This window comes from Rosa chinensis, chromosome 1 (assembly GCF_002994745.2).
Source record: "Rosa chinensis cultivar Old Blush chromosome 1, RchiOBHm-V2, whole genome shotgun sequence".
NCBI classification, from domain to species: Eukaryota; Viridiplantae; Streptophyta; class Magnoliopsida; order Rosales; family Rosaceae; genus Rosa; species Rosa chinensis.
The window spans coordinates 22,104,740-22,176,828 of NC_037088.1; the positions used below are offsets into that span (position 1 = coordinate 22,104,740).

At 38.5% G+C, this 72,089-nt stretch overlaps 1 protein-coding gene across 2 annotated transcripts; it reads right to left on the bottom strand.

Moving 5' to 3' along the window:
- Window positions 1-27,968: 27,968 nt before the first annotated feature.
- LOC121051648 lies at window positions 27,969-30,754 on the bottom strand. 2 transcript variants are annotated; one of them, XM_040514448.1, is made up of 3 exons: window positions 30,691-30,754; window positions 28,558-29,519; window positions 27,969-28,112 (listed from the first exon to the last, which is right to left on the bottom strand). In XM_040514448.1, the coding sequence occupies exons 2-3, from the start codon at window positions 29,509-29,511 to the stop codon at window positions 28,065-28,067; spliced, it is 1,002 nt and encodes a 333-aa protein (XP_040370382.1). In that variant the 5' UTR covers window positions 29,512-29,519; window positions 30,691-30,754; the 3' UTR covers window positions 27,969-28,064. The 2 variants fall into 2 exon arrangements, with proteins under 2 accessions (XP_040370382.1, XP_040370384.1); XM_040514450.1 differs by lacking the exon at window positions 30,691-30,754 and adding an exon at window positions 30,407-30,451.
- Window positions 30,755-72,089: the final 41,335 nt, after the last annotated feature.

Here is a 72,089-nt window from a genome sequence, read left to right on the forward strand (position 1 = left end):
AGAAAATCAGAAAATATTCAAGGTATTTCGGCAAGAATATATTAGGGAATCTTCTTGGAGTTTTATGATTGGTTGGATGACACACTAGGGCTTACTTGGCAATTTCTCATTGGTGGAAGCTATGTGGAATTATTAATTTAATTCCTTGGAAGAAAATCAGAAATTCACGGCTTGGAGACCAAGCATAGCCGTCCCCTATATAAACTCCACAACCCTAGACGTCTAAAAAACACCACCCCATAATTCAGAAAATTCTCTCTACGCGAAAGCTCTCTCCATCCTCTAGTGCATTCAATGTTTCAAGCAAGGAAGAAGAAGAAGAAGAAGAAGGAGCCGTGAGCATCATCATCCATTCTCCACCTTGAAGCTTGCTTTCGAGATTCAAGAATCCATAACGTTCATCCTTCATCCCCATCTCCATCTCACGGTGTAATTCAACCTCTTTCTTTGTAACCTTGCTTAGTTTCGTTAGAATTGTTTCTAGTTGACATTGATGTTTGAACAAAGTTTTAATTCTGAAATTTTATGATTGATTAAGGATTTTCGATTTCTATGTTGTGATTCCAAAGTTGCTTATGTGTGATCGTTCGATTGAATTTGCTTTACAGAAAACTTTTATATGTTTATGTTCTTTGGTGGCCAACTTAGGATATATGCATGTAATTGGTGCTAGATTTAAGAACATGAATCAACTTTTTGTTTTGTGTAACTTAAATCAAAAGTAGTAAAGGTTTTGGACAAAAATCGAGTTCAATTGAAGAGGATTGCAATTAGGTGAACTTATTCATACTAAGTTGTACACTTGAGTTGATAGCCTTTCTATGTGTTTCATGCGTTAAACATGTCATGATTGACTAGCTTTCTAGGGCTTGATTACATGTTTGATAGGATTAGTCTTGGTGCTTTCACTTAGATTAATTAGCATTGAAAAGTAAAATATGGGAAATCGTTTGCTTTCGAATGTTTCACATGATCAACTCTTTTCACATGACTTGGAAGAACAATGTAGAGTTAATTCGAATTCAATTGTAAAGTTGGTTTTAATCTTTGTTTCTTACATTTCATTCTTGTATTTGTGTTTTTGTTTATACTTAGTTTTAATTCTTGTTTTTAATTTTCGAAAAACCAAAAACCTAAAACCCCCCTAAATTCGTGAATAGTGTTTATATGTGAATAGTATACTTTGTTTTTATTTTTAATTGTTTATATTGTCTTACATTGACAGGTGTACCCTCAATCCCCGGAATAGAACGATCCCTACTTGCTTATACTACTAATGATATTTCTAGGGTTAAATTATGCGCTTGCTAAAGGCGTATCAGCTGAGACTATTAGACAACTGTCTAATCCTACAGGTGGGGGTGTTGCACCCTTATGCATTGCCTATCCAGAACCAGGAGAGGGGCTTAATGATGATTTTGAGTTAAATAGTGGGTTTCTGCATCACCTAACCAAGTTTCATGGGATGAGTAGTGAAGACACCAACAAGCATCTCAAGGAGTTCGAGTTTGTCTGTGGGAGTATGTGCCCTAAAGGAGCTGATATCAATATCTTGAAGATGAAGGCATTTCCCTTTACTTTGGAGGACAAGGCCAAGACTTGGCTATTTGAGCTGCCTGCTGGGACTATCAACACTTGGGATAGGATGTGATAGGAGCATTTTAATGCGACGTTTTAACTGTTGTTTCCCTATATTTTCTGCGTTATTTCCTTAATAAAACTCTGTTTAGGAAAGTTTCCATTCTTCGAATGGGAAAGTTCCTAATTGTAGAAAGTTTCCGTTTTGTTGTTTCTATTTTCCATTTTTTAGAAAGTTTCCGTTTTAGTTTAAGAAAGTTTCCATTTCTTATTTTAGAAAGCTTCTATTTTCAGGTTTTTGGAATAAATAAGCTGAATTGAGTTCATAAATGGAACGAGAAGTTTCATGAAGATGACATGGCAAGGAGAGAATCAAGGAAGAGTTTTTTTAAAAAAAGGAAAATATATTTTCCTTGGGGATTAAATTTGCCGTGTAATACTTAGGGAAAAACAAGGTGACAACGTGGGAATTGAAGATGATTGATTGAGGATTTCAAGGAGAGATTTTCTTGGGAGACTTTTATGGAAAGAAATATTGTTGGAGGAGTAAATTGGTGTGATTGCCAACATGAAAATCAGAAATAATCAAGGAGATGACGCAAAGAGAGATTCAAGGGAGATATTTATGGAAGGAAAATATGTGTGCACCAAGGAAAAGCTCAAAAGGCGTCCAGATTCATCCCTAAATTCCCTAAAGGAATGTTGGCCGAAATTCATGAAGAAAATCAGAATAATTTCAAGGAAATTCGGCAATTAAATATTAGGGAGGTATTTTAGAGAATTATGATTGGTTGGAACACATCACAAAGCTTACTTGGCATTCTATGATTGGTTGGACCACATCACAAGCTTACTTGGCATCATACCATTGGTTGAAGTGATGTGGAAATTTCTGATTGCTTGGAGAACCCTAGCCATGCCCTTTAGTTTACACTTGGGATAGGATGAAGGGCGAGTTACTTACGAAGTACTTTCCTGCCTCAAAGGTCACTGTTTTGAGGAAGCAGATTAGTGGAATCACGCAAGGACATGAGGAGAATTTCTGCAATTATTGGGATAGATTTAAGAGCCTTGTAGCATCATGCCCTAACCATGGGATGAGTGAGGGGTCCCTCCTAACGTATTTTTATGAATGACTCACCGCTAATGAGCGTGGTCTGTTAGATGCTGCTGCTGGAGGATCTTTTAGGGATAAGACACCTGCTGATGCCAAGGTGCTACTTACTAATCGTGCACTAAACTACCAACAATATGAGGGGGTGCTTTCCTCTCAACGGAGGGTACATGAGGTGTCCACTAACTCTGCTCTTGAAGACAAGGTCAACAAGATGTCTACTCTGCTGTCTCAAGTCTTAAACGTTAATGGAGGAGGAGCAATGACTCAAGTGTGTGGGATGTGCTCGACTCAAGGGCACCCCACAGATAAATGTCCCCAGCTTGCCTCTCCAGAAGGATGGGAATCTGTTAATGCCCTAGGGTATCAAGGAGGTCAAGGAGGCCCGAGGTACAACCCTTACTCCAATACTTACAATCCTGGGCTCAGAGACCACCCCAACTTTCGTTGGGCCAACAATGATAACACCTTGAGACCACCTCAAGGCCCAGGTCAGAATTCTCAGCGCCCACCAGGTTTGTTTTTGAGGCCTCAGGTACCTTAAACTTTTGGTATTCCCAATTCTGTCCCTCCACCTCCTGTTTCTAATACTTTGAGTGCCCCTAATTATGATAAACTGTTGAAGTCCCTTGCTGCAGGGCAACAACAACTTAACACGGCTACTCAAGCTTTGGTTGTAGGACAGGCGACCCATTCAAAGGATATTGCAGAGCTCAAGAATCAAATGGGCCAAGTGGTGGATTTCATAGGCCGGATTGCTGAAACAGGGAAACTTCCAAGCAACACAGTGCCTAACCCAAGGAATGAGCACGCCCAAGCCATCATCACTAGGAGTGGGCACGTACTAGTTGACCCTCCCAGAGCCCACAAGAAGGCCCAAGCGGCCCATAATGAAGAAGAAGACGTTGTGGAGGTGTCTAAGAAGGATGTTGAGAAGGACCCAGCTACATCAAGGGTGGAAGTTGACTTGCCCCAAGTTGAGACACCCAAAGGTAAAATTCCTAACTCTACTGGTTTAGTTAAGACTAACCCAGTTGTTTCTATACCTTTCCCAAGCAGGTTTGCCAAGACGAAGAAAGATAAATCTGATCAAGAGATCTTGGAAATCTTCAAGAAGGTTCAAGTGAACATGCCCTTGATTGAGTGCATCAAACAGGTGCCTAAATACGCCAAGTTCTTGAAGGAGCTATGCACCACAAGGAGGTAGACAAGAGAGAAGGAGGTGGTGAAAATGAGCGAAACGGTATCAGTCGTTATCCAGAGGAAGCTACCCCCAAAGTTGAAGGACCCAGGGAGTTTTTCTGTTCCCTTTATCATTGGTGACACCAAGTTTGAAAATGTGATGTTAGACTTAGGGGCATCCATAAATGTTATGCCTTATAATTTGTATGTGTCCCTAGGTCTAGGCCCTCTTAAGAGGGATAATGTTGTCATTCAACTTGCCGATAGGTCTAACAAATACCCTCAAGGGTATGTTGAGGATGTTCTTGTGCAGGTAAACCATCTGATATTCCCTGCGGATTTCTACGTATTAGACATGGAGGAATCGCCCCTAAATACCACTCCATTACTTTTAGGGCGTCCCTTTATGAGGACTGCAAGAACTAAAATCGATGTGTACAAAGGGACTCTCACCATGGAGTTTGATGGTGATGTTATACGCTTCAACATTCTTGAAGCCATGAGGTACCCTATTTCTGATTTGAAACCTTGCTTTGCTATTGATGTAGTTGATTCACTCGCGCAGGTTTTCTCTGAAGCAATGGTTGAGGATGAATTGGCTCTGATCCTAGAAGAGGGGGTCGGAATGATGCAAATGGGGAACCTATTCCCAAGGTTGAGTGGGACGTTGAGGAGCCTAGAGTGATCAAGACTGTGGCCACACTGGAGGCTCAGCCTATAAAGAGGTCAATTTCCTATTTTTCAATTCCGGTTTCTACTAATAAAATGCTACCCTCTATTGTTCAGGCACCCAAGTTGGAATTGAAGGTACTCCCTGAGCATTTGAAGTACGCGTACCTAGGAGAAAAGGAGACCCTCCCAGTGATCATATCATCAACGCTGGAGGTAGAGCAAGAAACAAAGTTGGTGGACGTGTTGAAGAAGCACAAGACTGCCATTGGTTGGACTCTGGCAGATATCAAGGGGATCAGCCCAACCACGTGTGTCCACCGGATCCTGTTAGAAGATGGCGCCAAGCCCACAAGAGAAGCCCAAAGACGTCTACATCCGCCCATGATGAAGGTGGTCCAAGACGAGGTGATCAAGTTGCTAGATTGTGGGGTGATCTACCCCATTTCTGATAGTAAGTGGGTCTCTCCAGTGCAACTGGTGCCCAAGAAGTCTGGGGTGACAGTGGTAAAGAACGAGGATAATGAGCTAGTGCCCTAGAGATTAGTCACTGGTCATAGGGTATGTATCGACTATCGGAAGCTGAATGCCACAACGAGGAAGGATCATATGCCCTTGCCTTTTATTGACCAGATGTTGGAGCGCTTAGCGAGCCATTCCTACTATTGCTTCTTGGACGGATACAGTGGGTACAACCAGATCTGCATAGCCCACGAGGATCAGGAGAAGACGACCTTCACATGCCCCTTTGGGACCTTTGCTTATAGGCGCATGCCCTTTGGCTTATGCAACGCACCAGGTACTTTCCAAAGATGTATGCTTTCCATTTTCTCAGAATACATTGAAAATATTATTGAAGTCTTTATGGACGACTTTAGTGTCTTTGGTAAAGATTTTGATACTTGTGTAGAGAATCTAGGATTGATACTTGAGAGGTGTGTAGAAACTAACCTTGTGCTGAATTGGGAGAAGTGTCACTTCATGGTGACACAAGGAATAGTGTTAGGACACATAATATCTGATAGAGGCATTGAGGTAGATAAGGCTAAGGTTGATCTTGTACGTCACTTACCCTCCCCCACAACTATGAGGGAGGTACGCTCTTTTCTTGGCCATGCAGGATTTTACAGGCGGTTCATCAAAGACTTCTCCAAGGTGGCGAGACCTATGTGTGCCCTATTGCAAAAGGACGTGCCCTTTGTGTTCAATGAGGATTGCAAGAAGGCGTTTGAAAAGCTCAAGGAGTTGTTGACCACGGCCCCCATCATATGCCCTCCGGATTGGAGTCTACCCTTCGAGCTTATGTGTGATGCATCGGACTATGCTGTTGGAGCTGTGTTGGGCCAGAGGAAGGATAAGAAGCCCTATGCTATTTACTATGCTTCTCGAACCCTCAACGACGCCCAGCTCAACTACTCCACCACTGAAAAAGAACTCTTGGTCGTAGTCTTTGCTTTAGATAAGTTTCGTTCTTATGTATTGCATTCTAAAGTAATTGTTTACTCTGACCATGCAGCCTTGAGATATCTGATGATCAAGAAAGAGGCCAAGCCAAGATTGATTCGATGGATCCTGTTGCTTCAGGAATTTGACCTAGAGATCAAGGACAAGAAGGGCAGCGAGAATGTGGTGGCGGACCATTTGAGCAGGATAATACATGAGGAGGTGATAGGAGCATTTTAATGCGACGTTTTAACTGCATTTCCCTGTACTTTCTGCGTTATTTCCTTAATAAAACTCTGTTTAGGAAAGTTTCCATTCTTTGATTGGGAAAGTTCCTATTTGTAGAAAGTTTCTATTTTTGTAGTTTCTATTTATCATTTTTAGTAAGTTTCCATTTTCGGTAGTTTCTATTTTTCATTTTTTAGAAAGTTTCCCATTTTCAGTTTAGGAAAGTTGCCATTTTTCATTTTAGGAAAGTTTCTATTTTTCTTATTAGTTTCTATTTTCAGGACCTCCGAGCTAAAAAGTGGAAATGAACTCACAAATGGAAAGAGGAGCTTGCGAAAGTCAAGGGGAGTAAAAATGAAGAACAATGGGCCACAGAAATGAGCAGAAATGAAGAAAAGAAGTTTTCCTGGTCCAACCAGGAAACCCTGCGAAAAGGAGGAAAGCTTACCTATGAGGTTTCCAACGTTATCATGAAAAAGAAATGGAAAAATGAAGTGTTATGACGTTGGAAGGTGACAAGGCTTGAAGTTGAAGCAACAAGGCCCAAGAACTCTCAAGAATGAAGTGGATTTTCGGCAAATGGATCAAAGGCCCATTAAGCCCACACAAGTAGGGTTTATGACGCATGAATAAACCCTAGGGGAGAATTTGCAATCCAAAGCAAGAGAGAAACAAGGAAGTTGGCGTTAAAAATCAGAAAATAAGAAGAGATTTTCTAGGGAGATTTTCTAGGGCTATTTTTATGGAAAGAAAATACTTGGAGATAAACCCTAGAGATATTATTGCCGTGGAATTCCAAGAGGAAAAGAAGGAATTGCCGTGAATTAAAGAAGAAACCCTAGAGAATTCGGCAAGGAGATATTCAAGGGAGAAATAAAAGGAAAGAGAAAAAGGTGGAGACCAAGAAAAGCTCAAAAGAAGTCTAGATTCATCCCTAGAATTCCTAAAGGAAGTTTGGCCGAAATTAAACAAGAAAAATCAGAAATAATCTCAAGGAATTTCGGCAATATTTCTAGGGAATTAAATGGAATTTTGTGATTGGTTGAACCACCTCATAGGGCTTATGTGGCAAGAATTCATTGGAGGAAATTATGTGGAGGAAGCAAGCACATGCCGTGAACTTCTCTAGGGTTTTGGACGGCTTGGACACCTAGGGGCCGTCCCCTATATATACTCACACATTCTCAACGTCAAGGAGTTCCCACTTTTACGTTTACACTTTGAAAAAAATCAGAAAAACTCTCTCTAGCTAGCCGTGCTCTTCTCCATCCTCTAGGGCAACCACGAAGTTCAAGCAAGGCCAAGGAAGAAGAAGACAAGCCGTGCACATCATCCATCACCATCCTTGAAGATTGCTTTCGAAATTCAAGAGACCATTCATCACTTCATTCATCTCATCTTCATCACGGTGTAATCCGATTCTCCTTGTACCTTTGCTTTGTATTTTCGTTGGTTTTGCCTTAGTTGACACATATGTATGAACAAGTGTTGTTTTCTGAAATTTTATGATTAATTGTTAATTTTCAGATTCATATATTGTGATTTATGGTTGCTTTTGTGTGAGTGTTTGATTAAATTTGCATGATAGAAATCTTTTGTATGATAATCTTGAATGGTTCGAAACATTTAGGGTTTTTATGTGAATGTTGCTACGAATTTGAGAACATGGATCAACTTTTTGGTTTTGTGTTCTTGAATCGATAAGTAGTAAAGGTTTTGTACAAAAACCGAATTTAATCAAAGAAGATTGCAATTAGGTGGACTTTTTCATACTAAGTTGCACATTTGAGTTGATAGCCTTTCTAGGTGCTTAATGCGTTAAACATGACTTGATTGACTAGCTTTCTAGGGTTTGATTGCATGTTTGATAGGAGTAATCTAGGTGCTTTCACTTAGGTTAATTAGCATTGAAAGTAAAATATGGGAAATTGTTTGCTTATGAACGTTTCACATGATCAACTCCTCTTGCATGACTATGATGAACAATGATGAACTTGAATTGATTTTAATTATATATTTCGGTTTGATCTTTGTTCTTGCATTTCATTTGTATTTTTATGTTTTTGCATTTTAATTATTTTGTTAGCTTAGCTTTTATTTTCGAAAAAGAAAACCAAAAACAACAAAATCCCCCCTATTTTCGTAAATAATGTTTATAATTGTAAATACCTTTGTGAATATTATACTTTGTTTTAATTTTAATTGTTTGTTTGTCCTACATTGATAGGTGTACCCTCAATCCTCGGAATAGAACGATCCCTATTTACTTTATACTACTAATGACATTTCAGGGTTAAATTGGTCGCTCAACAAAAGCGACATCAATTTTTGGCGCCGTTACTTTATACTTTGCTAACTTCTTTGAATTCTGATGTTGTTCAGGAATCCTATGAATGACCGAGCCTTTTAGACCATCTACAATAAAGGAGATTGAAGCAAGGCTCGCTCGTTTGAAGGGTCCTTCACTCCTCGAGTTCACAAGCCCTTCTCCTTCAACATACAAAGATTACACATTTAACGAGCAAGGGAAGCGGACTTACTTTTCTGAGGAGTCTACATCACCTACACCGAGTCCATCTCCTCCTTCACGTTCACCTTCACCTGTGGTTTCGTCCAACTCTACACCACCTTCACCACCACCTGAAGAAGTCGAAGAAGAGAGAATGGCATCTATTAGGGAACTCTCCACCGCAACTGTTGAAGGAGGACCCCCTACAGGCATAGTATACCCTGCCCCTGCAGCTGGAAGACAGGCAGAATTCGAGCTTAAAAGTGGATTGTTGCACAAGCTCCCTATCTTCCATGGACTTAATATGGAGGATGCTAACAAGCACGTACGAGAATTCCAATCTGTTTGTGCAAACATGCAACCACAAGGGGCGGATGAAAACCTTCTTAAGATGAGAGCATTTCCATTCTCTCTAGCTGATAGAGCCAAGGATTGGCTATATGAACTTCCTGCAGGACGTATCACATCATGGGAAACAATGAGAAAGGCCTTCTTGGAGAAATACTTCCCAGCTTCAAAGGTCATCACACTTAGGAAGAAGCTTAGTGGAATAGAGCAAGCCCATGATGAGTCATATGCTGCGTACTATGAGAGGTTCAACTCCCTACTTGCACAGTGTCCTCAACATCAGATGAAGGATGAGACCCTACTTACATGTTTCTATGAAGGACTCTTACCCTTGGAAAGGCAAATGCTTGATGCTGCAGCTGGAGGAGCTTTTGTGGATAAGTCACCTGCGGTTGGGAAGGAGCTTATAGCTAATCGTGCCCTAAACTCCCAACAATATGAGGGGGTAGGACACTCTACTCGTAGGGTGCATGAGATGAGCAAGAACACTGCCATTGAAGACCAACTGAATAAGCTTACCCTCCTCATGAACCAAGTGGTAAGTTTCAAGGGACCAAGTGCAACAATAGCTTGTGGGGTATGCTCTATGCAAGGGCATGTTACAGATCAGTGCCCCCAACTTAATGAAAATGGAGGATGGGAATCTGCTAATGCTATTGGAGGATACCAAGGAGGATATCAAGGAGGACCTCAACGTCCTAGGCATGACCCTTATTCAAATACTTACAACCCAGGATGGAGGGACCATCCCAACTTCAAGTGGACCAACAATGATAACGTTCAGAATCCTCTTGGAGGGAATTTCCAACGTCCACAAGGGCCTTCATTCCAAGGGTCATCTTTTCAAAGGCCTTACATGCCTCCTCCTCAACAGAATTCAGGATCTTCCATGTCTCACTATGACAAAACGTTGGAGGCCTTGACTAGTTCTACCCAAGCCTTGACAAACTCTACACAGGCTTTGATTCAAGGACAACAGACCCACACCAAGGACATTGCAGAGCTCAAGAAGCAAATGGGTCAAGTTGTGGATTTCATGAGCAAGATCCACGAAACTGGCAAGCTCCCTAGTAATACAATACCTAACCCTAATGTGGAGAATGCATCAGTTGTGACTACAAGGAGTGGAAGACCATTTGTGGATCAACCGAAGAAGGCTCAAGTGAGTATAGAGATTGAGGAAGACCAAGAACCCACCAAGTTGGGTTTCGAGAAGGACCCTGCAACGTCCAAGGAAGAGACCAAGGCGTCCTCACCATTAAAGGCAAAACCGGAAATTCAAGGTAGTAATTCTAACTTATCAAATTCGGTTATTGCTAACCCTTCTTCTTCTTGCATGCCCTTCCCACGCAGGTTCGCCCAATCTAAGAAGGATGAAAGTGACCAAGCTATCTTGGAAACTTTCAAGAAGGTGCAAGTAAACTTACCCTCCTAGAGGCCATCAAGCAAGTCCCTAAGTATGCTGATACGCTCAAAGCAAGCATATAATTTAACCCTAGAAATATCATTAGTAGTATAAGCAAGTAGGGATCGTTCTATTCCGGGGATTGAGGGTACACCTGTCAATGTAAGACAATATAAACAATTAAAATAAAAACAAAGTATAATATTTACATATATAAACACTATTCACGAATTTAGGGGGTTTTTAGGATTTTGGTTTTTCGAAAATTAAAAGAATTAAAACTAAGTATAAACAAAAACACAAATACAAGAATGAAATGTAAGAAACAAAGATTAAAACCAACTTTACAATTGAATTCGAATTAACTCTACATTGTTCTTCCAAGTCATGTGAAAGGAGTTGATCATGTGAAACATTCGAAAGCAAACGATTTCCCATATTTTACTTTTCAATGCTAATTAATCTAAGTGAAAGCACCAAGACTAATCCTATCAAACATGTAATCAAGCCCTAGAAAGCTAGTCAATCATGACATGTTTAACGCATGAAACACATAGAAAGGCTATCAACTCAAGTGTACAACTTAGTATGAATAAGTTCACCTAATTGCAATCCTCTTCAATGGAACTCGATTTTTGTCCAAAACCTTTACTACTTTTGATTTAAGTTACACAAAACAAAAAGTTGATTTCATGTTCTTAAATCTAGCACCAATTACATGCATATATCCTAAGTTGGCCACCAAAGAACATAAACATATAAAAGTTTTCTGTAAAACAAATTCAATCGAACGATCACACATAAGCAACTTTGGAATCACAACATAGAAATCGAAAATCCTTAATCAATCATAAAATTTCAGAATTAAAACTTTGTTCAAACATCAATGTCAACTAGAACAATTCCAACGAAATCAAACAAGATTACAAAGAAAGAGGTTGAATTACACCGTGAGATGGAGATGGGGATGAAAGGTCAAACGTATGGAGTCTTGAATCTCGAAAGCAAGCTTCAAGGTGGAGAATGGATGATGATGCTCACGGCTCCTTCTTCTTCTTCTTCTTCCTTGCTTGAAACGTTGAATGCACTAGAGGATGGAGAGAGCTTTCGCGTGGAGAGAATTTCTGAATTATGGGACGTTCTAGACGTCTAGGGTTGTGGAGTTTATATAGGGGACGGCTATGCTTGGTCTCCAAGCCGTGAATTTCTGATTTTCTTCCAAGGAATTAAATTAATAATTCCACATAGCTTCCACCAATGAGAAATTGCCAAGTAAGCCCTAGTGTGTCATCCAACCAATCATAAAACTCCAAGAAGATTCCCTAATATATTCTTGCCGAAATACCTTGAATATTTTCTGATTTTCTTCTTGTATTTTCGTCCAAAATATACTTAGGGTTTCTAGGAATGAATCTAGACGCCATTTGGTGCTTTTCTTGATTTCTTTCCTTAAACTTCACCCTAGAAAATCTCTTGGCGTAATCTTTTATTTTCTTCTTTATTTTCACGCCACTTTTCTCTCCTCCCTTTGGTTTTCACGGCAACACATCCCTAGGGTTTACTTCTTGCGTCACAAACCCTAATTTCATGGGCTTTGATGGGCCTTGATCCATTTTGCCAAAATCCAAAGAGTTCTTGGGCCTCGTTGCTTCTTCTTTAAGCCTTCTCATCTTCCAACGCAAAACACATTATTTTTCCATTTCTTTTTCATGGTTGCGTTGGAAACTTGCTAGGGAAGCCTTCCTCCATTTCGCAGGGTTTCCTGGTTGGACTAGGAAAGCTTATTTCTTCATTTCTGCTCAATTGTGTGGCCCTTTTTCTCTCATATTTGTTCGTCTTGATGTTCGCAAGCTCCTCTTTCCATTCGTGAGTTCATTTCCACTTTTTAGCTCGGAGGTCCTGAAAATAGAAACTAGTATGAAAAATAGAAACTTTCCAGAAATGAGAAATGAAAACTACAAAAATGGAAACTTTCTACAATAAGGAACTTTCCCAATCAAAGAATGGAAACTTTCCCAAACAGGGATTTTTCAAGGAAATGGCGCAGAAAATGTAGGGAAAAACAGTTAAAACGCCGCATTAAAATGCTCCTATCAAATTCCCCCACACTTAGCTTTTGCTAGTCCTTTAGCAAAATCACAACACAGACACGACTACGACTCAACAAAAATTAAAGACTTGACACATAACAGACTCTATTGCCCTTTAACTTTTTGTCTCAACAATCTCTTACTTTCACAACACCAAGATTAGCACTTCACCAAGAATCAATGTTTAGGCATTCGAGAGTTAATTAAAACACATAATTTACATATACACAAGTAGGACTTGGTTGGAACAATGGTGATGGTTTCTGTTAAGCATGTTTCAAACAAGTTCGATTCAATTCCTCACAAGGTATATCCACTCTTTCTTCTCTCAGATCATGGCAATGCTTAAAAGATTATACACTCAAGTATATGTGAAAGATAGCAAGTATATCACATACTATAAGAAAAGAAAGTACAAGTATATTTTCTTTTAAAGATCTCATGAAGGATACCAACTACTTGCACAGATGGACCCAAGCCATAAGTTCAACTCTTGTAACTCATCTCCACATCAAGGGCTGTCCCATCTTAAGGATCAAGAAGGTCTTATCAAGGGTTGTAATGGGGCCATGGCTCAAGGTTTTAAAGAAACGAAGGGTAAGGAATTTAACAAAGTGTCCTAAAAACCTAGCGGAGCTCATGTTGATGTAGAGAGACTTCTAGAAATCCACCAAGTATGCAAAAACGTCACTATCCCATGGGGGCATTATAAAGGGGCCTAATGTCTTCATGTTGGGCCCAAACTTCACTCTAAACTTCCTTTGGTTACTAATGAGTTGGACAAAGGCCAAATTTTTCTGTAACGGGCCTTCAAATCAAAGTAAACTCCAAACTCACCAAGTATGGGGGACTAAAATCCATAGATATTTCATCTTTTTCTTTCTTTTTGTTTTCTAGCCGTACACTTTTTCTTTTTCACTTTCTTTTTCTCGGCTTTTTCATACATTTTTCTCTTATGGACAAGTCTACCCCCACACTTGAGCTTTCACCTCTTCTTATTCTTCATTATGGACGCCAAAAATCTTCAAGTAAAGTTTCAGTTTAGCTCCACTAAGTTCTTAGAACAAAGGGTAGGGTTATAGCTATACTAAGGTTTAGGTTAAAGATTTTTAAGGGTGATGAAAGAAAAGGCTTAACGTAGGCTCAAAGGGGTTTATCTAGGGGAGTCCCACGACGGGCACAAATAGGGACACAGGTTTATATGGCAATGGTGGTAGTTCCTAGGTTGCTTCTATCCTTTCCAGAATCAAGGCCATGTATTGATATAACGTCTCAACAAGCACAAGAGTGAATTCTAGCATTCTCTAGTCCATCAAACTTAATCTATGGCAAGTAGTCAATCAAATGAAAGAATAATGAGATCATCAAAACATCGCCAAGAAAATAAGAATATATTTTCAATTATCACTCCAAGAAAAAGGGACATGGGCTCAATTATCTCACATGAGTTTTTATGAATCAAAACTCATCTTAACATGCTCATATTTCTGTACCAAAGTCACGAAATCCATATCCACTACAAGGCACATATTTTTCATATATCTTAATTAACCAAAGAATACCATTTTAAAGTCATCTCAATTTTGTGATCCTCTTTTAGTCATGATTTCAGAGATATAGAATCATCCTAGACAATTGAAAGGACATCCTAAGACTCAAAACAAAAACAAAAGCAACGAAAATTTTTAAATTTTTGACATTTTTCAATTTTTTTGTATTTTTCAATATATATGACTCAAAACAAAAGTATAAATCCCTTCCCCCACACTTAAATATTGCATTGTCCTCAATGTAATCAATCATAAGCATGCAATGAAACACTTAAGCATATAGGGTAGAGATTTACGAAAATAGAGACTAAATTCAAAAAGAAAACGTGAAAAGAAAGAGAAATAGGGAAAGAGAAATCAAATCTGCGTCCGTAGACTCCTTCACAGCTACTTCTGAATTGGGTTGCCTCCCAAGCAGCGCTTGAATTTAACGTCTTTCAGCCAGACGGACCTCCACTAAATAAAGTTAGTGACTATACAATAAAAGAAATACAAATTAATGATTTATACAAAAAACGTCACTATTCACTATTCACTTTTTTTTTTTTTTTTTTTTAGACAAGTATAATGTACATAATTTTACACAGAGACACAAGTACAAAATGTCACTATTCACGATTACGATTCACGAATTGTACAAGTATAAAGAGAAGTATAATATACAAAATTTCCAAAAAATAAAAAAGAAAAACGTCACATATATGTCCAAATTTTTAGTTAGGGTGTGACATAGTTAATAAAAGCTTGAATTCCATTATAAGCCCTTAACCAAAGTTTAGACGTGCGGCCTAAGGGCTCGATCCTTAAAACTAGTCGCCCTCCTCAATCTTTTGGTAACTCTTTTCACACAGAGCCAGGTAGTAGAGGAACGATTTTGGCGGAGCTCAGCTCACTTGTTTAGCAGGGGACGAGACCCTTTGCTAGCACTTCTCGTATCCAATCAACCCAGACACCCTATGCTACTAAGGTGCGCCACATGAAAGAGAAGGGTGCAAGACTAATGTTAAAGACAAAGTCCTTCACCTATTCCATTATGGTCAAAAACTTATAATAAAATTCATACTCTCAAAAACCTGATTTTTACTATTCACGAAAATTTATACAATTATTTCTTATTCTTTTCTTTTCTTTTATTTACAATTATTTCAACACTTAGGTACGGGAACAGGGAGTCTCGATGTGCAATGGGACTGAAACAGCTACCCTTTTCAAGACTATGTTTAATCCAATATACCTTAGTGTATCACAACATTTTCTTTTGTTATACATATCATTGATTTCGAATTAAATTCCAAGTGGTAAATCAAGTGGACGTGCGGCCCAAGTATAGTTGTCTCGACACAAAGTCCCTCCTACATCCTTTGGGCAACCTTACTGAAATGGCCAGGTAGGGGAGGGCGAACACAAGAGGCAGAATCCATTTTGGCATGAGCTACTCCGACAATGTGGTTTAGGCCCATTTGTAAGCACTTCTGGATCCAAAACCCGTTATGAACGTTGTCCCCTTCCTAGACACCATCCCACATAGGCTATACTTACTTAGATGAAAAAGGTCCTAGGTGTGAAGACAGTTCAATGAATATTAATAAAAACCGCCCTCAACCTTAAGGGACCTGAACTAGGTACCAATAAGGGGTTTAGGTCAATATTAATAAACACGACTTCACCTATTCCTCTTTAATTTACAACTCACAATAAAACTCGTATTCAATAATATAAATAACAACCTAAGTATTTACTTTACTAAATTTCGATCACAATATGAACATATATATAATATTTACGAAAACAGCAATATTCACAATGCAACAAGTGATTTTTCAATCCCCGGCAACGGCACCAAAAATTTGATACGCTCAAAGCAAGCATATAATTTAACCCTAGAAATATCATTAGTAGTATAAGCAAGTAGGGATCGTTCTATTCCGGGGATTGAGGGTACACCTGTCAATGTAAGACAATATAAACAATTAAAATAAAACAAAGTATAATATTTACATATATAAACACTATTCACGAATTTAGGGGGTTTTTAGGATTTTGGTTTTTCGAAAATTAAAAGAATTAAAACTAAGTATAAACAAAAACACAAATACAAGAATGAAATGTAAGAAACAAAGATTAAAACCAACTTTACAATTGAATTCGAATTAACTCTACATTGTTCTTCCAAGTCATGTGAAAGGAGTTGATCATGTGAAACATTCGAAAGCAAACGATTTCCCATATTTTACTTTTCAATGCTAATTAATCTAAGTGAAAGCACCAAGACTAATCCTATCAAACATGTAATCAAGCCCTAGAAAGCTAGTCAATGATACGTGCAAAAGCATTCGCCAATTTAAACCCTGAAAATGTCGAGCGTTAGTATAGGATAAGCAGGGATCGTTCAAGCCGGGGATTGAGGGTGCTAACATGTGAGAAACAAATCAAAGAAACATAGAATATACATTACACAAAAATTAGAATTTTTTTACAAGTACAAGCATGCATAAATTTCGAACAACAAAAGAAACAACAAAGAATTAGAGAGCATACATACATTCACACGAATTTAGAGAGCAAGGAATGAGAGAATAACAAAAATATACAAGTATATATATAGGCATGGACGAAAATAAGAGAGAAAACAAGTTAGAAAAGGTTTAGAAATCCTACTCCTATTTATACACAATTTACAAGTCCAAATCATATTGGGAATCCATATACAACAAGGATTACTAGTTATATACTAATTAGGATTACTTAATTACTAAGAAAACAAATTATTGACCAAGTCAAACATTAAATCCTAAGTCAAAACTAACTCTAACTACTTTCCCTAAAATTTAGGAACCTATCCGTTAAATTAAGGAGACCTAACAAACTCATAACAAACTCCTAAAAAAACACTAAAACTAAAACAAACACATATTTACTATTCACGGAGACACTATTCACGAATTAAAAACATTTATTATTTTTTTTTATTTAACTAGGTTAACATGCTACCTAAAAATCTAAGTTAATTTTATTTATTTACACAAACAAGAAAACATAAAGATGGGGGTTTTTGAAGATTGAAAACATAAATTTTCAGAAAATAAACAAAGATTGAAAACGTTTTTATTTACATAGGTGGGAAAGAAGAATTTTTGAAGAACAATTTTTCAAGAACTAATCAAGAACAATCCATTCATGCAATCTTTAATCTTTTAGTTACCATGAAACGATATCAACCAAGAAACAAAGTTACAAGCGCCCAATGTCCCTTATATGACTTCCCTTTACACAATTGAGTAGAACAAGCGCCTAAACAATATACTTCAAATGCAGGTATCACACAATCAAAGCAACTCATGATCTCATGCATTCGAATCATTAAGCACAAGTGAAAGTTTAGTCAATAAACATGCAAATTCAAGTACTCAAAGCAAGTCTTTTCATTACATGCATAATCTGATCTCGACCTTTGTACAAAGCCTTTACTACTTTAACAAACTAGGATCAACAAGCGTTCACCTAATTACTAGCTCCAATTACATGCAATCATCCTAAGTTGCGCACCCAAAGAACAAGAACACATAAAAGTTTTCCATAAAACAAAACCAGATTATCATTCCATATTTCGGCAACAAATAAAGATCAAACACGCATAAACCAATCAATCATTGAAAAGAACATCAAAATCGCATTCAAAAATCAGAAAGTTATCTCATGGTTTCGGTTTTACACATAAGGAAAACAAAACAGAAAATACAACTACAAAAACACTAAACCGTAAAGAAAACATAGGGAAGATGGTATGAACAACCCTTGACTACGTCCCAAGGTCCAAAGCAGATCCAAGGCAGCAACACAAGGTAGAATTCACGGCTAGGATGGAGGATGGCACGGCTAGGAACTTGTAGATGCAAAAACCTGAAACTCAAGAGCAAACCGGTGAGAAACGAAATTGTGGAGAATAATGTGTCAACCCTGAACGTCTAATACACAAGGTATATATAGTAGAACGTCTCAAGGCACTCCCAATTCGTTTCTACTTGGTTTCTCTTAGTTCGTGTTGATTTAGGACTTCTTTCTCTCAAAACAGATTTCCGGCAGGATTGACCTCAGTCCACTAAAACGGCCATAACTTTCTCTAGAAAATAGCTATTGATGAGCTGTAAAAAGCTCTGGAAACTAGACATCTGTAGCTTTCCAACCATATAAAGATCATAATTTTCTGAGCTCTGAGCGATTTTTGACACTCCGTTGAAGTTGACTGATCTGCACAGGCAGATTTCCGAATCTGTAATGGATTTGACTTTTAATGCACAAGTTGAGTCCAATTCGATTTCCCTTTGCATCACATGCCTCTCACATGTCTTCCACGCCTATTCTGAAGTAGAAACGTCAAGAACTTGATAGAACCTTCAAGAACCCTCAAGAAATTCCAATCCTTACTCAACAAGAAGTCCAAATTCCACATTGCTTTGAAATCCGAATTCCTTGTTGCTTTCTCTTCCATGTGCACGGCATATGATCTTCTTGAGACTTCTAGATGCTTCTTGTACATTCCATAGCTCTCCTAGTATGAGTAGAACTCCATATGCAAGTAGGTTTCCTAGTTGAATACAAACTTCTTTTCTGCGATTCTTCTACACTCTTCCGGAACCTTCTTGAGTAATCCTTATCCAACAGGGACTCCTTGTCACACTAGGATTCCTTATCTGAGTAGAATTGGGTCTCCCTATTCAAGTAGAACTTCTAATTTCCGCGACTTAAGAGTTTGAATCCAAGTCAGCTTCTGATTCCTACTCCAACTAGGATTCCTTTTCCTAGTCAAACTGGGAAAACTTCCATTTCTTCATTTCTTTCCATTTCTGCGCCACTTGTGCCTTCCTTAGCCATTTTTGGACTTTGAGACTCCATTTTCACCTGTAAAACACTAACTAAGTTAAATTGATCAAGATAAAGGAAATAACTTAGCAAAATATAGGGTTTAAACATTATAAACGTCGCATTTTATGCTCCTATCAAATTCCCCCACACTTAGCTTTTGCTAGTCCCTTAGCAAAATCAACATAACAAACCAAAAAGACTACAAAACAAAACAAAGAAACTAACGAAAATTCAAACTAAGTATAGAAAACGAAAACACAAAGACACAAAGACTCAAAAACGTAAAACACTTAGAAGACTCAAAACGAAAATCAAAACCAGAAACAAAGACCAAGACGTTAACAACACAAATGACTTCTACGCCCTTTAACATATTGTCTCAGAAATCTCATACTTTCAAGTCACCAAGATTAGCACTTAACCAAGCATCACATCATCAAGATATTCAAGAGTTAATTACAAGATATAATTCACATATAAGCATGTAAGACTTGGGGGTAAACAATGGTGGTGGTTTCTTTAACATATTTCAAACAAGTCATGATTCAAACCTCACATGGATATATCACTCTTTCTTCTCTCAGATTCAAGGCTCATGCTTAAAAGCTTATCACTCAAGTATATGTGAAAATAAACAAGTGTATCACATATGTATAAGAAACGAAAGCACATTATATATTTTTTCTTTTAAAGATCTCATGAAAGATATCAACTACTTGCACAGATGAACCCAAGCCATAAGTTCAACAGTTATAACTCATCTCCACAGATCAAAGGCTGTCCCATCTTAAGGATCAAAGAGGTCTTACAATTCAAGGTTGTTATGGGGCCAAGGCTTAAGGTTAAAAGAAACGAAGGGATAGGGAAATCACAAAGTATCCTAAAAACCTAGTAGAGCACTTGTAGATGTAGAGAGACCATATTTCGAATCCACCAAGCATAGCAAACGCTAAGTATCCTTCAAAGGCTTATAAAAGGGCCAAGTACCATTATGTTGGGCCCAAACTTCATTCTAACCTTCTTCCGAACAAGTGAATTGGACAAAGACCAAAATTTTCAACAATGGGCCTTCAATTTAAAACAAACTCCAAATTCACCAAGTATAGGGGACTAAAATCCATAAACACTTAAACAATATCACACATTTTCTCTTAATTGCCGAAATATTCTTTTCTTGATAATTTTTTACGATTTCATTCTTTTTTTTTTTCTTTTTCGGCAATAACATACAAAGATTACATATGGACAAGTCTACCCCCACACTTGAACTTCTTCATGTCTTCAAAATTCTTCCTTGACGCCAAAACTCCAAGCAAAGTCTCAAAAATATGCTCCACTAAGTCTTTAGAACAAAGGGTAAAGATATAACTATACTAGGGTTAAGGTTAAGGAATTTTGAGGGTGATGAAAGAAAAGGCTTAATGTAGGCTCAAAATGGTTAAACTAGGGGAGTCCCACGACGGGCACAATTAGGGACACAGGCTATATTTGGCTATGGTGGTAAAATCCTAAGTAAGTACCTTTATCCTCTCCAGAATCAGGGCCATATATTGATCATAAACGTCTCAACAAGCATAACAGTGAATTCTAGCATTCTCTAGTCCATCAAACTTAATCTATGGCAAGTAGTCAATCAAGATGAAAGAATAATGAGATCAACAAAATCATCGCCAAGAAAATAAGAGTATAATCATTTTTCATTTAATCACTCAACAAAGAAAGGGCACATGGCTCAAATTCTCACAAGGGTTATTATGAATCACAACTTATCTTCCACATGTTCATATTCTGTACCAAAGTTACGCATGCACCATATCTACTACACATTCATATGCTTTTCATACATCATAATTAACCAAAGAATATCATCAAACATTATCTCAATCTTGTGATCCTCTTTTAGCCTTAATTTCAGAGATATAAGCTCATCCTAGACAGTTAAAAAGGGCATCCTAAGACTCGATCACAAAACAAAACAAAAACAACATATAAATGACGCAACAAACATGACAAAAACGTTTGGAACTTAGGGATATTTCCCTTCTCCTTTCGGTAACTCCTTTGAAACATGACCAGGTGAATAGAGGAACGATTTTGGCGGAGCTCAGCTCACTTGTTTAGCAGGGGACGAGACCCTTTGCTAGCACTTCTCATATCCAAACTAGACCTTAGACAACACATCCCATTGGATGCGCCTACGATGAAGAAGATATTTACCCAAAAATCATTTTGACTCTAACAATAAACAAACAAGCAAAACACATAAGTATAAAACCGAAATAGTAAACACAAAACTTAAAACAAAAGTTAACGAAAATTTTTTATTTTTCTGATTTTTCCGTTTTTTTATTTTGTTTTCTTTTTATAACCACAAAACTAGCTCCTAAAACAAAGTGAAACGTTAAACCCTTCCCCCACACTTAAATCATGCATTGTCCTCAATGTATAAACAAGTATAAAGCATACAAAGCATCAATCAAGCATGGCATAAGAGTTAACGCAAGAAATCTAAAAATAAAGACAAAGTTTTCGAAATAAAAAGAGAAGGGAAGAGTGCAAGAAAGCAAATCTGCGTTGATGACTCCTCCACAGCTACGGATGAAATAGGTTGCCTCCCATGCAGCGCTTAATGTTTAAAGTCTTTCAGCCTAGACTTGCACCTTCATTTACTCTTCTGGTTGTGGCGCCTCTTGGAGGGGTACATCCTCCACATTATGCTCCACAAACGCCTCATAGTAAGGCTTAAGACGATGTCCATTCACTTTGAATTCCGCTCCAGTTATATGACTCTTTATCTGTATAGCACCATGAGGAAAGACATTAGTAACTATAAAAGGACCAACCCATCTAGAACGTAACTTACCAGGAAAAAGTCTCAATCTAGAATGAAATAAAAGAACTTTTTGACCAATTACAAAGGTCTTTCCACGAATCATCTTATCATGAAAAGCCTTTGTCTTTTCCTTGTAAATCCGTGCACTATCATAGGCATCATTCCGAATTTCCTCAAGCTCATTGAGTTGCAATTTCCTATGAAGTCCAGCTTCATCCAATTCCATGTTGAATGTCTTGATTGCCCACCAAGCTCGATGCTCCAACTCCACAGGTAAGTGACACGGTTTCCCATACACCAAACGAAATGGTGACATCCCAATTGGTGTCTTGAAAGCCGTCCTATATGCCCAAAGAGCATCCTCCAAACGTTGGCTCCAATCCTTCCTTGAAGGACCCACGGTTTTCTCAAGTATCCTCTTGATCTCCCTATTTGAAACTTCTGCTTGTCCACTTGTTTGAGGATGATAAGGCGTTGAAACCTTATGGGTCACATGATACTTCCTAAGCAACGCTTCAATGGTCTTGTTGCAAAAGTGAGAACCTCCATCACTAATGAGTGCTCTAGGCATGCCAAACCTACTAAAAATATTAGACTTTATAAACTCTGCAACAACCTTAGAATCATTAGTCCTGGTGGCTTTCGCTTCCACCCACTTAGAAACATAATCAACAGCCAAGAGAATATAAAGGAACCCATTAGATGAAGGAAAAGGACCCATGAAATCTATACCCCAAACATCAAAGATTTCGACTATTATAACAGGAGTTAAAGGCATTTGATCTCTAGGTCCTAAATTACCAGTTCTTTGGCACCTATCACATGTCATACAAAAATTATATGCATCTTTAAATATAGTAGGCCAATAAAAACCACATTCCAACACCTTCCTAGCAGTTCTATCCGAGCCAAAGTGACCACCACATTGTTTAGAATGACAAAACTCAAGAATAGCTTTTTGTTCATTATTAGGCACACATCTCCTTATCAATTTATCAGAACAATATTTCCACAAGTAAGGATCATCCCAAACATATTGTCTAGCTAAAAACTTAAGTCTATCACGTTGAACACTTAGCATATTTGATGCGCTCGAAAGCAAGCGCATAATTTAACCCTGAAATGTCATTAGTAGTATAAAGTAAGTAGGGATCGTTCTATTCCGGGGATTGAGGGTACACCTGTCATTGTCAAACAATTAAACAGTTAAAATTAAAACAAAGTATAATATTTACAAAAATATAACAAAATATATACATATTTACGAAAAGGGGGGATTTTTGTTTTTGGTTTTCTATTTTCGAAAATAAAAGCTAAGCTAACAAAATAATTAAAAAGCAAAAACATAAAAATACAAATGGAATGCAAGAACAAAGATCAAACCGAAATATATAATTAAAATCAATTCAAGTTCATCATTGTTCATCATAGTCATGCGAGAGGAGTTGATCATGTGAAACATTCGAAAGCAAATGAATTCCCATTTTTTACTTTTCAATGCTAATTAACCTAAGCGAAAGCACCTAGATTAATCCTATCAAACATGCAATCAAGCCCTAGAAAGCTAGTCAATCATGTCATGTTTAACGCATTAAGCACCTAGAAAGGCTATCAACTCAAATGTGCAACTTAGTATGAAAAAGTCCACCTAATTGCAATCTTCTTTGATTAAATTCGGTTTTTGTACAAAACCTTTACTACTTTGATTTAAGTTTACACAAAACGAAAAGTCGATTTCATGTTCTTAAACCTAGCACCAATTATATCAAAACCCTAAGTGTTTGCAACCACATAAGATTAAAATATAAAAGTTATCTATAGAGCAAATTTAATCAAACACTCACACAAAAGCAACCATAAATCACAATATATGAATCTGAAAATTAACAATTAATCATAAAATTTCAGAAATCAACAATTGTTCAAACATACGTGTCAACTAGGGCATAACCAACGAAAATTACAAAGCAAAGGTTACAAGGAGAATCGGATTACACCGTTATGAAGATGAGATGAATGAAGTGATGAATGGTCTCTTGAATTTCGAAAGCAATCTTCAAGAATGGTGATGGATGATGTGCACGGCATCTCTTCTTCCACCTTGGCCTTGCTTGAACTTCGTGGTTTGCCCTAGAGGATGGAGAAACTCACGGCTATCTAAGGAACTTTTCTGATTTTTCTAAGTTGTAAACGTAAAAAGAGAGGAGAGCCTGACGTTGAGAAAAGAGGAGAATATATAGGGGATGGCCTCTTGGTCTCCAAGCCGTGTAAACCTCATGGAATTAATCTGAAAATTCCACATAATTTCCTCCAATAATATCTTGCCAAATAAGCCCTATGAGGTGGTTCAACCAATCACAAAATTCCATTTAATTCCCTAATAATCTTGGCCGAAATTCCCTTAATAATATTCTGATTTTATACTTTAAATTCAGCCAAAATTCCTTTAGGGAATATAGGAATGTATCTAGACTTCTTTTGAGCTTTTCTTGGTCTCCACCTTTTTCTCTTTCCTTTTATTTCTCCCTTGAATCTCTCTTTGCCGAATTCTCTTTTTGATTCCCTTGTTTTTCTCTTGGCATTGGACGGCAAACTCTCTAGGGTAAGTCTCTAAGTATATTTTCTTTCCATAAAAATTACCCTAGAAAATCTCAACCGAAATTCTCTTTGATAATTCTGATTTTCCACGTCATTTTCCTTGTTTCTCTCCTTTGCTTTGGACGGCAAACTCTCCCTAGGGTTTAATCATGCGTTAAAAACCCTAATTCCATGGGCTTTGTGGGCTTTTAATCCAATTGCCGAAAATCCACTTCATTCTTGAGAGTTCTTAGGCTTCCATGTGCCACATTTATGCCATGTCATCATCTAGAGTCTTCAAGAAGCTTCTCTCACGCCATGTCACTTCATTAATTCGATCTCCATTCATGGTTGGCTCAAGAGTCTTGTTTTGGCAAGCTTTCCTTTTCTGGACAGGGTTTCCTGGTTGGACCAGGAAAGCTTCATTTCTTCATTTCTGTTCATTTGTGCTTCCCTTTGTACTTCATCTTGTCTCCCTCCAACGTTGGCTAGCTTCTCTCTCCATTTGTGAGCTCATTTCAGCTTATTTATGACAAGGACCTGAAAATAGAAACTAGTAAGAAAAATAGAAACTTTCCTAAACTGAAAATGAGAAACTTTCTAAAAATGAAAAATAGAAACTACAAAAATGGAAACTTCTATAAATAGGAACTTTCCCATTCAAAGAATGGAAACTTTCCTAAACAGGGTTTTATTAAGGAAATAACGCAGAAAATGTAGGGAAATGCAGTTAAAATGTCGCATTAAAATGCTCCTATCAATATTACTAGGGAACGTTTTGGACACCAAATAATTAACAATATCTGCATACCAAGGCTCACTTACCTGGATTCCGAAGAGTTGTTCATCCGGAAACATCTCCACTAAGGGTATGGCGTCCTCTTCACTCACTAGCCTACTCAAGTGATCTGCCACAACGTTGTCAGAGCCCTTTTTATCCTTGATCTCAACATCAAACTCTTGAAGCAAGAGTATCCAACGAATTAGCCTAGGTTTTGCCTCCTTCTTTGACATCAGGTACCTCAGAGCTGCATGATCAGAATAAATAATAACTTTAGTACCCAACAAATAAGATCGAAATTTTTCTAAGGCAAAAACAACAGCTAGAAGTTCTTTTTCAGTTGTAGAGTAATTGAGTTGAGCATCATTAAGGGTCCTAGAAGCATAGTAGATGGCGTGGGGCTTCTTGTCCCTTCTTTGTCCTAGCACGGCCCCAATGGCATAATCTGAGGCGTCACACATGATGTCAAAGGGTAGAGACCAATCTGGTGGAAGCATAATTGGTGCAGACGTTAGAAGCTCCTTCAAAGTGTTGAATGCCTTCTTGCAATCCTCATCAAACTCAAACGCCACTTCCTTTTGAAGTAGACGACATAGGGGCCTAGAAATCTTGGAAAAATCCTTGATAAAGCGCCTGTAGAAACCTGCATGTCCAAGAAAAGAACGGACCTCCCTCACACTTGTGGGGTATGGTAAGTATCTAACAAGATCTACTTTAGCTTTATCTACTTCAATTCCACGTTTAGAGATAATATGCCCTAAAACTATTCCTTGTTTAACCATAAAGTGACATTTTTCCCAATTTAAAACAAGGTTAGTTTCTTCACAACGTACAAGTATCAATTCTAAGTTACTTAAGCAATTTTCGAAATCTTTACCAAAGACAGAAAAGTCATCCATAAAAACTTCAATAATTTTCTCAATAAAATCAGAAAAGATACTTACCATGCACCTTTGAAACGTACCTGGGGCGTTGCATAGTCCGAATGGCATTCTTCTGTAGGCAAACGTTCCAAAAGGACAAGTGAAGGTCGTTTTCTCTTGATCCTCATGAGCAATGGCGATTTGATTGTAACCAGAATATCCATCCAAGAAGCAATAAAACTCATGGCCAGCTAACCTCTCAAGCATCTGATCAATGAATGGCAAAGGGAAGTGATCCTTCCTAGTAGTGGCGTTGAGCTTCCTATAGTCAATACAAACTCGATGTCCAGTCACAGTTCTCTGAGGCACTAACTCATTCTCTGCATTCTTCACAACAGTTATTCCAGACTTCTTTGGCACAACTTGAACTGGTGAAACCCACTTAGAATCTGAAATAGGGTATATGACGCCACAATCAAGAAGCTTGATGACTTCTTTCTTCACAACTTCCATCATGGGTGGATTCAATCGTCTTTGAGCCTCCCTAGTTGGCTTAGCTCCCTCCTCAAGCAAAATCCTATGGACACAGGTGGTAGGGCTAATTCCCTTGATATCTGCCAAGGTCCAACCAATTGCAGTTTTGTGTCTCTTAAGCATCTCCACAAGTTTGTCCTCTTGAGTTGGCGTCAAGGATGATGAAATGATTACAGGCAATGTCTCTTTATCTCCCAAATAAACATACTTCAAATGATCTGGCAATGGCTTTAGTTCTAGGGTAGGTGCCTGGATCACTGAAGGTAAAGGTTTGTTAGTAGAGATGGAAAGTGAAAAAGAAGGACTTGACCTACCTACATAGGACGTTGCCTCAAGAGAAGCAACGTTTTCTAGGTGGATAGATTCATAAGAATCCGTGAGCTCTTCCTTAGGTATGGTGACGCCATTTTCAAGAATGCCAACGCCACTTGCAATGGTTGAAGCCATGGCATCATCCTCCATAATCTCCATGAATTTCTGCGCAAGTTCATCAAGTATATCAATAGAAAAACATGATTGAAAATCACTTAGGGGATACCTCATAGCTTCAAAAATGTTGAAGCCAACAACTTCTCCATCGAATTCCATTGACAAGGTGCCAGAATACACATCAATTTTAGTCCTAGCCGTCCTCATGAAGGGACGACCTAGCAAAAGTGGCGTTGACTTGGGAGAAGGCTCCTCCATCTCTAGGACGTAAAAATCAGCTGGGAAGATTAACTCACCCACCTGCACAAGTACATCCTCAACTAACCCCTTAGGGTATGCATTAGATCGATCTGCCAAATGAATAATAACATTATCATGTTTAAGTTCACCTAGACCTAGAGATGCATAAACAGAATATGGCATAACATTTATAGACGCACCTAAGTCTAGCATGGCATTTTCAAATCTAGTGGTTCCAATAACACAAGGGATAGAAAAACTCCCTGGATCCTTACACTTGTCAGGCATTTTGCGTTGAAGCACAGCTGAGACGTTCTCACTTACCTTCACCACTTCTCTCTCACGGTTTTGTCTCCTTGTGGTGCAAAGTTCCTTCAAAAATTTTGCATACTTAGGAATTTGCTTTATGGCCTCAAGGAGAGGTATGTTGATTTGCACTTTCTTGAAGGTTTCCAAGATGGCCTTTTCGGCCTCATCCTTCTTGGATCTAGCATATCTGCTTGGGAAAGGCAATGGAGAGGAAGATGGATTAGCAATAACCGAATTGAAAGAGTTAGAAACATTACCTTGAAAAGTTCGGTTGTGCATTTGAAGGTTGAGACGTCACATGAGCCTTGGACGTTGCAGGGTCCTCCTCCTCCTCTAAAGTTGACGTTGAGTTCTTTTTGGGAGGCTTAGGAAGGTCTACAAGGGTCTTACCACTCCTTGTAGTCACGACTTTGGCTTGCTCAAAGTGAGGATTTGGGATGGTGCCACTTGGTAACTTACCTTGCTCATGAAACTTACCCATGAACTCCACCACTTGACTCATTTGCTTCTTCATCTCAGCTACATCTGTGGATATGGCGTTGATTTGGTTCCCATGATTAGTTTGACCTGCAATTAAAGCTTGAGTAGACTTGGTTAGTGCCTTGATCAACTCATCATTAGAAGAAGAAGAAGCATTTGAATTAAAATTCGAATTGAAAGGAGTAGGGTTAGGAGGTTGAGGCTTTTGATAAAAGCCTTGAGGACGTTGTTGGAAGCCTTGAGGTGCATTTTGAACGTTCTCATTGTCCTTCCAACGAAAATTTGGGTGATCCCTCCATCCAGGATTGTAAGTATTCGAATATGGATCATTCCTAGGACGTTGGTACCCTTGTTGGAAACCTATGGCGTTGACACCTTCTTGTCCTCCACTTTCCATGAGTTGAGGGCATTGGTCAGACACATGCCCTTGCATAGAACAAACTCCACACACCATGACTTGTCCATGTGATCCCTGAGACACTATGCAAGTAAGTTTGTTAATTTTATCTTCCAATTGAGCTAAAGTACTTACCTCATGGACCCTTTCACGTGTGGTGGTGGATTTGGGCCTAGAGCTTCCAAATTGTTGTTGATTCAAGGCCCTATTCTCAATAAGGATCATTCCAGCCGCAGGCTCCTTGTCAACAAAAGATCCACCAGAAGCTGCATCTAGCATATCTCTTTCCAATGGTGTGAGACCATCATAAAAGCAAGTGAGCAAGGTCTCCTCCTTCATGCCATGTTGAGGGCATTGAGTGATGAGAGACTTGAACCTTTCATAGTATTCTGCGTAGGACTCATCCTGCCCTTGTTGGATGCCACTTATCTTTTTCCTTAACATGATGATGCGAGATGTAGGAAAATACTTCTCAAGAAACGCCTTCATCATGTCTCCCCAAGAAGTAATTCGTCCACTAGGCAACTCATAAAGCCACTGCTTTGCCTTGTCAGCCAACGAAAATGGGAAGGCCTTCAACTTCAAAATATGCTCATCAGCTCCTTGAGGCTTCATGCTAGTGCAGATGAACTGAAATTCCATCAAGTGGTTGTTGGGATCTTCCATAGGGAGTCCATGGAATGTAGGAAGACGATGAAGCAACCCAGACTTCAACTCAAAATCAGCTGTTAATCCCTCAGCTGCAGCAGGGTAGGTTATGCAGGTTGGCACTCCCCCAGGTGGGATGACGGATGTAGAGAGTTGCCTTATGGTGAGAGCCATTGGTGGTGGTGGTGGTGGAACGACTAAAAGTGCACGAGGTGATGGAGGTGGCGTTTGGTGTGGTGATGGAACAACTGAAGTGTCAGAAGCTTCTGATCCTCCCTCTACTCTATTCCCTTCACTATCTAATTGAAGCTCACGAAATTGAAGTGGAGTGGTAACTTGGATGTCAAAGAGATCCGAGTTTTTCTTAAGCTTTTCAATTCGTGCTTGAATGACGTGGAGGGGCGTTTTGGTGTACTTGGGTGGTTCAGACGATCCAGACATTCATTGATCTGTAGTAGAACAAAAGAATAATGTTAGTAAGGTATAAACATGACGTGGACCAAGGTACACACACCAAAACGTCACATATATACAAGTATACACATGGTCAACGAAAATTTATAGTGGTTAGTTACAATCTTCTACAACTTTCAAAGTAATCAACTTAAATAAGTAGTCGTTAAGTCAAGGTTTAGACGTGCGGCCCAAAGATTCTAATGTTAATGCAAGTCTCCCCCTATCTATCTTTTGGTAACTCTTTTCACACAGAGCCAGGTAGTAGAGGAACAATTTTGGCGGAGCTCAGCTCACTTGTTTAGCAGGGGACGAGACCCTTTGCTAGCACTTCTTGTATCCAATCAACCTAGACACTCTGCATTACTAAGGTGCGCCTACTTGATAAAAAGAGTTGCTTGACAAGCATTAATAAAAGAACTTTCACCTATTCCGTTATGACCTACAACATTCGTACCCAAGCCAATTATTTTCGAAAATTGTCTAAGTATATTGACTCAATGAGACGTCATGAACTTTGTTTTGGACGTGCGGCCCAAGTCCTTGGCTATACACATAGTCTTTTTCAAATCCTTTGGGCAACCTTACTGAAATGGCCAGTTGGGGGAGGACGAGCACGAGAGGTAGAACCCATTTTGGCAATTGCCGTTCTGGATTCAAAACCCGTCATGAACGTTGTCCCCTTTCTAGACACCATTCCACATAGGCTATACTTACTTAGATAAGAAAAAATACTAAGTGCAAGACATTGTTCGATTGTTAATAAAAGCCGCCCTCAACCTTAATAGACCTGATTCAGGTTCTAGAAAGGGGTTTAGGCTAATATTAACAAAGGGACTTCACCTATTCCATTAAAATTCACGGCCCCTTACCAAATCAATACCTTAGTGGCGTTTTCATCACATGAAGACTTTTCAATCCCCGGCAACGGCGCCAAAAATTGATACGTGCAAAAGCATTCGCCAATTTAAACCCTGAAAATGTCGAGCGTTAGTATAGGATAAGCAGGGATCGTTCAAGCCGGGGATTGAGGGTGCTAACATGTGAGAAACAAATCAAAGAAACATAGAATATACATTACACAAAAATTAGAATTTTTTACAAGTACAAGCATGCAAAAATTTCGAACAACAAAAGAAACAACAAAGAATTAGAGAGCATACATACATTCACACGAATTTAGAGAGCAAGGAATGAGAGAATAACAAAAATATACAAGTATATATATAGGCATGGACGAAAATAAGAGAGAAAACAAGTTAGAAAAGGTTTAGAAATCCTACTCCTATTTATACACAATTTACAAGTCCAAATCATATTGGGAATCCATATACAACAAGGATTACTAGTTATATACTAATTAGGATTACTTAATTACTAAGAAAACAAATTATTGACCAAGTCAAACATTAAATCCTAAGTCAAAACTAACTCTAACTACTTTCCCTAAAATTTAGGAACCTATCCGTTAAATTAAGGAGACCTAACAAACTCATAACAAACTCCTAAAAAAACACTAAAACTAAAACAAACACATATTTACTATTCACGGAGACACTATTCACGAATTAAAAACATTTATTATTTTTTTTTATTTAACTAGGTTAACATGCTACCTAAAAATCTAAGTTAATTTTATTTATTTACACAAACAAGAAAACATAAAGATGGGGGGTTTTTGAAGATTGAAAACATAAATTTTCAGAAAATAAACAAAGATTGAAAACGTTTTTATTTACATAGGTGGGAAAAGAAGAATTTTTGAAGAACAATTTTTCAAGAACTAATCAAGAACAATCCATTCATGCAATCTTTAATCTTTTAGTTACCATGAAACGATATCAACCAAGAAACAAAGTTACAAGCGCCCAATGTCCCTTATATGACTTCCCTTTACACAATTGAGTAGAACAAGCGCCTAAACAATATACTTCAAATGCAGGTATCACACAATCAAAGCAACTCATGATCTCATGCATTCGAATCATTAAGCACAAGTGAAAGTTTAGTCAATAAACATGCAAATTCAAGTACTCAAAGCAAGTCTTTTCATTACATGCATAATCTGATCTCGACCTTTGTACAAAGCCTTTACTACTTTAACGAACTAGGATCAACAAGCGTTCACCTAATTACTAGCTCCAATTACATGCAATCATCCTAAGTTGCGCACCCAAAGAACAAGAACACATAAAAGTTTTCCATAAAACAAAACCAGATTATCATTCCATATTTCGGCAACAAATAAAGATCAAACACGCATAAACCAATCAATCATTGAAAAGAACATCAAAATCGCATTCAAAAATCAGAAAGTTATCTCATGGTTTCGGTTTTACACATAAGGAAAACAAAACAGAAAATACAACTACAAAAACACTAAACCGTAAAGAAAACATAGGGAAGATGGTATGAACAACCCTTGACTACGTCCCAAGGTCCAAAGCAGATCCAAGGCAGCAACACAAGGTAGAATTCACGGCTAGGATGGAGGATGGCACGGCTAGGAACTTGTAGATGCAAAAACCTGAAACTCAAGAGCAAACCGGTGAGAAACGAAATTGTGGAGAATAATGTGTCAACCCTGAACGTCTAATACACAAGGTATATATAGTAGAACGTCTCAAGGCACTCCCAATTCGTTTCTACTTGGTTTCTCTTAGTTCGTGTTGATTTAGGACTTCTTTCTCTCAAAACAGATTTCCGGCAGGATTGACCTCAGTCCACTAAAACGGCCATAACTTTCTCTAGAAAATAGCTATTGATGAGCTGTAAAAAGCTCTGGAAACTAGACATCCGTAGCTTTCCAACCATATAAAGATCATAATTTTCTGAGCTCTGAGCGATTTTTGACACTCCGTTGAAGTTGACTGATCTGCACAGGCAGATTTCCGAATCTGTAATGGATTTGACTTTTAATGCACAAGTTGAGTCCAATTCGATTTCCCTTTGCATCACATGCCTCTCACATGTCTTCCACGCCTATTCTGAAGTAGAAACGTCAAGAACTTGATAGAACCTTCAAGAACCCTCAAGAAATTCCAATCCTTACTCAACAAGAAGTCCAAATTCCACATTGCTTTGAAATCCGAATTCCTTGTTGCTTTCTCTTCCATGTGCACGGCATATGATCTTCTTGAGACTTCTAGATGCTTCTTGTACATTCCATAGCTCTCCTAGTATGAGTAGAACTCCATATGCAAGTAGGTTTCCTAGTTGAATACAAACTTCTTTTCTGCGATTCTTCTACACTCTTCCGGAACCTTCTTGAGTAATCCTTATCCAACAGGGACTCCTTGTCACACTAGGATTCCTTATCTGAGTAGAATTGGGTCTCCCTATTCAAGTAGAACTTCTAATTTCCGCGACTTAAGAGTTTGAATCCAAGTCAGCTTCTGATTCCTACTCCAACTAGGATTCCTTTTCCTAGTCAAACTGGGAAAACTTCCATTTCTTCATTTCTTTCCATTTCTGCGCCACTTGTGCCTTCCTTAGCCATTTTTGGACTTTGAGACTCCATTTTCACCTGTAAAACACTGACTAAGTTAAATTGATCAAGATAAAGGAAATAACTTAGCAAAATATAGGGTTTAAACATTATAAACGTCGCATTTTATGCTCCTATCAGTCAATCATGACATGTTTAACGCATGAAACACATAGAAAGGCTATCAACTCAAGTGTACAACTTAGTATGAATAAGTTCACCTAATTGCAATCCTCTTCAATGGAACTCGATTTTTGTCCAAAACCTTTACTACTTTTGATTTAAGTTACACAAAACAAAAAGTTGATTTCATGTTCTTAAATCTAGCACCAATTACATGCATATATCCTAAGTTGGCCACCAAAGAACATAAACATATAAAAGTTTTCTGTAAAACAAATTCAATCGAACGATCACACATAAGCAACTTTGGAATCACAACATAGAAATCGAAAATCCTTAATCAATCATAAAATTTCAGAATTAAAACTTTGTTCAAACATCAATGTCAACTAGAACAATTCCAACGAAATCAAACAAGATTACAAAGAAAGAGGTTGAATTACACCGTGAGATGGAGATGGGGATGAAAGGTCAAACGTATGGAGTCTTGAATCTCGAAAGCAAGCTTCAAGGTGGAGAATGGATGATGATGCTCACGGCTCCTTCTTCTTCTTCTTCTTCCTTGCTTGAAACGTTGAATGCACTAGAGGATGGAGAGAGCTTTCGCGTGGAGAGAATTTCTGAATTATGGGACGTTCTAGACGTCTAGGGTTGTGGAGTTTATATAGGGGACGGCTATGCTTGGTCTCCAAGCCGTGAATTTCTGATTTTCTTCCAAGGAATTAAATTAATAATTCCACATAGCTTCCACCAATGAGAAATTGCCAAGTAAGCCCTAGTGTGTCATCCAACCAATCATAAAACTCCAAGAAGATTCCCTAATATATTCTTGCCGAAATACCTTGAATATTTTCTGATTTTCTTCTTGTATTTTCGTCCAAAATATACTTAGGGTTTCTAGGAATGAATCTAGACGCCATTTGGTGCTTTTCTTGATTTCTTTCCTTAAACTTCACCCTAGAAAATCTCTTGGCGTAATCTTTTATTTTCTTCTTTATTTTCACGCCACTTTTCTCTCCTCCCTTTGGTTTTCACGGCAACACATCCCTAGGGTTTACTTCTTGCGTCACAAACCCTAATTTCATGGGCTTTGATGGGTCTTGATCCATTTTGCCGAAAATCCAAAGAGTTCTTGGGCCTCGTTGCTTCTTCTTTAAGCCTTCTCATCTTCCAACGCAAAACACATTATTTTTCCATTTCTTTTTCATGGTTGCGTTGGAAACTTGCTAGGGAAGCCTTCCTCCATTTCGCAGGGTTTCCTGGTTGGACTAGGAAAGCTTATTTCTTCATTTCTGCTCAATTGTGTGGCCCTTTTTCTCTCATATTTGTTCGTCTTGATGTTCGCAAGCTCCTCTTTCCATTCGTGAGTTCATTTCCACTTTTTAGCTCGGAGGTCCTGAAAATAGAAACTAGTATGAAAAATAGAAACTTTCCAGAAATGAGAAATGAAAACTACAAAAATGGAAACTTTCTACAATAAGGAACTTTCCCAATCAAAGAATGGAAACTTTCCCAAACAGGGATTTTTCAAGGAAATGGCGCAGAAAATGTAGGGAAAAACAGTTAAAACGTCGCATTAAAATGCTCCTATCATATGCCAAGTTCCTCAACGAGCTTTGCACTACTAGGAGGGTAAACCGTGAAAAGGAGGTGGTAAAGGTAAGTGAGAACGTCTCTGCCTTGATTCAGAGGAAGATTCCTCCAAAGTGTAAGGATCCTGGAAGCTTTACTATTCCTTGTACTATTGGTAACTCTAGATTTAAGAATGCCATGCTAGACCTAGGTGCATCTGTTAATGTTATGCCCTACTCTGTTTATGAAACCCTAGGTCTAGGGGAACTTAAATCTGACAATGTTATCATTCAATTAGCTGACAGATCCAATGCATACCCTAGAGGTTTGTTGGAGGATGTGCTTGTACAGGTTAACCATCTTATCTTCCCAGCTGATTTCTATGTGTTGGAAATGGAGGACTCCCCTGTAAGTTCAACTCCATTGCTTTTGGGACGTCCTTTCTTAAGGACAGCTAGGACAAAGATTGATGTGTATGAAGGTTCTCTTACAATGGAGTTCGATGGTGACATTATTGGCTTTAACATTTTTGAAGCCATGAGGTATCCCCTAGAGATTCATGACTGTTTTTCTACTGATATTTTGGATGAACTTGCGCAGAAAATGTTTGACATTATGCATGAGGATACCTTAGTCACTACCCTTGAGAGTGGGGTAGGCTATACAAAGGAAGGAATCACCATTCCAGAGGACAAGTTGAAAGACACTTGTGAGGAGAAAATCATTGAAAACGTCTCCTTCCTTGAGGCATCTCCCTATCTAGGTAAGTCTATTTCTCCCTTGTCCATTCAGTTATCCACTAACAAGACTTTACCTTCAGTGGTCCAGGCCCCAGAACTTGAGCTAAAAACTCTTCCACACCATTTGAAGTATGTCTACTTAGGGGACAAGGAGACCTTACCAGTGATTGTGTCCTCTGCACTGACGACTCCACAAGAAGAGAAGTTGGTGGAAATGTTGAAGCAACACAAGACCGCCATAGGATGGACATTGGCGGGCATCAAGGGAATCAGCCCTACAACTTGCGTTCATAGGATACTTCTGGAGGAGGGGTCTAAACCCACTAGAGAGGCTCAACGTCGTCTCAACCCTCCAATGATGGAAGTTGTGAAGAAGGAGGTTATCAAACTCCTTGATTGTGGGGTAATCTACCCTATTTCTGACTCCAAGTGGGTCTCCCCAGTTCAGGTCGTGCCCAAGAAATCTGGGATCACTGTGGTGAAGAATGCTGATAACGAACTGGTGCCTCAAAGGACAGTCACAGGCCACAGAGTTTGCATTGACTATAGGAGGCTCAACGCAACTACAAGGAAAGACCACTTTCCTCTGCCATTCATTGATCAGATGCTTGAGCGCCTAGCTGGACATGACTACTACTGCTTCTTGGATGGATACTCTGGTTACAACCAGATTGCAATTGCAAATGAAGATCAAGAGAAGACAACCTTCACTTGCCCCTTTGGAACGTTTGCTTATAGACGTATGCCCTTCGGACTTTGCAACGCTCCAGGTACTTTTCAGAGATGTATGGTAAGTATCTTTTCAGATTATATTGAGAAAATCATAGAGGTATTCATGGATGACTTTTCAGTTTTTGGAAAGAATTTTGATGATTGTCTAAATAATCTGGAGATAATTTTGAAACGTTGCATGGAAACTAACCTTGTACTTAATTGGGAAAAATGCCATTTTATGGTTCAACAAGGGATAGTCCTAGGACATATTGTCTCTGCTAGGGGCATAGAGGTTGATAAGGCCAAGGTGGATATTGTGCGTCACTTACCCTCTCCCACTTCTGTGAGAGAGATTCGTTCTTTCCTTGGCCATGCAGGTTTTTACAGGAGGTTCATCAAGGACTTCTCCAAAATTTCGAGACCCTTATGTCAACTACTCCAGAAGGATGTGCCATTTCACTTTGACAAGGAGTGTCAAGAAGCTTTTGACAAGCTTAAGGATTTGTTGACATCTGCCCCCATCATGTTACCTCCAAACTGGTCCTTACCCTTTGAGTTGATGTGTGATGCCTCTGACTATGCAGTTGGAGCTGTTTTGGGGCAAAGGAAGGACAAGCTACCCTATGCCATCTACTACGCCTCAAGGACTCTCAATGATGCACAGATGAACTATTCAACCACAGAGAAAGAGCTCCTTGCAGTTGTCTTTGCCCTTGAGAAGTTTCGCTCTTACTTACTTGGTACCAAAGTTACTATCTTTACTGACCATGCAGCCTTGAAATACTTGATGACCAAGAAGGAGGCGAAACCAAGGCTCATCAGATGGATCCTACTCTTGCAAGAATTTGACGTGGAAATCAAGGACAAGAAGGGTAGTGAAAACGTGGTAGCTGACCATTTGAGTCGCTTGGTGCATGCAGAAGATCATCTCCCTCTGGTGGAGACATTTCTAGATGAGCAACTCTTTGGACTTCAGGTAAGTGAACCATGGTATGCAGATATTGTGAACTATATTGTGTCTAGGAAGATTCCTGATACCATGTCACGTGCTCATAGAGATAGGCTTAAGAAAACTGTTAAGCAATATGTTTGGGATGAACCTTATCTATGGAAATATTGTTCTGATCAATTGATTAGAAGATGTGTGCCTGAACATGAACATAATGCTATACTTTCGTTTTGCCACTCTAAAGCATGTGGGGGTCACTTTGGGTCAAAGAAAACAGCATTAAAAGTGTTAGAATCTGGGTTCTATTGGCCAACTTTGTTTAGGGATGCACATGCCTATTGTTTAACTTGTGATAAGTGCCAAAGAACAGGAAACCTAGGTCCTAGAGATCAAATGCCCTTGACTAATATCATAACTGTTGAAATCTTTGATGTCTGGGGTATAGATTTCATGGGACCTTTCCCATCATCTTTTGGGTTTATATATATCTTACTTGCAGTGGACTATGTTTCCAAATGGGTGGAAGCAAAGGCCACTAGAACTAATGACTCTAAGGTTGTTGCAGATTTTATCAAGTCTAACATCTTTAGCAGGTTTGGAATGCCTAGAGTTCTCATTAGTGATGGTGGATCCCATTTTTGCAATAGGACGATTGAGGCTCTCTTGAAGAGATATGATGTGACACATAAGGTTTCTACACCTTATCACCCCCAAACTAGTGGGCAGGCGGAGGTCTCTAATCGTCAGATCAAGGGGATATTGGAGAAGACTGTGAACCCTAACAGGAAAGATTGGTCCTTGCGTCTAGAGGATGCTTTGTGGGCCTACAGAACTGCATACAAAACTCCCATAGGTATGTCCCCATATCGAATAGTCTATGGCAAACCTTGCCATTTACCTGTGGAGTTAGAGCATAGAGCTTGGTGGGCTGTGAAGCAGTTCAACATGGATATTGACGCAGCTGGGCTTCATAGAAAGTTGCAATTGCAAGAGTTAGAGGAGATTAGGAATGATGCCTTCGAGAGTGCTAAGATTTACAAGGACAAGACTAAGGCATTCCATGATAAAATGATTCGAAGGAAGACTTTTGTTGTGGGACAAAAAGTTCTTCTCTTCCATTCTCGTCTCAAACTCTTCCCAGGTAAACTTCGTTCTCGTTGGATTGGGCCTTTTGTTATCACTCATGTGTTTCCTCATGGAGCTGTGCAGATAAAGAGTGAACAAACAGGTAATGAGTTCAAGGTGAATGGGCATCGCTTGAAGCCTTACTATGAGGCATTTGTGGAACATGAAGTGGAGGATGTACCCCTCCAAAACGTTCCAAACCCTGAGGATTAAATGGAGGTACAAGTCTAGGCTGAAAGACTATAAACATTAAGCGCTGCTTGGGAGGCAACCCAATTCAGAAGTAGCTGTGGAGGAGTCATCAACGCAGATTTGTTTTATCTCTCCCTTTTACTTCTCCAATTTTTCTTTATTTTAGTAGTCATTTTCGTAAATTTCCACCCTACATGCTTATTTGTTTCATTGCATGCTTATTCTTGATTACATTGAGGACAATGCAATATTTAAGTGTGGGGGAAGGGATTTATATTTTTAGTTTTTTATTTTGAGTCATATATTGAAAAAAATACAAAAAAAAAAAATTGAAAAATGTCAAAAATTCAAAAAATTTTCGTTGCTTTTGTTTTTGTTTTTGAGTCTTAGGATGCCCTTTCAACTGTCTAGGATGATTCTATATCTCTGAAATCATGACTAAAAGAGGATCACAAAAATTGAGATGATTTAAACATGGTATTCTTTGGTTAATTGAGATATATGAAAAATATGTGCCTTGTAGTGGATATGGATTTCGAAACTTTGGTACAGAATATGAGCATGTTAAGATGAGTTTTGATTCATATAAACCCATGTGAGATAATTGAGCCATGTCCCTTTTTCTTGGAGTGATAAATGAAAAATACATTCTTAATTTCTTGGCGATATTTTGATGATCTCATTATTCTTTCATTTGATTGACTGCTTGCCATAGATTAAGTTTGATGGACTAGAGAATGCTAGAATTCGCTCTTGTGCTTGTTGAGACGTTTGTCAATACATGGCCCTGATTCTGGAAGGGCTATAGGCATCCTAGGAATTACCACCATTGCCATATAAACTTGTGTCCCTATTTGTGCCCGTCGTGGGACTCCCCTAGATAAGCCTCTTTGAGCCTACATTAAGCCTTTTCGTTCATCACCCTAAAATCCTTAACCATGAAGCTTAGTATAGTTACAACCCTACCCTTTGTTCTAAGAACTTAGTGGAGCTATCTTTTGAGACATACTACATGGGTTTGGTGCTAAGGATGAAAATTGAGAAGAGGTGAAAGTTCAAGTGTGGGGGTAGACTTGTCCATAAAAAAAAAAAAAAAAAAAAAAATAGGTGAAAGCCGTGAAAAATGAAAAGAAAAGAAAAAAATGTACGGCTAGAAAAGAAAAGAAAGAAATATTTATGGATTTTAGTCCCCCATACTTAGTGATTTTGGAGTTTACTTTGAAATGAAGGCCTATTAAAGAAAAATTTGGCCTTTGTCCATTCACTATAGTTCAGGGGAAGTTTACAATGAAGATTGGGCCCAACATGAAGACATTAGGCCCCTTTTATGTTACCTCTAGGGGAAGTAACGTTTTTGCAATGCATTGGTGGATTTCTTGTGGTCTCTACATTTACATGTGCTCTGCTAGGTTTTTAGGACACTTTGATAAATCCTTACCCTTCATTTCTTAAAACCTTGAGCCTTGGCCCCATTACAACCTTTAAGAAGACCTTCTTGATCCTTAAGATGGGACAGCCCTTGATGTGGAGATGAGTTACAAGAGTTGAACCTATGGCTTGGGTCCATCTGTGCAAGTAGTTGGTATCCTTCATGAGATCTTTAAAGAAAATTATACATGTGCTTTCGTTTCTTGAATTATGTGATATACTTGCTATCTTTCACATATACTTGAGTGTATAAGCTTTTAAGCATTGCCATGATCTGAGAGAAGAAAGAGTGGATATAACTTGTGAGGATTTGAATCATACTTGTTTGAAGCATGCTTAACAGAAACCATCACCATTGTTCCAACCAAGTCCTACTTGTGTATATGTAACTTATGTGTTTTAATTAACTCTCGAATGCCTAAACATTTATTCTTGGTGAAGTGCTAATCTTGGTGTTGTGAAAGTAAGAGATTGCTGAGACAAATAGTTGAAGGGCAATAGAGTCATTGTTTTTGTAGAGTCTTTAAATTTTCGTTAAGTCTTAGTGTGATTTTGCTAAGGGACTAGCAAAAGCTAAGTGTGGGGGAATTTGATAGGAGCATTTTAATGCGACGTTTTAACTGCATTTCCCTGTACTTTCTGCGTTATTTCCTTAATAAAACTCTGTTTAGGAAAGTTTCCATTCTTTGATTGGGAAAGTTCCTATTTGTAGAAAGTTTCTATTTTTGTAGTTTCTATTTATCATTTTTAGTAAGTTTCCATTTTCGGTAGTTTCTATTTTTCATTTTTTAGAAAGTTTCCCATTTTCAGTTTAGGAAAGTTGCCATTTTTCATTTTAGGAAAGTTTCTATTTTTCTTATTAGTTTCTATTTTCAGGACCTCCGAGCTAAAAAGTGGAAATGAACTCACAAATGGAAAGAGGAGCTTGCGAAAGTCAAGGGGAGTAAAAATGAAGAACAATGGGCCACAGAAATGAGCAGAAATGAAGAAAAGAAGTTTTCCTGGTCCAACCAGGAAACCCTGCGAAAAGGAGGAAAGCTTACCTATGAGGTTTCCAACGTTATCATGAAAAAGAAATGGAAAAATGAAGTGTTATGATGTTGGAAGGTGACAAGGCTTGAAGTTGAAGCAACAAGGCCCAAGAACTCTCAAGAATGAAGTGGATTTTCGGCAAATGGATCAAAGGCCCATTAAGCCCACGCAAGTAGGGTTTATGACGCATGAATAAACCCTAGGGGAGAATTTGCAATCCAAAGCAAGAGAGAAACAAGGAAGTTGGCGTTAAAAATCAGAAAATAAGAAGAGATTTTCTAGGGAGATTTTCTAGGGCTATTTTTATGGAAAGAAAATACTTGGAGATAAACCCTAGAGATATTATTGCCGTGGAATTCCAAGAGGAAAAGAAGGAATTGCCGTGAATTAAAGAAGAAACCCTAGAGAATTCGGCAAGGAGATATTCAAGGGAGAAATAAAAGGAAAGAGAAAAAGGTGGAGACCAAGAAAAGCTCAAAAGAAGTCTAGATTCATCCCTAGAATTCCTAAAGGAAGTTTGGCCGAAATTAAACAAGAAAAATCAGAAATAATCTCAAGGAATTTCGGCAATATTTCTAGGGAATTAAATGGAATTTTGTGATTGGTTGAACCACCTCATAGGGCTTATGTGGCAAGAATTCATTGGAGGAAATTATGTGGAGGAAGCAAGCACATGCCGTGAACTTCTCTAGGGTTTTGGACGGCTTGGACACCTAGGGGCCGTCCCCTATATATACTCACACATTCTCAACGTCAAGGAGTTCCCACTTTTACGTTTACACTTTGAAAAAAATCAGAAAAACTCTCTCTAGCTAGCCGTGCTCTTCTCCATCCTCTAGGGCAACCACGAAGTTCAAGCAAGGCCAAGGAAGAAGAAGACAAGCCGTGCACATCATCCATCACCATCCTTGAAGATTGCTTTCGAAATTCAAGAGACCATTCATCACTTCATTCATCTCATCTTCATCACGGTGTAATCCGATTCTCCTTGTACCTTTGCTTTGTATTTTCGTTGGTTTTGCCTTAGTTGACACATATGTATGAACAAGTGTTGTTTTCTGAAATTTTATGATTAATTGTTAATTTTCAGATTCATATATTGTGATTTATGGTTGCTTTTGTGTGAGTGTTTGATTAAATTTGCATGATAGAAATCTTTTGTATGATAATCTTGAATGGTTCGAAACATTTAGGGTTTTTATGTGAATGTTGCTACGAATTTGAGAACATGGATCAACTTTTTGGTTTTGTGTTCTTGAATCGATAAGTAGTAAAGGTTTTGTACAAAAACCGAATTTAATCAAAGAAGATTGCAATTAGGTGGACTTTTTCATACTAAGTTGCACATTTGAGTTGATAGCCTTTCTAGGTGCTTAATGCGTTAAACATGACTTGATTGACTAGCTTTCTAGGGTTTGATTGCATGTTTAATAGGAGTAATCTAGGTGCTTTCACTTAGGTTAATTAGCATTGAAAGTAAAATATGGGAAATTGTTTGCTTATGAACGTTTCACATGATCAACTCCTCTTGCATGACTATGATGAACAATGATGAACTTGAATTGATTTTAATTATATATTTCGGTTTGATCTTTGTTCTTGCATTTCATTTGTATTTTTATGTTTTTGCATTTTAATTATTTTGTTAGCTTAGCTTTTATTTTCGAAAAAGAAAACCAAAAACAACAAAATCCCCCCTATTTTCGTAAATAATGTTTATAATTGTAAATACCTTTGTGAATATTATACTTTGTTTTAATTTTAATTGTTTGTTTGTGATACGTGCAAAAGCAATCGCCAATTTAAACCCTGAAAAATGTAGTTGTTAGTATAGAATAAGCAGGGATCGTTCAAGCCGGGGATTGAGGGTGCTAACATGTGAGAAATAAATCTAAGGGAAGAATATACATTCCATACGAAAATTACAAGAACATTTACAAAATTACGAAAATTAGAAGTTTACATGCATAAAATTAGAAACAACAAGAGTTAGAGAGCATACATACATTTATCACGAATTAGAAGACAAAGGAATGAGAAAACAACAAAATATACAAGTATATATAGACATCAAATTCGAAACAAACAAAGAAAACCAAGTTAGAATGGGTTTAGAAATCCTACTCCTACTTAAATACATTTTACAAATCCATATCACATTAGAAAACCATATACAACAAGGATTACTAGTTAGATACTAATTAGGATTACTTAATTATTAAGAAAACAAATTATTGACTAAGTCAAACACAAAATACTAAGTCAAAACTAACTCTAACTACTTTTCCTATAAAACACCAAAGAATCCCTAAAATTTAGGAACTCCTAAAAAACACAAAACAAATCCCTAAAAACCACCAAATTAATTCCTAGAAAACACTAACACATATTTACTATTCACGGAGACACTATTCACGAAATTAAAAACATTTATTTATTTATTTTTTTTTTTATTTAACTAGGTTAACATGCTACCTAAAAATCTAAGTTAATTTTATTTATTTACACAAACAAGAAAACATAAAGATGGGGGCGTTTTTTTTTGAAGATTGAAAACATAAATTTTCAGAAAATAATAAAGAACAAAAACGTTTATTTGCATAGGTGGGAAAAGAAGAATTTTCGAAGAACAATTTTTCAAGAAATAATCAAGAACAATCCATTCATGCAATCTTTAATCTTTTAGTTACCAGGGAACGATATCAACCAAGAAACAAAGTTACAAGCGCCCAATGTCCCTTATATGACTTCCCTTTACACAATTGAATAGAACAAGCGCCTAAACAATATATTTCAAATACAAGTATCACACAATCAAAGCAACTCATGATCTCATGCATTCAAATCATTAAGAGCAAGTGAAAGTTTCGTCAATAAACATGCAAATTCAAGTACTCAAAGCAAGTCTTTTCATTACATGCATAATCTGATCTCGACCTTTGTACAAAGCCTTTACTACCATATTGAACTAGGATCAACAAGCGTTCACCTAATTACTAGCTCCAAATACATGCAATCATTCTATGTTGCGCACCAAAGAACAAGAACACATAAAAGTTCTCCATAAAACAAAACCAGATTATCATTCCATATTTCGGCAACTAATAAAGATCAAACACACATAAACCAATCAATCATTGAAAAGAACATCCAAATTGCATTCAAAAATCAGATTGTTAACTCATAGTTTCGGTTTCACTCTTAAAAGAATCAAAACAGAAAATTACAACTACAAGCATACTAAACCGTGAAGAAAACATAGGGAAGATGGTAGAACAACCCTTGATCACGTCCCAAAGACCCAAAGCAGCTCCAAGGTGGTGGCACAAGGTGAAGATCACGGCAAAGATGGAGGATGGCACGGCTAGAACTTGCAAGATGCGAAAACCTGAAACTTGAGAGCAAACCGGTGAGAAACGAAATTGTGGAGAATAATGTGCGACCCCTGAACGTCTAATACACAAGATATATATAGTAGAACATCTCAAGGCACTCCCAATTCGTTTCTACTTGGTTTCTCTTAGTTCGTGTTGATTTAGGACTTCTTTCTCACAAAACAGATTTCCGGCAGGATTGACCTCAGTCCACTAAAACAGCCATAACTTGCTCTAGAAAATAGCTATTGACGAACCGTAAAACTCTCTGGAAACTAGACATCCGTAGCTTTCCAACCATATAAAGATCATAATTTTCTGAGCTCTGAGCGATTTATGACACTCCGTTGAAGTTGACTGATCTGCACAGGCAGATTTCCGAATCTGTATTGAATTCGACTTTTAATGCACAAGTTGAGTCCAATTCGGTTTCCCTTTGCATCACATGCCTCTCACATGCCTTCCATGCCTATTCTGAAGTAGAAACGTCAAGAACCTTCAAGAACCCTCAAGAATCTCACGAAATTCCAATCCTTACTCAACAAGAAGTCCAAATTCCATATTGCTTTGTAATTCGAATCTCTTGTTGCTTCCTTTTCCATGTGCACGGCATATGATCTTCTTGAGACTTCTAGATACTTCATGAACGTTCCCAAGCTCTCCTAGTATGAGTAGAACTCCATATGCAAGTAAGTTTCCTAGTTGAACACAAACTTCTTTTCTGCGATTCTTCTACACTCTTCCGGAACCTTCTTGAGTAATCCTTATCCAACAGGGACTCCTTATCACACTAGGATTCCTTATCTGAGTCGAATTGGGTCTCCTTGTCCAAGTAGAACTTCTAATTTCCGCGACTTAAGAGTTTGAATCCAAGTCAGCTTCTGATTCCTACTCCAACTAGGATTCCTTTTCCTAGTCAAACTGGGAGAACTTCCATTTCTTCATTTCTTTCCATTTCTGCGCCACTTGTGCCTTCCTTAGCCACTTTTGGACTTTGAGACTCCATTTACAGCTGAAAAACACTAACTAAGTTAAATTGATCAGGATAAAGGAAATAACTTAGCAAAATATAGGGTTTAAACATTATAAACGTCGCATTTTATGCTCCTATCAGTTTGTCCTACATTGACAGGTGTACCCTCAATCCCCGGAATAGAACGATCCCTATTTACTTTATACTACTAATGACATTTCAGGGTTAAATTGGTCGCTCAACAAAAGCGACATCAGGAGGACGTCCAGCCCCTACAGGAAACTTTCCCAGATGAGCAGCTCTTTGGGATAGAGGTTAGTGTGCCCTGGTATGCGGATATAGTTAACTATTTAGTCACCAGGACATTTCCTGACACACTTTCCAAAGCTAGTAAGGATAAATTGAAGAAAATGGCTAGGCACTTTATTTGGGATGAGCCCTATTTATGGAAACATTGTAGTGACCAAGTCATTAGGAGATGTGTCCCAGAGTCTGAGCATAGGTCAATTATGTCATTTTGCCATAGTGAGGCTTGTGGAGGCCACTTTGGGCCTCGTAAAACAGCCTTGAAGGTCTTAGATTGTGGATTTTATTGGCCCACTATCTTCAAGGATGCAAACTTGTTTTGTATTTCTTGTGATAGGTGCCAACGGACTGGTAATCTTGGCCCAAAAGATCAAATGCCCATGAGCCCAATAATAAATGTAGAAATTTTTGATGTTTGGGGCATTGACTTTATGGGCCCATTTCCCTCATCTAATGGTTGTTTATATATACTATTGGCTGTGGACTATGTATCAAAGTGGGTGGAAGCAAAAGCCACCCGGACTAACGATTCAAAAGTGGTTGCAGGTTTCTTGAAAACTCACATATTTTCCAGGTTTGGAGTGCCACGTGTGCTAATCAGTGATGGAGGTTCTCACTTTTGCAACCGTACAATCGAGGCTTTGCTGAAGAAGTATGGGGTAACCCATAAGGTGTCCACGCCCTACCACCCTCAGACCAGTGGCCAAGCAGAGGTATCCAACAGGGAGATCAAGAGGATACTCGAGAAGACAGTGGGCCCGACAAGGAAGGATTGGAGCCAGAGATTGGATGATGCGTTGTGGGCCTACAGAACGGCCTACAAGACGCCTATTGGGATGTCTCCCTTTAGGTTGGCCTACGGAAAGGCATGCCACCTTCCAGTGGAGCTAGAGCACAAGGCTTGGTGGGCTGTCCAGAAGTTCAACATGGATTATGATGAAGCGGGCCTACATAGGAAGCTACAGCTAAATGAGCTTGAGGAGATAAGGAATGAAGCCTACGATGCTTCATGGATCTACAAGGAGAAGACAAAGGCCTACCATGACAAAATGATTCGCGGAAAAAGCTTTCAAGTGGGCCAGAAAGTTCTATTATTCCATTCCAGACTTAAGCTATTCCCGGGTAAACTACGTTCTCGTTGGGTTGGCCCATTTATAGTTTCAAATGTGTTTGCTCACGGTGCTGTAGAGATCAAGAGTGAGAAGACGGGGAAGGAGTTCAAGGTAAATGGGCATCGTCTCAAGCCCTACTATGAGTCCTTGGTGGGGCACACATTGGAAGAGATACCCCTCCAGGAGGCACCCCATGACGTGTGAACAAGGAGAAGAGTCCAGGCTGAAGGACTATAAATATTAAGCGCTGCATGGGAGGCAACCCATTTCAACCGAAGCTGTGAAGGAGCCATCAACGAGGGTTTGACATTTCTATCCCTTCACTTGCTTAGGTTGAATTGTACTTGTGTCTTTGTTTGTTTGTTTGTTTGTTTTACCCTTCTCTTATTTTCGTAGCCCCCCCCATATTTAGGGTCTATATACCATATTTTTTTGCCTACATTGAGGACAATGTAGATTCTAAGTGTGGGGTGGGTTTACACCTTTATTTTCAGAATTTTTTCAGTTTAAAAAAAAAAACATTTAAAAAAAAATGTTGGTTTTAGAGTCTTTTTGTTTGTTTGAGTCTTAGGATGCCCCTAATGTCTAGGATGAACATGTCTTTGAATTCATGGCTGAAGGTTTTCACAATCGAAATAGGACTTAATTGAATTCTGTGGTTAATTGACGTTGTGATACTTGTATGAAGATTTGAGATAGGATTGTAACTTGGTTCATTAAGCATGCTAGGATTAAGTCTAATTAATTTGACCCTAAGTGAGCTATTGAGCTAAAATACTTTCTTTTTGAGTGCTTAATTGATAATTCTAGAATTTCATGGCTGTATTTGCAAAACCTCATCATTCTTTGAAATCCAATGATCATGTGCCATAGATTTTAATGGACTAGAGAGTACTAGAACTCGGCTGTTGTGACTGTCAAAACTTGTATGCCATAATATGCACTGATCCTGGATAGGATAGAAGGCATTAGGGTAACCACCATAGCCAAACAAGCATGTGTCCCCAACTGTGCCCGTCGTGGGACTCCTTAGAATGAACCCCTTTGAGCCTACGTTGAAAACCTTTGTTTCATCACCCTCACTACCCTACCATGAGCTTAGTACAGGATATCTCTACCCTTGTCTTAGGGACTTAGTAGAGCATAACATAGTATGTAGGGGTGACGATGAAAGACAAGTGTGGGGTGGGGAAAATCCAAGAAAAAAAAAAAAAAGAAAGAAAAAAAAATTTTGCCGTAAAAATAAAAATGAAAAAGAAAGAAAGAAAAGCGGCAAAAGAGGAGGCAAATTGAAAAGAAAACTCTTGGGAAATTGTTGAACTGTGGTTTTGGACTTTCAAATTTGTAGAAGGCTCAAAGTTGAAAATTATGCCTTTGTCCATTCCCATGTTGGTTAGAGTGAAGGTTTGGCCCAAAACAATGATATTTGGCCTACAAAAATGATGACATAACGTGGTCCTTATATGCTCTGCTAGGTCCTTAGGATTTTTGTATCCTTAATCTTCATTTCGAAAACCCTAGCTTAGCCCCATTACAACCTGTTTTAAGTGCTTACTGGATCCTTGAGATGGGCAATCTTTGGTTAGTGGAGTCAGGTACGCAGTCGAGCTTATGGTTTAGGTCCATTTGTGCATTTAGTCATTTCATGAGGTCTTTAAAATTCTACACAAAATGCGTTTCTTGATGAAATATGCAAGCTGTTTGTTGCCTTATAATTTGTTCTCTTGCATATACTTGAGAGTAAAGCTTAAAGCATAGCCATTTCTGAGAGAAAAATCGAGAGTATGCCCTGTGAGTTTGGATTGGACTTGTTCGAAATATGCTATCATTCACTGTATAACTTAAGTTCTCCATATCTTGCTTAGTCATATGAATGTCACATGTTTATTAACCATGGAATTATCTATGCGATTTTGATTAAATGTTTAACGTGAAAGCCATGAGTTTGGAGTCTCTGAGACAACAGTTAGGAGCAATAGTCATTTACTTGCTTTTCGTTGAGTCTTTGTTTTGTTTTGTATTTTTGTTTTGCTAAGGGACTAGCAAAAGCTAAGTGTGGGGTAGTTGATAGGAGCACAATGTGCGACGATATTAATGAGTATGTGCTCCATTTTAGCCTTGTTTCTCCCTTAAGTTTCGTGTTTTGAGTCATCGAGTCATTTTAAGAGTCTTGTGGAGTGTTTGGCGTGAAATAGGCAGAAAACGCAAAATTCATGAAGAATCCTAGCGGGATCAGGATTCCTCACCGTCATGCTAATCTGTGGGCCTTAAGAGAGAATTTATGGGTGTATTTTTCTGAAATTAAATTGTTTTAGTTTCTTTTATTTTCTCTAAAAGAATTTAATTTTGTGCCCTTTATTAAATCAGGTTGACCAAGCAATGAAGAAGGGAAATAAAGGAGAAAGGCGTTTTCAGTTGGGGAAAAAAGGAGAAAGACGTTTTCAGTTGAGGAATAAAAGAAAATGATGTTTCAACTGAAAAATAAATAAAGGAGAAAAGACGTTTCAGCTGGAAGATAAATAAGAGAAAGACGTTTTCAGTTGAGGAATAAAAGAGAAAGATGTTTCAGCTAGAAAATAAAAGAGAAAGACGTTTCAGCTTGGAAATTAAAGAATTGCCCCATTATGAGAGGAGTTAAGGCCATAAAGGAGACGTTTCAGTTGGGAAAGCCAACCAATGCTCCCCTATAAATAGACAACGTCCAGAACATAATTGGCATCACTTCCCAGCCAAGATCACTTCCCAGCCAAGATAATTCATTGCCTATCACTTCCTGGCCAAAAACCATTCCAAGACTGCCCAATTCACTCCTTAAACTTCCATCACCTACAAGACCGTGACACCATCCATCCATCAATCTACAAAGCTCTAAGACGCTGAGTCAAGGACGCTCCACCACCATCGCAGAGACGAGTTCATCACCGTGTTGCTAAGCCGCTGAAGAAAGCTTCAAAGTGTAACTATGACTCTACTTATAATTTTTGTTTCGGTTTTGTGTGTTTCAATTTGTGAGTTGTGTAATTGGAGACATGAAATTTTCAGAATATTTTTATTAATATTTTTGAGATTTTCAGTTTATTATTGAGTTAATTTTGAGAATTCTTTTATGATGCATGTTACAATCTTGTGCCCTTTTATGTGTTTTGGTAATTTTCAGAGTTAGGTTCATAAGTTTGCATGCTAGAATAACGGTGAGAGTTTTTGTGTGTTTGCTTAATTTGCCAAGAGTAATTGTTATTTGTTAAGACGCTGAGTTAAACAAGTAGCAATTAGTTCTAAAAATTGGTAAAAATCATGCTTTAATGATTAAATGATTCTGGAAATTACGTGTTAAATTCTATGTGTAATGGTTAATTTGCACGTGTGAGTTGATTCGAGGGTTAGATAATACTACTAGTTAAGAGAATTACGCCGAGTGTTTTCGAAATTTAGTAGTATTAGGCTTGGTAAGGACTTTTCCGATCCAAACCTACATTAGAACGAATCAGATAAATGGATTGATCCGCTGAGGCTTTTCATTTTGGCTCTTATCTAGGCATTTAAGGTGGGCACATTTTTGTAGCATGTTGAAATGAATTTTCTGTTTTTACACTTAGTAATTTCCGAGTGGTATTGGTCTAGGTTAGGGAAGTCGATCATTGTATATAGTTTTATTTGTTTTGTTTTTATTTTAAGTAGATTAGGAACCAAATTTCAAAACCCCCCATTTTATTCTTTTATTTGTTAATTGACCTTTTTGTGTAGGTGTACCCTACAATCCCCGGACTGAACGATCCCTGCTTATCCTATACTAACAACTACATTTTGCAGGGTTAAATTGTGAGGCTATTTCAGCCGCATCAATGTATCGACTATCGGAAGCTGAATGCCACAACGAGGAAGGATCATATGCCCTTGCCTTTTATTGACCAGATGTTGGAGCGCTTAGCGGGCCATTCCTACTATTGCTTCTTGGACGGATATAGTGGGTACAACCAGATCTGCATAGCCCACGAGGATCAGGAGAAGACGACCTTCACATGCCCCTTTGGGACCTTTGCTTATAGGTGCATGCCCTTCGGCTTATGCAATGCACCAGGTACTTTCCAAAGATGTATGCTTTCCATTTTCTCAGAATACATTGAAAATATTATTGAAGTCTTTATGGAAAACTTTAGTGTCTTTGGTAAAGATTTTGATACTTGTTTAGAGAATCTAGGATTGATACTTGAGAGGTGTGTAGAAATTAACCTTGTGCTGAATTGGGAGAAGTGTCACTTCATGGTGACACAAGGAATAGTGTTAGGACACATAATATCTGATAGGGGCATTGAGGTAGATAAGGCTAAGGTTGATCTTGTATGTCACTTACCCTCCCCCACAACTGTGAGGGAGGTACGCTCTTTTCTTGGCCATGCAGGATTTTACAGGCGGTTCATCAAAGACTTCTCCAAGGTGGCGAGACCTATGTGTGCCCTATTGCAAAAGGATGTGCCCTTTGTGTTCAATGAGGATTGCAAGAAGGCGTTTGAAAAGCTCAAGGAGTTGTTGACCACGGCCCCCATCATATGCCCTCCGGATTGGAGTCTACCCTTCGAGCTTATGTGTGATGCATCGGACTATGCTGTTGGAGCTGTGTTGGGCCAGAGGAAGGATAAAAAGCCCTATGCTATTTACTATGCTTCTCGGACCCTCAACGACGCCCAGCTCAATTACTCCACCACTGAAAAAGAACTCTTGGCTGTAGTCTTTGCTTTAGAAAAGTTTCGTTCTTATTTATTGCACTCTAAAGTAATTGTTTACTCTGACCATGCAGCCTTGAGATATCTGATGATGAAGAAGGAGGCCAAGCCCAGATTAATTCGATGGATCCTGTAGCTTCAGGAATTTGACTTAGAGATCAAGGACAAGAATGGCAGTGAGAATGTGGTGGCGGACCATTTGAGCAGGATAGTACACGAGGAGGACGTCCAGCCCCTACAGGAAACTTTCCCAGATGAGCAGCACTTTGGGATAGAGGTTAGTGTGCCCTAGTATGCGGATATAGTTAACTATTTAGTCACTAGGACATTTCCTGACACACTTTCCAAAGCTAGTAAGGATAAATTGAAGAAAATGGCTAGGCACTTTATTTGGGATGAGCCCTATTTATGGAAACATTGTAGTGACCAAGTCATTAGGAGATGTGTCCCAGAGTCTGAGCATAGGTCAATTCTATCATTTTGCCATAGTGAGGCTTGTGGAGGCCACTTTGGGCCTCGTAGAACAGCCTTCAAGGTCTTAGATTGTGGATTTTATTGGCCCACTATCTTCAAGGATGCAAACTTTTTTTTGTATTTCTTGTGATAGGTGCCAACGGACTGGTAATCTTGGCCCAAAAGATCAAATGCCCATGAGCCCAATAATAAATGTAGAAATTTTTGATGTTTGGGGCATTGACTTTATGGGCCCATTTCCCTCGTCTAATGGTTGTTTATATATACTATTGGCTGTGGACTATGTATCAAAGTGGATGGAAGCAAAAGCCACCAGGACTAACGATTCAAAAGTGGTTGCAGGTTTCTTGAAAACTAACATATTTTCCAGGTTTGGAGTGCCACGTGTGCTAATCAGTGATGGAGGTTCTCACTTTTGCAACCGTACAATCGAGGCTTTGCTGAAGAAGTATGGGGTAACCCATAAGGTGTCCACGCCCTACCACCCTCAGACCAGTGGCCAAGCAGAGGTATCCAACAGGGAGATCAAGAGGATACTTGAGAAGACAGTGGGCCTAACAAGGAAGGATTGGAGCCAGAGATTGGATGATGCGTTGTGGGCCTACAGAACGGCCTACAAGACGCCTATTGGGATGTCTCCCTTTAGGTTGGCCTACGGAAAGGCATGCCACCTTCCAGTGGAGCTAGAGCACAAGGCTTGGTGGGCTGTCCAGAAGTTCAACATGGATTATTGATAGGAGCATTTTAATGCGACGTTTTACTTGCTTTTCCCTGCATTTTCTGCGTTATTTCCTTAATAAAACCCTGTTTAGGAAAGTTTCCATTCTTTGATTGGGAAAGTTCCTATTTGTAGAAAGTTTCTATTTTTGTAGTTTTTATTTATCATTTTTAGTAAGTTTCCACTTTTAGTAGTTTCTATTTTTCATTTTTAGAAAGTTTCCCATTTTCATTTTAGGAAAGTTTCTATTTTTCTTACTAGTTTCTATTTTCAGGTCCTTGTCACAAATGAGCAGAAATGAAGAAAAGAAGTTTTCCTAGTCCAACCAGGAAACCCGGTCCAGAAAAGGAAAGCTTGCCAAAACAAGACTCTTGAGCCAACCATGAATGGAGATCGAATTAATAAAGTGACATGGCATGAGAGAAGCTTCTTGAAGACTCTAGATGATGACATGGCATAAAGGTGACGCATGGAGGCCCAAAGACTCTCAAGACTTGTTGGATTTTCGGCTACTTGGATAAAAGCCCACAAAGGCCCATGGAACTAGGGTTTGTGACGCAAACCCTAGCCCTAAAGATGTTTTGCCGTGAAATCCTAGAGAGAAACAAGGAAGATGACGTGGAAAATCAGGAAATAATAAGAAGATTTTGGTGGAGATTTTCTAGGGAGATTTTCTTGGAATGAGATATTCTTGGAAGAGTTATCTTGAGCCTTTGCCGTTTAAAGAGAGAGAGAAGCTAGGGATTGCCGTGAGAAATACAAGGAAGGAGAGAGAATTGCCGTGTGAATCAAGAAGTAAACAAAGAGATTTCGGCAAAAAGATTTCCTAGAGAGTTTTAAGGAAAGAGAAAAAGGTGGAGACCAAGAAAAGCTTAAATGGAGTCTAGATTCATTCCTAGAATTCCTAAAGGAAGTTGGCCGAAATTAAACAAGAAAAATCAGAAATTATCTCAAGGAATTTCGGCAAGATTATTTAGGGAATTAATTCTGGAATTTTGTGATTGGTTGCACCACCTCATAGGGCTTATGTGGCACGAAATCATTGGAGGAAATTATGTGGAGGAAGCAAGCTATTGCCGTGAGTTTCTCTAGGGTTTTACACGGCTTGAAGACCTAGAAGCCGTCCCCTATATATTCCTCTCTTCTCTCAACGTCAAGGAGTTCCTAGTTCCATTTTTTACGTTCTACACTTGAGAAATAATTCAGAAAACTCTCTAGCTTAGCCGTGCTCCTCTCCATCCTCTAGGGCAACCACGAAGTGCAAGCAAGGCCAAGGAAGAAGAAGACAAGCCGTGCATACCATCCACCCTCCACCTTGAAGATTGCTTTCGAAATTCAAGAGACCACATCATCACTTCATCCATCTCATCTTCATCACGGTGTAATCCGATTCTCCTTGTACCTTTGCTTTGTAATTTTCGTTGGTTTGCCTTAGTTGACACTTATGTATGAACAAGTATTGATTTCTGAAATTTTATGATTAATTGTTAATTTTCAGATTCATATATTGTGATTTATGGTTGCTTTTATGTAAGTGTTTGATTGAATTTGCATGATAGAAATCGTTTGTATGATAATCTTGAATGGTTCGAAACATTTAGGGTTTTTATGTGAATGTTGCTACGAATTTGAGAACATGAATCAACTTTTTGGTTTTGTGTTCTTGAATCAACAAGTAGTAAAGGTTTTGTACAAAAACCGAAATTTAATCAAAGGAGATTGCAATTAGGTGAACTTTTTCATACTAAGTTGCACATTTGAATTGATAGCCTTTCTAGATGCTTAATGCGTTGAACATGACATGATTGACTAGCTTTCTAGGGTTTGATTGCATGTTTGATAGAATTAATCTAGGTGCTTTCACTTAGGTTAATTAGCATTGAAAGTAAAATATGGGAAATTGTTTGCTTAGAACGTTTCACATGATCAATTCCTCTTGCATGACTATGATGAACAATGATGAACTTGAATTAACTTTGATTATAAATTCCGATTTAATCTTTGTTCGTGCATTTCATTTGCATTTTTATGTTTTTGCATTTTAATTGTTTTCTTTACTTAGTCTAATTTCCGAAAATCAAAACCAAAAATCCCCCTAATTTCGTAAATATGTATATATTTTGTTATTTTTGTAAATATTACACTTTGTTTTAATTTTAATTGTTTAATTGTTTGATAATGACAGGTGTACCCTCAATCCCCGGAATAGAACGATCCCTATTTACTTTATACTACTAATGACATTTCAGGGTTAAATTGGTCGCTCAACAAAAGCGACATCAATTTTTGGCGCCGTTGCCGGGGATTGAAAAATCATTTGCCATATTGTGAATATGTGTTTTGTTTATATTGTGACCGAAAAAAAAAAAAAAAAAAAAAAAAAAATTTACTTGTTAATTATTTGTAATTGTCGAAAATTAGTTAATTAATTACTTAGGTTGTTATTTATATTGTTGAATAACAAATTTTTATTGTAAGTTGTAAATTAAAGAAGGAATAGGTGAAGTCGTGTTTATTAATATTGGCCTAAACCCCTTATTGGTACCTAGTTCAGGTCCCTTAAGGTTGAGGGCGGCCTTTATTAACATTCATTGAACTGTCTTCACACTTAGGACCTTTTTCATCCAAGTAAGTATAGCCTATGTGGGATGGTGTCTAGGAAAGGGGACAACGTTCATAACGGGTTCTTGGATTCAGAAGTGCATGCAAATGGGCCTAAACCACAATGTGGGAGTAGCTCATGCCAAAATGGATCCTACCTCTTGTGTTCGTCCTCCCCTACCTGGCCATTTCAGTAAGGTTGCCCAAAGGATGTAGGAGGGACTTAGTGTCTTGACAAATATACTTGGGCCGCAAGTCCTCTTGATTTACCGCTTGGAATTGAATTTGAAATCAATGATATATATAACAAATGAGAATATTGTGATTCACTAAGGTATATTGGATTAAACATAGTCTTGAAAAGGGTAGCTGTTTCAGTCCCATTGCACATCGAGACTCCCTGTTCCCGTACCTAAGTGTTGAAAATAATTGTAAAAAAAAAAGAAAGATTTGTAAGTATTTTCGTACAAAGAAAAAAAAAAAAAAAAAAAAAAAAAAAAAAGAGAAAAAAAGAAAAGGAAAAAAAATTGTGTGACGTTTGTTGTTGTCTTGTTTGAAAGTTTTGTGTAAAATGTGTCTAATCTTGTTAAACAAAAGAAATGTAAAGAATTAATTGTAAATATTGTTAACGTCTTGATTGTTATAAGTGTGTAAAATCGTATGAGTAGATAAGGGCCCTTTTGTTAATATTGGCCTTAACCCTTCATTAGTGCCTTTCTAAGGTCTTATGAGGTTGAGGGCGGCTTTTATTAGCATTTGGAGAACTGTCTAACACATGAGTTCTTTTCAAGCTGAGTAAGGGGCATATAGGTGGTGTCTAGGTTGAGACCCTGGGTGATGGGTTCAAATTGGATCTCAGAGATACTATAGACTGTGCGTAAACCACAATGTGGGAGTAGCCGATAGGGGCCTAAACCTCAATGAGGGAGTAGCCTCCGTAGTGTCACCAAAATGAGTCCTCCCTCTCACTTATCTCTTAATCTGGCCATCTAGCCTTCTGAAACAAAGGAAAGCGACTTATGTCTAGACGACTATCCCTAGATCGTATCTCACCAATAGTAGTGGTTTCTATTGGGCTCGACTTACAACTTGTAATCAATTGAGATATTAACTTTATTTTGTAAAGATAATAAGATACTTGAACATAACCTCCACTTGTAAATTGTGTTGTTTTGTACATTTTATACTTGTATAAACTTCTTACGTGGTTTATTTGTGAAAAGATTGTGGATAGTTTGTAATTTATACTCTATTTATACTTGTATAAAACGTCAATAGTAAAGTCGTGAATAGTAACTTGTGAATAGTGACTCGTGAATAGTAATGTTGATGTATAAATCACTAATTTGTAATTAACTCACTTTATACTTTGCTAACTTCTTTGAATTTTGATGACGTTCAGGATTCCTATGAATGACCGAGCCTTTTAGATCCTCTACACTAAAGGAAATCGAAGCAAGGCTCGCTCGCTTGAAGGGTCCTTCACTTCTTGAGCACACAAGCCCTTCCCCTTCAACATACAGAGAGTACACATTTAACGAGCAAGGGAAGCGGACTTACTTTTCTGAGGAGTCTACATCACCTACACCAAGTCCATCTCCTCCTTCACGGTCACCTTCACCTGTGATTTCGTCCAACTCTACACCACCACCTTCACCACCACCTGAAGAAGTCGAAGAAGAGAGAATGGCATCTATTAGGGAACTCTCCACCGCAACTGTTGAAGGAGGACCTCCTACAGGCATAGTATACCCTGCCCCTGGAGCTGGAAGACAAGCAGAGTTTGAGCTTAAGAGTGGACTGTTGCACAAGCTCCCTATCTTCCATGGCCTTAATATGGAGGATGCTAACAAGCATGTCAGAGAATTTCAATCTGTTTGTGCAAACATGCAACCACAAGGGGCAGATGAGAATCTTCTGAAGATGAGAGCATTTCCATTCTCTCTAGCTGATAGAGCCAAGGATTGGCTATATGAACTTCCTGCAGGACGTATCACATCATGGGAAACAATGAGAAAGGCCTTCTTGGAGAAATACTTCCCAGCTTCTAAGGTCATCACACTTAGAAAGAAGCTCAGTGGAATAGAGCAAGCCCATGATGAGTCCTATGCTGCTTACTATGAGAGGTTCAATTCCTTACTTGCACAATGTCCTCAACATCAGATGAAGGATGAGACCCTACTCACATGTTTCTATGAAGGACTCTTACCCTTGGAAAGACAAATGTTGGATGCTGCAGCTGGAGGAGCTTTCGTGGATAAGTCACCTGCAGTTGGGAAGGAGCTTATAGCTAATCGTGCCTTCAACTCCCAACAATATGAGGGGGTAGGACACTCTATTCGTAGGGTGCATGAGATGAGCAAGAATACTGCCATTGAAGACCAACTGAGTAAGCTTACTCTACTCATGAATCAAGTGGTAAGTTCCAAGGGACCAAGTGCAACAATAGCTTGTGGAGTATGCTCTATGCAAGGGCATGTTACAGATCAGTGCCCTCAACTCAATGAGAATGGAGGATGGGAATCTGCAAATGCTATTGGAGGGTATCAAGGAGGATATCAAGGAGGACCTCAACGTCCTAGACATGACCCTTACTCCAATACTTATAACCCAGGATGGAGGGACCATCCCAACTTCAAGTGGACCAACAATGATAATGTTCAGAATCCTCTTGGTGGGAACTTCCAACGTCCTCAAGGGCCTTCATTCCAAGGATCATCTTTTCAAAGGCCCTACATGCCTCCTCCTCAACAGAACTCAGGACCTTCAATGTCTCACTATGACAAAACGTTGGAAGCCTTGACAAGTTCCACCCAAGCCTTGACAAACTCTACTCAAGCTTTGATTCAAGGACAACAGACCCACACTAAGGATATTGCAGATCTTAAGAAGCAGATGGGCCAAGTTGTGGACTTCATGAGCAAGATTCATGAGACTGGGAAGCTTCCTAGTGGCACAATACCTAACCCTAAGGGTAATGTGGAGAATGCATCAGTTGTGACTACGAGGAGTGGAAGACCATTGGTGGATCCACCCAAGCAACCCAAGAAGGTCCAAATGAGCATAGAGATTGAGGAAGACCAAGAGCCCACCAAGTTGGGTGTTGAGAAGGACCCTGCAACGTCAAAGGAAGAGACCAAGGCATCCTCATCTTTAAAGGCCAAACCGGAAATCAAAGGTAATAATTCTAACCTATCGAATTCGGTTATTGCTAACCCTTCTTCTTCTTGCATGCCCTTCCCACGCAGGTTTGCCCAATCTAAGAAGGATGAAAGTGACCAAGCCATCTTGGAAACTTTCAAGAAGGTGCAAGTAAACCTACCCCTCCTAGAGGCCATCAAGCAAGTCCCTAAGTATGCCAAGTTCCTCAAAGAGCTTTGCACTACTAGGAGAGTAAACCGTGAAAAGGAGGTGGTAAAGGTAAGTGAGAATGTCTCTGCCCTGATTCAGAGAAAGATTCCTCCAAAGTGTAAGGATCCTGGAAGCTTTACTATTCCGTGTACTATTGGTAACTCTAGATTTAAGAATGCTATGCTAGACCTAGGTGCATCTGTTAATGTTATGCCCTATTCAGTTTATGAAACCCTAGGTCTAGGGGAACTTAAATCTGACAATGTTATCATTCAGTTAGCTGACAGATCCAATGCATACCCTAGAGGTTTGTTGGAGGATGTACTTGTACAGGTTAACCATCTTATCTTCCCAGCTGATTTTTATGTATTGGAAATGGAGGACTCCCCTGTAAGTTCCACTCCATTGCTTTTGGGACGTCCTTTCTTAAGGACAGCTAGGACGAAGATTGATGTGTATGAAGGCTCTCTTACAATGGAGTTCGATGGTGACATTATTGGCTTTAACATCTTTGAAGCCATGAGGTATCCCCTAGAGGTTAATGATTGTTTTTCTGCTGACATTTTGGATGAACTTGCGCAGAAAATGTTTGATGTTATGCATGAGGATACCCTAGTCACTACCCTTGAGAGTGGGGTAGGCTATACAAAGGAAGGCGTCACCATCCCAGAGGACAAGTTGAAAGACACTTGTGAGGAGAAAATCATTGAAAACGTCTCCTTCCTTGAGGCATCACCCTTCATAGGTAAGTCTGTTTCTCCCTTGTCCATTCAGTTATCCACTAACAAGACTTTACCTTCAGTGGTCCAGGCCCCAGAACTTGAGCTAAAACCTCTTCCAGACCATTTGAAGTATGCCTACTTACGGGACAAGGAGACCTTACCAGTGATTGTGTCCTCTGCACTAACGACTCCACAAGAAGAGAAGTTGGTGGACATGTTGAAGCAACACAAGACCGCCATAGGATGGACATTGGCGGACATCAAGGGAATCAGCCCTACAACTTGCGGCCATAGGATACTTCTGGAGGGAGGGTCTAAACCTACTAGAGAGGCTCAACGTCGTCTCAACCCTCCAATGATGGAAGTAGTGAAGAAGGAGGTTATCAAACTCCTTGATTGTGGGGTGATCTACCCTATTTCAGACTCCAAGTGGGTCTCCCCAGTTCAGGTCGTGCCCAAGAAGTCTGGGATCACTGTGGTAAAGAATGCTGATAACGAACTGGTGCCCCAAAGGACAGTCACAGGCCACAGAGTGTGCATTGACTATAGGAGGCTCAACGCAACTACAAGGAAAGACCACTTTCCTCTGCCATTCATTGATCAGATGCTTGAGCGCCTAGCTGGACATGACTACTATTGTTTTCTGGATGGATATTCTGGTTACAACCAGATTGCAATTGCAAATGAAGATCAAGAGAAGACAACCTTCACTTGCCCCTTTGGAACATTTGCCTATAGACGTATGCCCTTCGGACTTTGCAACGCTCCAGGTTTTTATAGGAGGTTCATCAAGGACTTCTCTCAGATTTCGAGACCCTTATGTCAACTACTCCAGAAGGATGTGCCCTTCCACTTTGACAAGGAGTGTCAAGAAGCTTTTGACAAGCTTAAGGAGTTGTTGACATCTGCCCCCATCATGTTACCTCCAGACTGGTCCTTGCCCTTTGAGTTAATGTGTGATGCCTCTGACTACGCAGTTGGAGCCGTTTTGGGACAAAGGAAGGAAAAGCTGCCCTATGCCATCTACTACGCCTCAAGGACTCTCAATGATGCACAAATGAATTACTCCACCACAGAGAAAGAGCTCCTTGCAGTTGTCTTTGCCCTTGAGAAGTTTCGCTCTTACTTACTTGGTACCAAAGTTACTATCTTTACTGACCATGCAGCTTTGAAATACTTGATGACCAAGAAGGAGGCGAAACCAAGGCTTATCAGATGGATCCTACTCTTGCAAGAGTTTGATGTGGAAATCAAGGACAAGAAGGGTAGTGAAAACGTGGTAGCTGATCATTTGAGTCGCTTGGTTCATGAAGAAGACCATCTCCCTCTGGTGGAGACGTTTCCAGATGAACAACTCTTTGGAATCCAGGTAAGTGAACCATGGTATGCAGACATTGTGAATTATATTGTGTCTAGAAAAATTCCTGATACCATGTCACGTGCTCATAGGGATAGGCTTAGGAAAACTGTTAAGCAATATGTTTGGGATGAACCTTATTTGTGGAAGTATTGCTCTGATCAATTGATTAGGAGATGTGTGCCTGAACATGAACATAATGCTATACTTTCTTTTTGCCACTCTAAAGCATGTGGGGTCACTTTGGGTCTAAGAAGACTGCGTTTAAGGTGCTAGAGTCTGGGTTCTATTGGCCAACATTATTTAGGGATGCACATGCCTATTGTTTAACTTGTGATAAGTGCCAAAGAACAGGAAATCTAGGTCCTAGAGATCAAATGCCATTGTCCAATATAATAACTGTTGAAATATTTGATGTATGGGGTATAGATTTCATGGGACCTTTCCCTTCATCTTTTGGGTTTCTCTATATCTTACTTGCAGTGGACTATGTTTCCAAATGGGTGGAAGCAAAGGCCACTAGAACTAATGACTCTAAAGTTGTTGCAGATTTTATCAAGTCTAACATCTTTAGCAGGTTTGGAATGCCCAGAGTTCTCATTAGTGATGGAGGATCCCATTTTTGCAATCGGACGATTGAGGCTCTCTTGAAGAGATATGATGTCACACATAAGGTTTCTACACCTTATCACCCACAAACTAGTGGGCAGGCTGAGGTCTCTAACCGTCAGATCAAGGGGATATTGGAGAAGACTGTGAACCCTAACAGGAAGGACTGGTCCTTGCGTTTAGAGGATGCTTTGTGGGCCTACAGAACTGCATACAAAACTCCCATAGGTATGTCACCATATCGAATTGTCTATGGCAAACCATGCCATTTACCTGTGGAGTTGGAGCACAAAGCTTGGTGGGCTGTGAAGCAGTTCAACATGGATATGGATGCAGCTGGGCTTCATAGGAAATTGCAATTGCAAGAGTTAGAGGAGATTAGGAATGATGCCTTCGAAAGTGCTAAGATTTACAAGGACAAGACTAAGGCATTCCATGACAAAATGATTCGAAGGAAGACTTTTGTTGTGGGTCAAAAAGTTCTTCTTTTCCATTCTCGTCTCAAACTCTTCCCAGGTAAGCTTCGTTCTCGTTGGATTGGGCCTTTTGTTATCACTCATGTATTTTCTCATGGAGCTGTGCAGATAAAGAGTGAACAAACAGGTAATGAGTTCAAAGTGAATGGGCATCGCTTGAAGCCTTACTATGAGGCATTTGTGGAACATGAAGTGGAGGATGTACCCCTCCAAAACGTTCCCAACCCTGAGGATTAAATGGAGGTACAAGTCTAGGCTGAAAGACTATAAACATTAAGCGCTGCTTGGGAGGCAACCCAATTCAGAAGTAGCTGTGGAGGAGTCGTCAACGCAGATTTGTTTTATCTCTCCCTTTTACTTCTCCAATTTTTCTTTATTTTGGTAGTCATTTTCGTAAATTCCATCCCTATATGCTTACTTGTTTCATTGCATGCTTATTCTTGATTACATTGAGGACAATGCAATATTTAAGTGTGGGGGAAGGGATTTATACTTTTGTTTTGAGTCATATTTTGAGTCATACATATTGAAAAATACAAAAAAAAAAAAATTGAAAAATGTCAAAAATTTAAAAATTTTCGTTGCTTTTGTTCTTGTTTTTGAGTCTTAGGATGCCCTTTCAACTGTCTAGGATGATTCTATATCTCTGAAATCATGACTAAAAGAGGATCACAAAATTGAGATGACTTAAACATGGTATTCTTTGGTTAATTGAGATATATGAAAAATATGTGCCTTGTAGTGGATATGGATTTCGAAACTTTGGTACAGAATATGAGCATGTTAAGATGAGTTTTGATTCATACAAACCCATGTGAGATAATTGAGCCATGTCCCTTTTTCTTGGAGTGATAAATGAAACATATATTCTTATTTTCTTGGCGATGTTTTGATGATCTCATTATTCTTTCATTTGATTGACTGCTTGCCATAGATTAAGTTTGATGGACTAGAGAATGCTAGAATTCACTCTTGTGCTTGTTGAGACGTTATATCAATACATGGCCCTGATTCTGGAAGGGATAGAGGCACCCTAGAAATTACCACCATTGCCAAATAAACCTGTGTCCCCATTTGTGCCCGTCGTGGGACCCCCTAGATAAGCCCCTTTGAGCCTACATTAAGCCTTTTCATTCATCACCCTTAAAACCCTTAACCATGAAGCTTAGTATAGCTACAACCCTACCCTTTGTTCTAAGAACTTAGTGGAGCTATCTTTTGAGACATACTGCGTGGGTTTGGTGCTAAAGATGAAAATTGAGAGGAGGTGAAAGTTCAAGTGTGGGGGTAGACTTGTCCATAAAGAAAAAAAAATATGTGAAAGCCGTGAAAAATGAAAAGAAAAGAAAATTGTATACGGCTAAAAAGAAAAGAAAGAAATATTTATGGATTTTAGTCCCCCATACTTAGTGATTTTGGAGTTTACTTTGAAATGAAGGCCCACTACAGAAAAATTTGACCTTTGTCCATTCACTATAGTTCAAGGGAAGTTTACAATGAAGATTGGGCCCAACATGAAGACATTAGGCCCCTTTTATGTTACCTCTAGGGGAAGTGACGTTTTTGCAATACATTGGTGGATTTCTTGTGGTCTCTACATTTACATGTGCTCTGCTAGGTTTTTAGGACACTTTGATAAATCCTTACCCTTCATTTCTTAAAACCTTGAGCCTTGGCCCCATTACAACCTTTGAGAAGACCTTCTTGATCCTTAAGATGGGACAGCCCTTGATGTGGAGATGAGTTACAAGAGTTGAACCTATGGCTTGGGTCCATCTGTGCAAGTAGTTGGTATCCTTCATGAGATCCTTAAAGAAAATTATACATGTGCTTTCGTTTCTTGAATTATGTGATATACTTGCTATCTTTCACATATACTTGAGTGTACAAACTTTTAAGCATTGCCATGATCTGAGAGAAGAAAGAGTGGATATAACTTGTGAGGATTTGAATCATACTTGTTTGAAGCATGCTTAACAGAAACCATCACCATTGTGCCAACCAAGTCCTACTTGTGTATATGTAACTTATGTGTTTTAATTAACTCTCGAATGCCTAAACATTTATTCTTGGTGAAGTGCTAATCTTGGTGTTGTGAAAGTAAGAGATTGCTGAGACAAAAAGTTGAAGGGCTATAGAGTCTGTTTCGTGTCAAGTCTTTAATTTTCGTTGAGTCTTAGTGTGTGTCTTAGTGTGATTTTGCTAAGGGACTAGCAAAAGCTAAGTGTGGGGGAATTTGATAGGAGCATTTTAATGCGACGTTTTACTTGCTTTTCCCTGCATTTTCTGCGTTATTTCCTTAATAAAACCCTGTTTAGGAAAGTTTCCATTCTTTGATTGGGAAAGTTCCTATTTGTAGAAAGTTTCTATTTTTGTAGTTTTTATTTATCATTTTTAGTAAGTTTCCACTTTTAGTAGTTTCTATTTTTCATTTTTAGAAAGTTTCCCATTTTCATTTTAGGAAAGTTTCTATTTTTCTTACTAGTTTCTATTTTCAGGTCCTTGTCACAAATGAGCAGAAATGAAGAAAAGAAGTTTTCCTAGTCCAACCAGGAAACCCGGTCCAGAAAAGGAAAGCTTGCCAAAACAAGACTCTTGAGCCAACCATGAATGGAGATCGAATTAATAAAGTGACATGGCATGAGAGAAGCTTCTTGAAGACTCTAGATGATGACATGGCATAAAGGTGACGCATGGAGGCCCAAAGACTCTCAAGACTTGTTGGATTTTCGGCTACTTGGATAAAAGCCCACAAAGGCCCATGGAACTAGGGTTTGTGACGCAAACCCTAGCCCTAAAGATGTTTTGCCGTGAAATCCTAGAGAGAAACAAGGAAGATGACGTGGAAAATCAGGAAATAATAAGAAGATTTTGGTGGAGATTTTCTAGGGAGATTTTCTTGGAATGAGATATTCTTGGAAGAGTTATCTTGAGCCTTTGCCGTTTAAAGAGAGAGAGAAGCTAGGGATTGCCGTGAGAAATACAAGGAAGGAGAGAGAATTGCCGTGTGAATCAAGAAGTAAACAAAGAGATTTCGGCAAAAAGATTTCCTAGAGAGTTTTAAGGAAAGAGAATGATAGGAGCAAAAAAGTGTGACGATATTATTAATTATGTGCCTCATTTTAGCCTTATTTCTCCCTTAGTTTAGTGTTTTGAGTCATTAAGTCATTTTGAAAGTCTTGTTGAGTGTTTGGAGTGAAATAGGCGGAAAAAGTAAAATTCATGAAAAATCCTAGCTGGATCAGGATTCCTAACTGTCAACTATTTTTGCGGTCTTTACATTTTAATTTTCCTTTATTTTCTCTAGAAAATTCTGATATTCTCCTGCTTGTTGTAGGAAACGTTGCCTGGTTGAACTCTTGGAAACAGCAATGATGGAGTCATAAAATAAAGCATTAAGATATTTGACCAAGCAATGAAGAAGGGAAATAAAGGAGAAAAGATGTTTTCAGTTGAGGAATAAAAGAAAAAAGATGTTTCAGCTGGAAAATAAATAAGAGAAAGACGTTTTCAGTTGGGGAATAAAGGAGAAAAGACGTTTTCAGTTGAGGAATAAAAGAAAAAGATGTTTAAGCTGGAAAAATAAATAAGAGAAAGATGTTTCAGTTTGGAAATTAAAGGAATTGCCCCATTATGAGAGGAGTTAAGGCCATAAAGAAGACGTTTCAGTTGGGAAAGCCAACCAATGCTCCCCTATAAATAGGCAACGTCCAGAACTGAATTTGCATCACTTCCCAGCCAAGATCACTTCTTGACCAAGATAATTCATTGCCTATCACTTCCTGGCCAAAAACCATTCCAAGACTGCCCAATTCACTCCTCAAACCTTCATCTCCTACAAGACCGTGACACCATCCATCCATCAATCTACAAAGCTCTAAGGCGCTGAGTCAAGGACGCTCCACCACCATAGCAGAGACGAGTACATCACCTTGTTGCTAAGCCGCTGAGGAAAGCTTCAAAGTGTAACTATGACTCTACTTATATTTTTTGTTTCGGTTTTGTGTGTTTCAATTTGCAAGTTGTGTAATTGGAGACATGAGATTTTCAGAATATTTTTATTAATATTTTTGAGATTTTCAGTTTATTATTGAGTTAAATTCGAGAATTCTTTTATGATGCATGTTATAATCTTGTGCCCTTTTTCGTGTTTAGGTCATTTTCAGAGTTAGGTTCATAAGTTTGCATGCTAGAATAACGGTGAGAGTTCTTGTGTGTTTGCTTTATTTGCCAAGAGCAATTGTTATTTGTTAAGACGCTGAGTTAAACAAGTAGTAATTGGTTCTAACGGGTGGTAAAAATCATGCTTTAATGATTAAATGATTCTGGAAATTACGTGTTAAATTCTATGTGTAATGGTTAATTTGCACGTGTGAGTTGATTCGAGGGTTAGATAATACTACTAGTTAAGAGAATTACGCTGAGTGTTTTCGAAAATTAGTAGTATTAGGCTTGGTAAGGACTTTTCCGATCCATGCCTACATTAGAACGAATCAGATAAATGGATTGATCCGCTGAGGCTTTTCATTTGAGCTCTTATCTAGGCATTTAAGATGGGCACATTTTTGTAGCATGTTGAAATGGATTTTCTGTTTTTACACTTAGTAATTTCCAAGTGGTATTGGTCTAGGTTAGGGACGTCGATCATTGTAGATAATTTTTTATTTGTTTTGTTTTTATTTTAAGTAGATTAGGAACCAAATTTCAAAACCCCCATTTTATTCTTTTATTTGTTAATTGACCTTTTTGTGTAGGTGTACCCTACAATCCCCGGACTGAACGATCCCTGCTTACCCTATACTAACAACTACATTTTGCAGGGTTAAATTGTGAGGCTATTTCATCCGCTCCAATTTTTGGCGCCGTTGCCGGGGATTGTTAAAATCGCTTGCACTTAAAGTGTCATCGATTTTGTTGTATATAGAATGCATGCTAATTTTTGTACTACACTTGTGGAATGGTGACAAATTGCGATTTCAGTTAGGCCAAGCTTTAATTGTGATTTAGTTTAAGTTTTATGAGTGTTACAAAATTAAGCATGTCTTTTATCATTGTTGTACAGTTTGTAGAAGTTTTTTTTTTTTTAACCATATTGTAAATTGAATGTGTTTCACTTAGATTTTTCTTTTTTTCAATATGTTGTAAATTGTATATTGTAAATTGTAGAATGAGTTTTTTTTTTTAGTATGTTGTAAATTGTATGTGTTTCACTTAGATTAATATACTTAGGTTATGAATTTAGCTAAATACTTAATTGTTGTAAGTGTGTAAAATCGTATGAGTAGACAAGGGCCCTTTTGTTAATATTGGCCTAAACCCTTCATTAGTACCTTGCCATGGTCTCTTGAGGTTGAGGGCGGCCTTTATTAGCACTTGGAGAACAGTCTAACACATAAGTTAATTTCCCAGCTGAGTAAGGGGCGCATACGGATGGTGTCTTAGATTGGGACCCTGGGTGATGGGTTCAATTGGATCTCAGAGATACTATAGAATGAGCCTAAACCACTATGTGGGAGTAGCCGATAGGGGCCTAAACCTCAATGAGGGAGTAGCCTCCGTAGTATCACCAAAATGAGTCCTCCCTCTCACTTACCTCTTAATCTGGCCATCCGGCCTTCTGAAACAAAGGAAAGAGACTTATGTCTGGGCGACTATCCCTATATCGTATCTCACCAGTAGTAGTGGTTTCTATTGGGCTCGACTTACAACTTGGAATCAATTGAGATATTAACTATGTTTATAACAAACTTAAAAAAAAAAAAAAAAATGTTGTGTGACATGCTTAAGGTATATTGGATTAAACATGACCATAAGTCGAGGGTAGCTGTTCTATAGTCCCATTGCACACTGAGGTCCTCTGTTCCAGTACCTAAGTATGTAAATGTAAAACTAACTTAGAAAGTAGGAAAGACATAATGTTTGTATTCCTAACCTTGTATATGTTACTAACACTTGATCTGGTGAGTCCTTTGTGGAGCACACATTGGAAGAGATACCCCTCCAGGAGGCACCCAAGGAATGAGCACATGTGAACAAGAAGAAGAGTCCAGGCTGAAGGACTATAAATATTAAAGCGCTGCATGGGAGGCAACCCATTTCAACCGAAGCTGTGAAGGAGCCATCAACGAGAGTTTGAAATTTCTATCCCTTCACTTGCTTAGGTTGAATTGTACTTGTGTCTTTGTTTATTGTTTGTTTATTTTACCCTTCCCTAAAAAAAAAAAATAAAAAAAAATTTCTATGGTTTTTTTAGTGTTTTTTTTTTTTTTTTTTTTTTTGTTTGCTTGAGTCTTAGGATGCTCCTAAGGTCTAGGATGAACATGTCTCTGAATTCATGGCTGAAGGTTTTCACAATCGAAATAGGACTTAATTGAATTCTGTGGTTAATCGACATTGTAATGCTTGTATGAAGATTTGAGATAGGATTGTAACTTGGTTCATTAAGCATGCTAGGATTAAGTCTGATTCATTTTACCCTAAGTGAGCTGTTGAGCTAAAATACTTTCTTTTCGAGTGCTTATTGATAAATTCATAATTTCATGGCTATATTTGCAAAACCTCATCATTCTTGGAAATCCAATGATCATGTGCCATAGATTTTAATGGACTAGAGAGTACTAGAACTCGGCTGTTGTGACTGTCAAAACTTGTATGCCATAATATGCACTGATCCTGGATAGGATAGAAGGCATTAGGATAACCACCAAAGCCAAACAAGCATGTGTCCCCAATTGTGCCCGTCGTGGGACTCCTTAGACTGAACCCCTTTGAGCCTACGTTGAAAACCTTTGTTTCATCACCCTCACTACCCTACCATGAGCTTAGTACAGGATATCTCTACCCTTGTCTTAGGGACTTAGTAGAGCATGACATAGTATGTAGGGGTGACGATGAAAGACAAGTGTGGGGTGGGGAAAATCCAAGAAAAAAAAGAAGAGAAAAAAAAAATTTGCCGTAAAAAAAAAAATGAAAGAAAATGAAAATGAAAAAGAAAGAAAGAAAAGCGGCAAAAGAGGAGGCAAATTGAAAAGAAAACTCTTGGGAAATTGTTGAACTGTGGTTTTGGACTTTCAAATTTGTAGAAGGCTCAAAGTTGAAAATTATGCCTTTGTCCATTCCCATGTTGGTTAGAGTGAAGGTTTGGCCCAAAACAATGATATTTGGTCTGCAAAAATGATGACATAAGGTGGTCCTTATATGCTCTGCTAGGTCCTTAGGATTTTTGTATCCTTAATCTTCATTTCGAAAACCCTAGCTTAGCCCCATTACAACCTGTTTTAAGTGCTTACTTGATCCTTGAGATGGGCAGTCTTTGGTTAGTGGAGTCAGTTATGCAGTCGAGCTTATGGTTTAGGTCCATTTGTGCACTTAGTCATTTCATGAGGTCTTTAATAAATCTTCACAAAATGCTTTTATTGATGAAATATGCAAGCTGTTTGTTGCCTTACAATTTGTTCTCTTGCATATACTTGAGTGTGAAGCTTTTAAGCATAGCCATTTCTGAGAGAAAAATTGAGAGTATGCCTTGTGAGTTTGGATTGGACTTGTTCGAAACATGCTATCATTCACTGTATAACTTAAGTTCTCCATATCTTGCTTAGTCATATGAATGTCACATGTTTATTAACCATGGAATTATCTATGCGATTTTGATTAAGTGTTTAAACGTGAAAGCCATGAGTTTGGAGTCTCTGAGACAAAAGTTAGGAGCAATAGTCTTTGTTTTGTTTTGTATTTTTGTTTTGCTAAGGGACTAGCAAAAGCTAAGTGTGGGGTAGTTGATAGGAGCAAAAAAGTGTGACGATATTATTAATTATGTGCCTCATTTTAGCCTTATTTCTCCCTTAGTTTAGTGTTTTGAGTCATTAAGTCATTTTGAAAGTCTTGTTGAGTGTTTGGAGTGAAATAGGCGGAAAAAGTAAAATTCATGAAAAATCCTAGCTGGATCAGGATTCCTAACTGTCAACTATTTTTGCGGTCTTTACATTTTAATTTTCCTTTATTTTCTCTAGAAAATTCTGATATTCTCCTGCTTGTTGTAGGAAACGTTGCCTGGTTGAACTCTTGGAAACAGCAATGATGGAGTCATAAAATAAAGCATTAAGATATTTGACCAAGCAATGAAGAAGGGAAATAAAGGAGAAAAGATGTTTTCAGTTGAGGAATAAAAGAAAAAAGATGTTTCAGCTGGAAAATAAATAAGAGAAAGACGTTTTCAGTTGGGGAATAAAGGAGAAAAGACGTTTTCAGTTGAGGAATAAAAGAAAAAGATGTTTAAGCTGGAAAAATAAATAAGAGAAAGATGTTTCAGTTTGGAAATTAAAGGAATTGCCCCATTATGAGAGGAGTTAAGGCCATAAAGAAGACGTTTCAGTTGGGAAAGCCAACCAATGCTCCCCTATAAATAGGCAACGTCCAGAACTGAATTTGCATCACTTCCCAGCCAAGATCACTTCTTGACCAAGATAATTCATTGCCTATCACTTCCTGGCCAAAAACCATTCCAAGACTGCCCAATTCACTCCTCAAACCTTCATCTCCTACAAGACCGTGACACCATCCATCCATCAATCTACAAAGCTCTAAGGCGCTGAGTCAAGGACGCTCCACCACCATAGCAGAGACGAGTACATCACCTTGTTGCTAAGCCGCTGAGGAAAGCTTCAAAGTGTAACTATGACTCTACTTATATTTTTTGTTTCGGTTTTGTGTGTTTCAATTTGCAAGTTGTGTAATTGGAGACATGAGATTTTCAGAATATTTTTATTAATATTTTTGAGATTTTCAGTTTATTATTGAGTTAAATTCGAGAATTCTTTTATGATGCATGTTATAATCTTGTGCCCTTTTTCGTGTTTAGGTCATTTTCAGAGTTAGGTTCATAAGTTTGCATGCTAGAATAACGGTGAGAGTTCTTGTGTGTTTGCTTTATTTGCCAAGAGCAATTGTTATTTGTTAAGACGCTGAGTTAAACAAGTAGTAATTGGTTCTAACGGGTGGTAAAAATCATGCTTTAATGATTAAATGATTCTGGAAATTACGTGTTAAATTCTATGTGTAATGGTTAATTTGCACGTGTGAGTTGATTCGAGGGTTAGATAATACTACTAGTTAAGAGAATTACGCTGAGTGTTTTCGAAAATTAGTAGTATTAGGCTTGGTAAGGACTTTTCCGATCCATGCCTACATTAGAACGAATCAGATAAATGGATTGATCCGCTGAGGCTTTTCATTTGAGCTCTTATCTAGGCATTTAAGATGGGCACATTTTTGTAGCATGTTGAAATGGATTTTCTGTTTTTACACTTAGTAATTTCCAAGTGGTATTGGTCTAGGTTAGGGACGTCGATCATTGTAGATAATTTTTTATTTGTTTTGTTTTTATTTTAAGTAGATTAGGAACCAAATTTCAAAACCCCCCATTTTATTCTTTTATTTGTTAATTGACCTTTTTGTGTAGGTGTACCCTACAATCCCCGGACTGAACGATCCCTGCTTACCCTATACTAACAACTACATTTTGCAGGGTTAAATTGTGAGGCTATTTCATCCGCTCCAGAGAAAAAGGTGGAGACCAAGAAAAGCTTAAATGGAGTCTAGATTCATTCCTAGAATTCCTAAAGGAAGTTGGCCGAAATTAAACAAGAAAAATCAGAAATTATCTCAAGGAATTTCGGCAAGATTATTTAGGGAATTAATTCTGGAATTTTGTGATTGGTTGCACCACCTCATAGGGCTTATGTGGCACGAAATCATTGGAGGAAATTATGTGGAGGAAGCAAGCTATTGCCGTGAGTTTCTCTAGGGTTTTACACGGCTTGAAGACCTAGAAGCCGTCCCCTATATATTCCTCTCTTCTCTCAACGTCAAGGAGTTCCTAGTTCCATTTTTTACGTTCTACACTTGAGAAATAATTCAGAAAACTCTCTAGCTTAGCCGTGCTCCTCTCCATCCTCTAGGGCAACCACGAAGTGCAAGCAAGGCCAAGGAAGAAGAAGACAAGCCGTGCATACCATCCACCCTCCACCTTGAAGATTGCTTTCGAAATTCAAGAGACCACATCATCACTTCATCCATCTCATCTTCATCACGGTGTAATCCGATTCTCCTTGTACCTTTGCTTTGTAATTTTCGTTGGTTTGCCTTAGTTGACACTTATGTATGAACAAGTATTGATTTCTGAAATTTTATGATTAATTGTTAATTTTCAGATTCATATATTGTGATTTATGGTTGCTTTTATGTAAGTGTTTGATTGAATTTGCATGATAGAAATCGTTTGTATGATAATCTTGAATGGTTCGAAACATTTAGGGTTTTTATGTGAATGTTGCTACGAATTTGAGAACATGAATCAACTTTTTGGTTTTGTGTTCTTGAATCAACAAGTAGTAAAGGTTTTGTACAAAA

Coding starts and splice junctions, on each gene's coding strand:
- LOC121051648 (XM_040514448.1), bottom strand. CDS start 29,511: ATGTCTGGATCGTCTGAACCACCCAAGTACACCAAAACGCCCCTCCAC. Junction 28,113..28,557: donor CACGTGAAAGGGTCCATGAG/GTAAGTACTTTA, acceptor CTTTAATTGCAG/GTCAAACTAATCATGGGAAC.